Genomic DNA, 72,089 nt, shown 5'->3' with positions numbered 1-72,089 from the left:
GCACCCATTCGACCACATGCGGAATGACATATGGACAGCCATGAGAGAAACCTGGCCGACCAGACGCAACACAGTGGCCCTGGCAGGCCTGAGATTTAAAAATGGGGAAGAACCACACGCCTATCTCACATGAGCAAAGGAGCTCTGGAGTGATAGCACTGTAGAACGTCATGACCCCTGCCTAGTGGGTCTCCCCATGTACATGCAGATGCCAAATGCCAAAATGGCCTCCCAGGAGATGTCAGGCTGTAGCTCGCAGACACAGTTTGACTGTCAGACATGACCGAGAGACAGTGGGAGAGCCATCTCATCCATCACCTGGAAAGACACATCAAAAAGCAAGAAGACGAATTCCTGGAGAAAGATTCCATACAAACCAGACTACTAAAAATGCAGGTAAAAAAACTGGAAGATGAAGTCAATACGGACAAAAAGAAGAAAGCAACTGTGCAAGCAGTAGTCACCACCCCTGAAGCACAGGCCCCGCCCCAAACCGCGCCACTACAATGGACAGGACCACAGCCCCTAACTGTAACCCCCGCCTACCCACCAGCCCAGCACCTACCCCAATGGCAGCAGGCCTGGACTCCCTATGAATATCCCCAGCGGCAGTATCCAGGGGCCCCCGCACCCTCATACCCCCAAGGCCCCCCCCAATGGCAGCAACTGAGAGGGAGAGGACAATTCCAATCCTCTAGAGGATGGGGAGGACCCGAGAAAACTACAGGATGTTTCATCTGTGGCCAAAGTGACCACTGGGCAAGGGAATGCCCCCAGAACCAACAACCCCAGCAATTATATAGAGGATCCTACCGCCCCCCTCAGAGAGGAAGAGGAGCTTCCTCGAGAGGAAAGGGAGGACCCCGCATGGACACCCCGCCATGGCATGGAGCATAGAGGCGCCCAGGGGACATGGAAGTGGTGGTACAGACAAAAATAAATGCCGAACCAGTAGTGCCATGTACAATCCAAGGAATCACTGTCAATCCAAGGAATTACTGTCACTGTCACTGTCACGTGTCTTGCTTGAAGAACCTGGCCGGCAACATACTACGTACTACATACAACTATCCACTCGGAAATTACGGACTGTTGGATTCTCTGGGACGACACAAGTCCAACCCTTCACCGCACCCCTCCCTACCAAGATAGGTCCTCACAAAGTCAGACACCAATACCTCTACTCACCAAGCTGCCCCACCAACCTAATGGGAAGGGACCTTCTCCGAAGAACAGGGGCATCTGTGATATGTAACCTCCACGGTCTGGAAGTTAGTTTCTCTGAGCCAAAAGAAGAGCTAATACCCCTCGAACGTATACTCGTCTTAGGTGGAACTCCTGATACCACCCCCGACCCCACACTCACCGGCTGGTGGCATTTTGTAAACCTACCAACTCTGGAAAAAGTCGATGCTGGACCCGTACACTGCACTCTCTGTTTCACACGCCACCGTGATGACATCTATGACGAAGGCTGGGAAGCGAAAAAGGAGGGACGACAAGAACGACTCCAGACAACAGACTTCTATCTGGGCCACGAAGGAGTTGCAGCAGCGGTCCGCCTGACACCAGACCAACAATCCTGGTATCTACTTCACGACACCGCAGTTCCACATGTGACCCTAGCCGTAGAAGCCAACCATGCAGCCAAACAATTGGGCCCCATGGTCAAAAGAGCCCTCGCCAACCCACCTGGGTCCCCACAACGAACCCCCTGTTGCAACACACGCCAGACAAATCGGTTTGGAGAATAGGACACAACAGCTACGAACAAGGCATATATGAAAGAAATGTCCTGGAAAGAACTTATCAAGGAAGCATCGAAGAACACCCCCTGGCAGCAGAAATGTTCGCCCAACTACCGCCAACCCTCTGGACCACCGGCCCCTATCACGTTGGCTGCACACCACACCACAATATACACATCAAAGTGAAAGCCCACGCTGTGCCCATTTGGCAAGGTCAGTACAAGGTCAAGCCCGAGGCAGCTGCTCGAATAGCCTCCACCATTGAAGGCCTCTTACAAGCAGGAGTTCTACGACCAGCGGATTCACCGTGGAACACACAAATTCTACCAGTACCCAAGGCTGGAGGACACTCATGGCGCCTGGTCCACGATCTGCGACGTATCAACCAGGTGGTCCAACCCATTACTGAAAAAGTGCCCAACCCCCATGTCGCCCTGCATGCAGGCTCCCCGAGTCATCAATTTTTCACCGTCATCGACCTGGCCAACGCATTTTTTTGCCTCCCCTTGGCCAAAGAAAGTCAAGATATGTTTGCATTCACATTTAAAAAATGCTCTTAGACCTACACAAGAATGCTACGAGGATTCACATGCACGCCAACCATATTCAACGCCTGCCTGAAGGCAGATCTCAAGGAACTCCTACTCATCCAGTATGTCGACGACATCCTCATGGACATCACCACAGTAGAAAATTGCCTCACGGCCACCAAATCCCTGCTACGGCGCATCGCAAAATGTGGCTACAAAATCAGGAAGGAAAAAGCACAGGTCTGCCGCACAGAAGTGGTATTCCTGGGAAAAAGGATCACGGGAGATAAGAGATACATCAACCCGGAAAGACAACAGGCAATGCTCCAGTACCCTAAACCCACCACCGTGCAGCAAATGCTAGCATTCCTGGGACTCACTGGCTATAGCAGACACCACATAGCTGATTATGTGGACCACACAGTGTTACCCCACGCGAACCCATTGCGGAAGCTGGCCATCGGAACGTCAAGGCACCACTCAACTGGACCACAAGTGCGGAGGAAGCGTTCATAAGATTGAAACAACTCATGGGGAAGGCCGAACACCTATGCACCCCAGACATCTCTTCCTCGTTCCATTTGGACGTTACTGAAAAGCACGGAATTGTCAAGCTGTGCTCTGGCAGCCTCGACACGGTGAGCGCGCGATCCTGGCTCACCACAGTTGCAAACTCGACACAGTGGAACATGGACTCTCCGGATGTGGACGACACACGGCTGCCATCGCACACGCCCTACGAGAACCGACCACATTACTTTCTACCACCCCACCATCGTGCATACCACTCATGGAGTCAAATCCTACCTCGATCAAACGGATTTCACCTTTACCACACCAAAACACAAGATGCGCTTGCATGTCACCCTGGAAAGAGACAATGTCTTGTACACAGCCGATGGAATCAACTTGGCCGGCGGACTACAGTATGCAGATGGCACCCATGACTGCGTACAGCTCATGAAACTGGAAGCAAAGGGCCGCACAGACTTGGATGGAACATCTGACCCCGATGCAGAAATTGTCCTGTTTATAGATGGTTGTTGTTTCAAAGAAGAAGAGGGAAATAGAGCATCATACGCAGCCATTCAACAAATTAATGGACACCACGTCACCCTAAGAAGTGGGATGATAGAACAACCAGCATCAGCACAAAAAGCAGAACTCGACGCCTCGGTGAAAGCATTAAAAATCTCAAAAAACAAAAATGCAAACATATTCACCGACTCAGCATACGCACACGCTGCAGCTCACGTGGATGTAGCCATATGGATGAAAAGAGGACTCCAAACGTCAGCAGGAGCCCTGGTAAAACACAAAGACCTCATACTCGCCCTCCTGGAATCTCCCCCGAAAAATCCAGATCATCAAATGCAAAGGACACTCCAAAGGAAATTCAAACGCAGCCGACACAGCAGCAAAAGAAGCAGGAGGGAACCTAAAAGAAAGCGCAGCAATGATGATTGTATTTACTGAAGACAACGCCCTCAATTTGTCAGAGGAACATCTGAAAGAAGTGCAGAAAGAAGCGAAATGGAACGAACACTCGCAGTGGCAGAAGAAAGGAGCCACATGCACCAGCGGCCTATGGAGAAGCCACGATGGGCGCCCAGTAGCACCAGCCGCACTCCTGGTCTACCTCATCAAGGATGCACATGGACAGACTCATGAAGGACCCAAAAGAACCACCAACAGGCTCAAACAGGACTGGTGGCATCCCTACCTGGAGGAAATGGTGGCCAACCATATTGCAGAATGCGTCGTCTGTCACGAGCTAAATAAGAAGACAGTCTACCAAAGACCTTTGGGAACATTCTCAGTGCCCCCCTACCCCTTCAGAGAAATATGCATAGATTACACCGGCATGGGCAGGGACAACAGAGTACAAGGGTACAGATACCTACTCGTGATGGTAGATCGATTCTCCAAATGGGTAGAAGCAGTCCCTTGCAAAAGAGAGGATGCAGTATCTGTGATTAAATGGTTATGGAAAAAACGCATTCCTCGGTGGGGTTACCCCACAGTTATCTGCTCGGACAATGGATCTCATTTTACCAGCGATAAAAAACTCAGCCAGGTAGAACAGGCATTAGGTATCTCCCATAGATCTGGTTCAGTCTATCACCCCCAGTCAAAAGGCCTAGTTGAAAGTGCAAACCAGACGTTGAAAGAAAAAATGGCCAAGGTGCTGATAGAGACAAAACAGCAACTCAGTATGTCTCTACAGAACATCACAAAAACGACTAAACTAACGTGGGTAGATGCCCTACCCCTAGCATTAATGTCCATGCGAGACCTCTCCCCATAGTCAAACACATCTTAGCCCACACGAGATATTAACAGGCCGCCCCATGCCAGGTCCTCACAACCTACCAGCTAAATCACCCGCTTTTGATGATTTCCAGGAAGGTTTACCTGAATATGTCAAAGCACTAACCGCAGTACTTGAGTTTTGTATTCACAGGTCAAGAACACTGCCCCAGACTGCCCCACACCCTGGTGGTCAGCCCCGGAGACTGGGTCCACATCAAGGTCCACAAACAGAAGTGGCCTGAGCCAAGGTGGACTGGACCTTGGGAGGTAGTGTTGGCCACCTCACATGCAGTAAAGCTCAAAAATAAAACTGGTGCTCCCTGTCACCACCTCTCCCACTGCGCCCCTGTCACCCCACCCGCAAGAACTCTCACAGAAACAAGGATCCAGCTGAAAGACGTAAGCATTCTGTAATTAACCATGTAAAAAAAATATATTATTTTTTTTGTTTACCCTAGGAGAAGTCCTGGACCCTACACAGTATACATATTCTTACCAAGTGGGACCCCAATTATCGTATGACCAGTATATGACAAAGGTCAAAGAGTGGGGCCGAATGAAAGAAACAGTTCTTGTCATTTATGCCTATGAAGGACAAATCCTGGCATTCAATGTTGATTTCTGTTCCATAATAAAGTGTGATTCCACAGGGTAGGAGCAGTACCAGTGGAATGAGAAATATGCGTGGTCCACCAACCCTAGACTAACAAGTGACTGGTGGCTGGACGAGGTTTAAGGTACCCATATTGATTGTGGGGCATGGAGTAATGTGCTTATAAACACAGGAACCAGTAGGAGGAATTGCTACTCCACTCACGGAGCGTAGAACTAAAAGAAATTGCAGGAATGGATGATCACATCACTGGTTGGTTGGACTCTATGTTTTCCAAATGAAAAGGCCTCATTTTATCATGCATAATCAACGTTGCTATCATTGCTGCTCTGTTAATTGTATGTGGATGTTGTTGTATACCATGCATTTGTACTCTAGTGAAAAATGCATCATGACTGCGTTGGGAAAACCAGAAATACAAGCGTACATGGCATTGAGACAGAAGGAATGTGGCGACACCTATGTTGCTATAGGTATGGGCCTCCTTTCCCCAGCACCAGGACCCCGACATCCTCATCCACGATAACTGCATCTAGTTGATCATTTTGACACGCCCATGTATAGGACCCATAGAATATTAAATGCCACACTGGGACTGAAGAGTGTGCAAAGTTTTGCAATAATTTTGTAGTTTCTCAAGGCCCCAAAAGTCACGTAAACTGTTTTTTTGAACATAAAATTCAACGCGTTGCCACACCCGCATCGTGACGAAAAAAAAATGTTTTAATAACTTTTAATCCCCAATGAGTCTCAATCCAAAAAATCCCCCAGGAGAAGTTCACGAAAGTACAAAGCATAAAAAGTGGATAAAATATTACAAAAACACAGCTTTTTTTGGAACACGAAATCCAACGCTTTGCCACGGCCACATCGTGTGACAATTATTATTTTTTTTAATATCTTTTCATCGTGAAGGTGTCTTGTAGACACTCGCCAAGTTTGAAGCCAGATAAATGGCCTCGGAGGAGTTTACGAAAGTACAAAGCGAGAAAATGAACGGAAAGTGACTAAAATTACGCATTTAATCCAAGAAGTTACAATAGTGTCCCGAATTTTGTGAATTTCATGGTAAAAAGTGAATAGGTTTGATGTTTTGAAATTTTCAACAGGGTGTGTCGGGCCATTTTGCCACGCCCATGCAGGCAACTCATACAATATCAATTGCCACACTGGGACTAACAAGTGCGCAAAGTTTCGTGAATTAGTATCTTTGGAACATGAAATTTTACGTGTTGCCACGCCACCCTAGAAAATAAAATAATAATTTTCTGACCTATTCACCTTTTTCCACGTAAACTCCCAAAATTCGGTACACATTTGTAACCTCTCTAGACTTGGAAAAAATATATATTTCCGCCATGACGGAAACCCAACAGGAAGTCGGCCATTTTGAATTTTCCTGACTTTTTAGTCATATTTATGCTTTGTACTTTCGCGAAACTCCTCCTTGGCGATTTATCGGATCGACTTCAAACTTGACGAGTGTCTACAAGACACCTTCACAGCTAAAACTTATTAAAATACATATATATTTTGGCACACGGTGTGGGCGTGGCAACACGTACAATTTCATGTTCCAAAAGATACTTGGAAATTCACAAATCTTTGCACACTCGTCAGTCCCAGTGTGTCATTTGATATTCTAGTGGTGCCATGCATGGGCGTGTCAAAATGGCCGCCTATTATCTCCTACATATTAGACATTGTGATAATATTATTCTGTTGTTACACGAGTGTGCATACATTCATTTTTGTACTGAGCCTGTAGTCTGCTATTCAACTATTTAACGCCCATTTAACAATCTTGGACCTATACCAAACAATGTTGTCAAAATGTGTCTCTCACCCAAGTGTTTAAGTCTATGTGCCCAGGTCAAAGCAGCCCTACCCGTCCCACTTGAAGGACCTCTACACGGCCGCTGACCAGGTGAATGGGTGGTGATCGCGACTTACAGAGGAAAAGCTGGAACTCTGCCAGATTCCTAGGACCTTTCCAGCAGGGTTAGGGACCCGCACCACTGCAGCAGCAGTTAAGGTGGTAGAACGACCAATATGGATACACGTATCTCATCGCAAGAAAGTTCCTACTCCCCTCTAGGTACTCGTTGAGGAGACAACGTGAGTGTACGCTGAACGCTGCTCACCCTGCAACTGCGATGGAACCACTTCAACCATACCTACATAGGCTACTTGGGTTACTGCCATTCCGCTTACCACAGCCGAAGAAATGTGTGTTTTGGAAGCAGTTATCGAAGGGGCTTTCTACACCAACATTGGCGCCCCACAGACGGCTCCACCGCTGGACTTCTGCTCCACATTTGATTACACCTGGCCACTTCCCACCTTGTTATATGGTCATCATTTTCCTTGGCCCCTCCATCAAAAGGACACAGATAAAACAATATCTCTGTATAAATGTATTGTACTCAATTTATACATCATTTTCTGATCCCTTTGCCTCAATTATATTATACTTAAGCATTATTGCATTTTCCTTTTGTATCATTCCACTGGGAACAACAGAAGGGAGTGTGAGAGAAAAATGATGATCAATGTTAATGAATGATATAATTCTACCACCAAGTGATGTCTGAATGCTGAGGCATATGTTTGTTTGGTGACGCCCGACTCTTTCACAGGAGATCTTACATTCCTGTATATCACTGTCACGAAAGTTTTAGTCGTTATCTCAGTTTTTCTAGATCGTAAAAGGACCATTTGTGTAAACACTCAACGTATGCTTTCCCGGCACTGAAAGTGTTCTACGTTTTTCTTTGTTAAAAAATGTTCTCAGCTATCACCTGTTCCGCTGATAGAAGTGACATCAATTGTTCCCATGACAGAACTGCTAGCGTCAAGCTCTGCTGCAACATCAGAAAACACTGTAGCACTCTCCATATCAGGATAATAAGGAGCAGCATCACTCTGACCTTTGACAAATGTTTGAGAGCGCTGCTATTCCTTCACAAGAACTGGCACATCACTGGCAGGTGTGGCTTTGAAGACACCTCCACAACGGTTGGTGCTGCCTTCCCCTAAAAAAAAGCAAGAGAATGAAATGCATGGACAAAATAAAACTAAAATGAAGTACTACTATCAAAAATGTCATTGAAAAAAGAAGAAAAACAACGAACAAAGCAAACCTGCTCCGTTCCCAGTGTCCTCTTGGAGGCAGTAGCTTTCTGCCAATGTCCCACCGTGGCTTTCCCATGTAAGCAAAGCAAAATTTTCTTGATATAAAATTGATATACAATTGTTGATATAAAAACAATATAAAATTCTCCACACTGGACAGCGCTAGAAAGATGCGATGGAACAAGTTGATAACGGGATGGATCATTCCGGCGACGCTACTGGTGTTGTGTCCACCTGTGAAATCATAGAGCAAAATGTCGATTTAAGACAATGTCTTGACAAAAGGCCAACTAAAAGCACTAACTACTAAACTAAACTAAACTAAACTACTAACTAAAAAGAGAATAAAAAAACCAACAAACTGCAGAAAATCTCCTGGATACAAAACAATAGAGGACGGTTGAGGGGAGCCGACAGCAGAATCAACTGTAGCCCGGAGCGCTCACTGGTAAGTTGTTCAGTTAATTAAAGTGTGTTAGACATGTGTGTGTGTGTGTGTGTGTGTGTGTTAATGTCCATATGTTTCATAACAAACATATTAAAATTGTTTAATGAAAATCGACCAGTCTCCACTCAAAAGGGTTAGGTGAAGGATGAGGCACGATGAGCTCTCCCTTCACAACCACTTTTGGAGAGAATGTTGGAAGTGACCTGCCGGGAGAAACCTTTGACTTTCGTGCTGTTGGCGGCGCTGTTGTCTCCAGTTGGCGATAAGCAGCATTTCACAGCAATGTCACAGGGCCATGGTTTCACAACATAGCAAAGTTATTCATAAAATAGCCATCACGTGACATGACAACATATTGTACAATTGTACTTACACCATCTCTGCTTCACAGCTCTGGGTGGTTCAATGGGAAGTGGTTGGCTGCAGAAAAGTACTTGATGCCTTAAAACAACGATTAGGACGAATAGAAATATGCATACATAGATGTCAACTTTGTTCATTAGAAATATTTATTGAATTGGTTTGTCTAAAAATATATACTCCGTTATACAATAAACTGTACTAAAATTAAAATATGCTTCCCATGCATGCCGCCACAGGATGGTATTCCTCACGGAGCAAATAGTCAGACGCGGAAGGAAGTCCAGGACAAACACCTATACAAACACACAAAAAAAAAAAGGTGTTTATTACAGTACATTTGTTTTCAAAATGTAAAATATGTTCTGCAGAGCTCACAAAGCAAAAGTATTAATAGTACCAATACTACCAAAAATGTACTAAACATGAAGCGTAACTTTGGCCAGCGACTGCAGACACTGACCAGGAGGCTGCGAAAGTCTACTGCTGCCTCGTCGATGGTCCTGCTGGCCGTCAAGTCGCTGCTAGGGGCTACAACACAAACTGCGTCAGGTCTCCGAGACAAAAAAGCATTCAGTACCTCGGTCCCCTGGCATCTTCACAAATCCATCCACAATGCTCCGTAGATGGGAGTCACCAACAAGAAGTACAAACTAGAAACATAGAAAGTCTTTTTTTTTCATGAAAATCACAACTTTTGTCTTCAAGTATTGTTCATAAATAATCAAACAAAAATACCTTCTTATCTGGAGACTCTGCTGTAATGACCAGCTTGTGGCTTCGTCCAGTCACGGTGGAAATTGGCTACAGGCGCACTTTCTGGTGATCACCTGTTTCTTAACAGACAAAAACCCAAAATAAATACTACTGACTTTCCACGAGGCTTCTAAAAGTGTTGAGGCACAATAGATAAATAAGAACAGCACAAGACACTAATTCGACAATAACATTTTGAAATGGCTCCATAACTTAGAAACTGATCATTTTCTAGAACAAGTGTACTGCAATTTAAAGCATCCAAAAACCTTACTGCTGGCTGTAAAGGTGAAACTATTTTTTCTATTGATTGGTCTATAGACCATCATATCGGTTAGTCAATTAACTCTACAAGTACCAGCAGAATGTAGAGAAATAGCTGTAGCTTGAATGTTATTCTCCCTTGTAAGTCGCTTTGGATAAAAGCATCTGCTAAATGACTAAATGTAAATGTAAATGTAAATAACAAGAATATAAACAATTAACAAAATGCGGACAAATAATAGACAGGAATACGAAGGTACGCCCCCAATTGCATGCTGGGGTTTTCACGTGGCATACCCCATGCTAACGCGTCCTTGTGTCTCGTAAAATGTTTAGTGTTGAGTACATAAATCACGGATCATTTTTTGATGATACAAAAACTACTTTAAAAAATGATAACCCTCAAAAAGATTTTAGACCTGAATTTTTGAGCCTCATGGGAACCCCACCTGACTTTTTGATTACACAGGGGACCCACCATGTTATGGTCTATTGACATGCAAACTTTGACACTGAACACTTTTTTTAATCAATAGGTCAGATTCTGATTGAAAAATATAAACCTTCCAAAAGTATAATTATTAATTTGAAAGGATATACAACCAATTTAAGAAATCAGGCCTCAGGCCAACACCACTTAAACATATCAAAAATTGGAAAGTAAAGATTATTTTTCTACCTAAGCACGCTGTAAGTAAATGTAGTAAATTTGAGCATATTATGCAGATCATTTTCGACTTAAATACCGGTTCATCAATTGATTTCCAGATAAGTATGACAAATACCACATATACTTTAAAAGAGAGCACAGAATCAATTGTTATTGAATTTGATGGTTTTGACAGTATAATATTTTCTTCCAAACGTAATCGAACGGGGAATAAACCTACACCCACTGTACAAAAGGTAGATAAAAAATTACAATTATTTATTATAAAATAAAAAGGAGCAGATGGCACAAGAAAACAAACAAGGGCTCACACAGGGCTCAGTAAGTCTCCTGATATGCTTTGTAACAAAGAAAAAGTGCAATGTATTCACGCGGGGGAAGAGTAGTGGTGGTAAACCCTGACCTTTGGCCTTTGCCTGCACCGAACTATCCATTTTCAATTAATCTGCTGATAAAAACCTACCCTACGGTGGTCGGCAGGAAAACTCACTGCAAATAGACAAAACACAAGCAAATTCAGAAAACATCATCATCAATTTGACAACACAGGCAAGAGATGCAAAACAATGGAAACATTTGCACAGACACAAACTTAAAAGCAATTCACCACGGACACTTCATTTGGGGAGTATATCAGATATGATACACAAACATTTCTTGATGTTTTTATTTTAAGTTTGTTCCTTCGTGAACTTTTCCATTGTGTTGTTGCCTGTGTTGTCAAATTGATGATGACATTTTCTAAATTTGCTTGCGTTTTGTCTATTTACATGTATTTTCTTTAGTTGCAGAGTTTTCCCGTTGGCCACCGTAGAGTCAGTTGTTATCAGCAGATGAATTGACTTGCGGCCTTTGACTGCACCTAACTACTAATTATCAATGTTTTCGCCTGATAAAATCAATAACTAGTTGAACTCCAGTGTATACCTGGGTACTCAGGATGCCAACGAACAACGCAAACATCATCAAAAATGAAGTTGCATCAAATGAACCAACATTTTTGAGCAACGTGAACCAACATGTTTGAGCAAATGCTTTAACAACTCTATTAATAAATTCTTCTCGCACTTTCGCATTGGATGGCAGTGATACGATTTTTTACATAGTACTTCAATGCAGTCCAGCTTCGCTGGTTTAGAGCTTCAGGTGAAGCTCTAATACATGCATCACACTCAGTCCTTCCCGGCACTTTACCACTTTCAATGAAAGCCTTCAGGTTCTTTTCCACCGCATGGACCTCCTCAGGTAACCACCTCCTTCTCTCAGAGATTTCTAAGATAGAAATAGAAATGTAAAAGGACAAATACAATTAGGAGTGTAGACCAGGTCTTTCAATCGCTGTATCTTTTGGTTACTCTATTCTCAATTCAGAATCAGAAATGGAAAAAATGGGGTATGAGTGGTTTTCAAATTTTGCTTTTTTGGAGATACAAAAATCAAAATTGAAAAATTATTTTTCCATTTCATGACCAAAGGATGAGTGAAATTTAAAATCAGGTTTGACTTTCATTTTTTTTTATTTCAATAGGAAAAAATAAAATCACAACAACATCATACAACAACATACACACCACTCAGCCACAACATTAGAACCAGTTACAACTATTTAGGACTCCAAAATTCAGTGGTACATTTCTCATGCTGCTAAATCACCTCCATACAGCAATGTGTATGAACCAGCAAAATGGGATGCTGTGATTGTTCCAGATGTCCCACATGATCGCGACTTTATAAATGTTATCTTTTACTGTTTATCCTTAAAGTCAGGCACTGCCCGAGGATAACAGATATCATTGCAGAAAATATTCTATTTCAGCAGGCAACCACTTGTACAGCCGGCCCACCCAAATGACAGAGAGCACATATTGCTTTCATAAGTTAAAAAACAAAAAAACAAAATGCACAGCACAAACACAGTAAATATGAAAAAAAAATCGATAAGCCACGAACAACGTGCACACACGATGTAGTTCGCCCGCTGACTGACGCCGACGCGCCAACTACAAATTTCCACGGTCGTATCTTGGAGCAGTCAGTCGTAAGACGATGCTAATTTTCGCGACTATCGTATCTTGGATTAGTAAGTAGATGCAGTCATAAGTCGAGGTACCATTGTACCTTCAAATAAAGTCTAAACTGGCAAAAAACAGTCCGGACTCTCTCAGCACGCTTTGGTGGAGAACCGATCAAGTGAAACTTAGCTAGCGGGTCCGTCTGTCTGTTTGAAAACCGTCTCTCTCTCACAGTACCGTCTCCCTGCCCCAACACACAGTAAACTAAATCTAAATGCTAGTTAACACTCCACTCCAACACACATTTAACTAAAGCTAGATACTGTGCATGTTAAAAACGGCTTTATAAAATAAAACAAAGTCATTAACTTTTGCATGCATAATCTCTCCGTGTTATATCGTGTTATAACACAAAACCTGCTAGCATTTAACAGCAAAAACGTGTAACAATTGAAAAGTTAACTTTCTAAAACATTTTTTTTTCGTGCACTTACTCTATATCCATTTTATTGCCCCCGTTCTTCTTCTGCTGTTTCAATATTGGGCACAGTCACGGCATGAGGAGATAGGGTAAATATAGTGTGCTTCTCTCAGACGTTCTCCTCCCGCAATGCGGAAGCTTCTCCAAAAAATTACTCCATCCAAATAAATTATTTTAATATATTTTAATAATGCATTCCCAAAATTATTATTACATCATGCTAATGTGATCGTACAAAATATACCATTAAGATATTAAAAAAAACGTCTATAATGACGCATTTTGATAACCAAATTATTATTTATTATTATGAATACGTGGATTATTCTTTGTAAAGAAGAACGATTGGGCATTAATTTAATGAGATTAAGTTTATCGCTGTTCGGCATAATTATTAAAATTACTACTATTCATTGTAGGATAAGATAGTAATCTTTATTAATGAGGGCATCAGACTCCCTGGACTCCTGCCGAAACGCTGACGGAGGGAGAGCGAGGGGTAACGCAGGTAGCCGAGCTCGCTAATGATCCTTCCCCGTAAACACCCCGTGGAGGTGATTTAGCTACGTCGCCTTCAGCCGTGCGCCACATTTCCCGGCCCCGCTCCTTGTAAAGCTCTGAGTCTGCCTACCCCCACCACCCGACTCCACTACCGCCGCCAAGCTTGCACGTCAATGCCGGGCTTCGTCATCGTCGACAGGTGAACCCAACTTGGCCCCTGTAACCCGTGAGATTGTTCCGCCACACACACACTTTGTTTATCCCCCCTATTATAAAAAAAAACCAACACAACGGGCCGTGTCGGCCAGGGGATGTGTGCAGCGGTGGACTCTGGCCACACACAGAAGCAGGATGGCAAGCTCCCTGCTAAAGGGGGGGGGGGGGGGGGGTCAGAAGGACCCTGGATGGCAGGGGAGCTCGGAGGGTGGGGGCAAACGAGCGTCCGCCCGCTGAACGTTGACAGCCTTTAGCAGCAGAACAACTGCACGGCAGCTCTGCTGGGACACGAGGAGCTGCTGGAGAGCTACTGGAGAGCTGAAGGCTGCGGCATGAGAGGAATTCATAACACAAGGCGGCTTCAGCTGTGTTGATATGACTTGCATCATTGTGTGTGTGTGTGTGTGTGTGTGTGTGTGTGTGTGTGTGTGTGTGTGTGTGTGTGTGCCGGGACGGTTTGTTATGTGAATGTGTGTGGTGGGAGAGGATATACACAGTGCTGTGAGTGCATATGGGTAGTACGTAGTCCTGTTTAAACCACAGTGTATAGGTTAACATGACTGTGTGTGTATACATACTGGATGTACTGTCACGACCAGAACAGGGAGGAACCCAAACGCACGACACAGGGACACGGGAGGCAGGCAAATAATAAAGTGATGTTTATTAACCGGGACGGTGGAGCTGGCCGGGGGGACCTGGTCGGGGGGGGATGGAGCAGGGCAGGACAGGGACGATGATGACCAGGAGATGGGGTCCAGGATCCGGGTGGAGAGACGGGGAACCAGGCTGGGTGGAGAGTCCTGGTCGACCAGCGGAGACAGACAGGTGAAGGGAAGGCGAGACAACAAGACATAAACTAGGAACTTGGAACTTGGAACTGGGAACTAGGAACTAGGAAGGGAGCCAATCGCTGACGCGGCTGACGCGGCTGACGCGGCGATGCAACTCGGGGAAAGCTAGTTGCTAACCTCCCGTTAATTAGGGCCTGGAAGACCGCTGGGGCATTTGACAGCCCAAAGGGCATAACAAGGTACTCAAAGTGTCCGAGCGGGGTGTTAAAGGCAGTCTTCCACTCGTCCCCTTTGCGGATGCGGACCAGGTGGTAAGCGTTGCGGAGGTCCAGCTTGGAAAAGTGGGTGGCCCCCTGGATGGGGACGAAGACTGAATCCATCAGGGGCAAGGGGTACTTGTCTTTGATCGTGATATCGTTCAGTCCCCTGAAATCGACGCAAGGACGGAGGGTCTTGTCCTTCTCCGCAACAAAGAAGAACCCTGCGCCTAGCGGAGAAAACGAGGGACGAGTAATCCTGGCAGCGAGAGAGTCGCGGATGTGAGTCTCCATGGCCTCCTGTTCAGGCCGGGAGACGTTATACAGGCGACTGCAGGGGAGGGGGGCGCCTGGCAGGAGGTTGGGGCCGAGCCAAGGCAGTGGGCATGACAGTGTGTGCTCCAGGAGCTCACGCTGCCCGAGCGCCAGTCCATCTGAGGGTTATCGGTCTGGAGCCAGGGGTACCCCAGCACCACGGGATTCAGTGGGGAATCAATAAGGAAGAACCTTAAAGACTCATGGTGGTTGCCGGAGAGTAGCAGCTTGAGGGGAGCTGTCTGGTGGGTAATCCGGGTCAGATGCGACCCATTCAGCTCCTTGACCTCGAGCGGTGCGGGGAGAGGAACGGGTGTCAGCCCTAGCTGGCGTGCTAGTCCCTAGTCGAGGAAACTCGCATCTGCCCCGGAATCTATGAGAGCAGAGGAAGAGAGTGTTATATTTCCCCAAGAGAGGGTAGCTGGGAGCAGCGGACGGGAGAGAGGGTCGGTGCTGGAGCGGCCGGAGCGTAGCCCTACCGAGGAGTCGCCATCTCGTGGCCGGACCGGGCAGGTGGCTCAGAGGTGTCCCAGCCGACCGCAATACAGAGAGGCACCGGTCTGTAGGCGGCGTGCTCGCTCCTCTGGGTAGATCCGGGAGCGACCAAGCTGCATTGGCTCGGCATCGGAGAGAGTCGGGGGACTTGTGCGGCGCCCAAGAGTAGCGGGCGCTGGAGACTGGGGCGTGGCCGCCCAGGCGGGAGGCACGGACTGGAGGCTCGCCCCCTCCCTCTCGCGCTGGCGCTCCCGTAGCCGGTTGTCCAGGCGGATTGAGGTCTCCACTAGTTGGTCCAGGTCCGTGGGCTCGTCCCGCCGTGCCAGCTCGTCCCGCAACTCGTCGTTCAGGGCACGCTGGAACACGTCCTGCAGGGCTCCGTCATTCCAGCCGCTTTCCGCGGCTAGAGTCCCGAACTCGACGACGAGGGAGGCGACGCTACGGGAACCCTGGCGGAGGGAGAGGAGTCTTCTGGCGGCCTCCTTGCCGCAAACTGGGTGGTCGAAGACTCTCCTCATTTCGCGGGTAAACAGATCGTAGGAGAGACTCACGGGACCCCCCTGACTCCAAACCGCGGAACCCCAGCCGAGAGCCGCCCCTCTCAGGCAGGAGATGAGGAACGCGATGTGGGCACTATCGGAGGCGTACGACGACAGCCGCTGTTGGAAAACCACCGCGCACTGCACAAGGAAGGCGCGGCAGGTGCCGAAATCGCCGTCGTAAGGCGCTGGAGCCGGAACGTGGGGCTCAGGGGGAACGAGAGAGGCGCTGGGAGCCCTGGTGGGGGAAGGAGGGCAGGTCGGAGGAGCAGGGGAGGCCACAGGGGCCGGAGGGCCCTGCAGGCTGCTGACGGCCGCAGAGATGGTCCGGAGGTGTTCCGCGATGTCCCGGAGGACCCGGTCATGTTGCCCAAGCAACACTCCTCTGTCCCGGAGTGCGCGGCGGAGCCCTTCTGTGTCGGCTGGGTCCATGTTTTCCTGGCCAGACCGTACTGTCACGACCCGAACAGGGAGGAACCCAAACACACGACACAGGGACACGGGAGGCAGGCAAGGGATGTTTATTAACCGGGACGGTGGAGCTGGCCGGGGGGACCTGGTCGGGAGGGGATGGAGCAGGGCAGGGCAGGGACGATGATGACCAGGAGATGGGGTCCAGGATCCGGGTGGAGAGACGGGGAACCAGGCTGGGTGGAGAGTCCTGGTGGACAAGCGGAGACAGACAGGTGAAGGGAAGGCGAGACAACAAGACATAAACTAGGAACTTGGAACTGGGAACTGGGAACTAGGAACTAGGAACTAGGAACTAGGAAGGGAGCCAATCGCGATGCAACTCGGGGAAAGCTAGTTGACGGTCTGGCAAGGAATGGCTAGGAAGCTGGGGCTAAATACAGTGCGGGTAATTGATCCCAGGTGTGTGCAATTGGGTCTGAGTAGGGAGCTGCAGATGGGGCAAGGGCGGCCTCTAGTGGCGCTGGGAGGCCGTGGGCCTAACATGTACGGGTACATTTATTCCTGTGCTAGTGTGTGTGTGTGTGTGTGTGTGTGTGTGTGTCCATGTACGCATGTGTGTGTGGGTGTTGGGAGGATTGGTCATGTGAATGTGTGTGGGGTGGGAGGGGAGAGATGCAAGTGTGTATGGCATTTAATCCATAGGACAAATGATTTTTTAAAAGTGACTAGTACTCATTTTTTTTAAATCTTTCTTTCAATCTTTGTTTCTTTCAATCTTATTTTCAATCTTTCTTTCAATCTTATCATAGAACAATAAACACAATGGGGTTGTGCTGATGTTAATGGATCAACCTTTCTTTCGTTCTCCTTTATTTCAATCGTTCTTTCAATCTTTCTTTCAATCTTTCAATCTTTCTTTCAATTTTTCTTTCTTTCTTTCAATCTTTCTTTCAATCTTTCTTTCATTCTTTCTTTCAGTCTTTCAATATTTCTTTCAATCTCTCTTTCAATCTATCTTTCAATCTTTCTTTCATTCTTTCTTTCAGTCGTTCAATCTTTCTTTCAATCTTTCTTTTTTCAATCTTTCTTTCAATCTTTCAATCTTTCTTTCATTCTTTCTTTCAATCTTTCTTACCGTCAATCTTTCTTTCTTTCAATATTTCTTTCAATCTTTCTTTCAATCTTTCTTTCATTCTTTCTTTCATTCTTTCATTCTTTCTTTCAATCTTTCTTTCTTTCAATCTTTCTTTCAATCTTTCAATCATTCAATCTTTCTTTCATTCTTTCTTTCAATCTTTCTTACTTTTAATCTTTCTCTCTTTCAATATTTCTTTCAATATTTCAATCTTTCTTTAAATCTTTCTTTCAAACTTTCAATCTTTCTTTCAATCTTTCAATCTTTCAATCGATCTTTCAATCTTTCATTCAATCTTTCAATCTCTCTTTCATTCTTTCTTTCAATCTTTCAATCTTTCTTTCAATGTTTCTTTCAATCTTTCATTCTTTCTTTCAATCTTTCAATCGTTCTTTCAATCTTTCTTTTATTCTTTCTTTCAATCTTTCATTTTTTCAATCTTTCTTTCAATCTTTCAATCTTTCTTTCAATCTTTCATTCTTTCTTTCAATCTTTCAATCGTTCTTTCTTTCAATATTTCTTTCAATCTTTCAATCTTTCTTTCATTCTTTCATTCCTTCTTTCAATCTTTCTTTCATTATTTATTTCAATCTTTCTTTCATTCTTTCAATCTTTCTTTTATTCTTTTTTTTAATCTTTCTTTCAATCTTTCAATCTTTCAATCTTTCTATCAATCTTTCTTTCAATCTTTCTTACTTTCAATCTTTCTTTCATTCTTTCTTTAAATTTTTATTACTTTCAATCTTTCTTTCTTTCAATATTTCTTTCAATCTTTAAATCTTTTTTTCATTCTTTCATTCTTTCTTTCAATCTTTCTTTCATTCTTTCTTTCAATCTGTCTTTCATTCTTTCTTTCAATCTTTCTTTCTTTCAATCTTTCTTTCAATCGTTCAATCTTTCTTTCATTCTTTCTTTCAATTTATATGACTTTCAATCTTTCTTTCTTTCAATCTTTCTTACAATCTTTCTTTCATTCTTTCATTCTTTCATTCTTTCTTTCAATCTTTCTTTCAGTCTTTCAATCTTTGTTTAAATTTTTCTTTCAATATTTCTTTAAATCTTTCTTTTTTTCAATCTTTCTTTCAATCTTTCTTTCATTCTTTTTTTCAATCTTTCTTACTTTCAATATTTCTTTCAATCTTTCTTTCATTCTTTCATTCCTTCTTTCATTATTTCTTTCAATCTTTCTTTCATTATTTCTTTCAATCTTTCTTTTATTATTTCTTTCAATCTTTTTTTCAATCTTTCAATCTTTCTTTTATTCTTTTTTTCAATCTTTCAATCTTTCTTACTTTCAATCTTTCTTTCTTTCAATATTTCTTTCAATCTTTCAATCTTTCTTTTCATTCTTTCATTCCTTCCTTTAATCTTTCTTTCATTATTTATTTCAATCTTTCTTTCAATCTTTCAATCTTTCTTTTATTCTTTTTTTCAATCTTTCTTTCAATCTTTCAATCTTTCAATCTTTCTATCAATCTTTCTTTCAATCTTTCTTTCAATCTTTCTTACTTTCAATCTTTCTTTCAGTCTTTCTTTCAATTTTTATTACTTTCAATCTTTCTTTCTTTCAATATTTCTTTCAATCTTTAAATCTTTTTTTCATTCTTTCATTCTTTCTTTCAATCTTTCTTTCATTCTTTCTTTCAATCTTTCTTTCATTCTTTCTTTCAATTTATATGACTTTCAATCTTTCTTTCTTTCAATCTTTCTTTCAATCTTTCTTTCATTCTTTCATTCTTTCATTCTTTCTTTCAATCTTTCTTTCAGTCTTTCAATCTTTGTTTAAATTTTTCTTTCAATATTTCTTCAAATATTTCTTTTTTTCAATCTTTCTTTCAATCTTTCTTTCATTCTTTTTTTCAATCTTTCTTACTTTCAATATTTCTTTCAATCTTTCTTTCATTCTTTCATTCCTTCTTTCATTATTTCTTTCAATCTTTCTTTCATTATTTCTTTCAATCGTTTTTTCAATCTTTCAATCTTTCTTACTTTCAATCTTTCTTTCTTTCAATATTTCTTTCAATCTTTCAATCTTTCTTTCATTCTTTCATTCCTTCCTTTAATCTTTCTTTCATTATTTATTTCAATCTTTCTTTCAATCTTTCAATCTTTCTTTTATTCTTTTTTTCAATCTTTCTTTCAATCTTTCAATCTTTCAATCTTTCTTTAAATTTTTCTTTCAATATTTCTTTAAATCTTTCTTTTTTTCCATCTTTCTTTCAATCTTTCTTTCATTCTTTTTTTCAATCTTTCTTACTTTCAGTATTTCTTTCAATCTTTCTTTCATTCTTTCATTCCTTCTTCCATTATTTCTTTCAATCTTTCTTTCATTATTTCTTTCAATCTTTCTTTCAATCATTTAATCTTTCAATCTTTCTTTCATTCTTTCTTTCAATTTATATGACTTTCAATCTTTCTTTCTTTCAATCTTTCTTTCAATCTTTCTTTCATTCTTTCAATCTTTCATTCTTTCTTTCAATCTTTCTTTCAGTCTTTCAATCTTTGTTTAAATTTTTCTTTCAATATTTCTTCAAATCTTTCTTTTTTTCAATTTTTCTTTCAATCTTTTATTCATTCTTTTTTTCAATCTTTCTTACTTTCAATATTTCTTTCAATCTTTCTTTCATTCTTTCATTCCTTCTTTCATTATTTCTTTCAATCTTTCTTTCATTATTTCGTTCAATCTTTTTTTCAATCTTTCAATCTTTCTTTTATTCTTTTTTTAATCTTTCAATCTTTCTTACTTTCAATCTTTCTTCCTTTCAATATTTCTTTCAATCTTTCAATCTTTCTTTCATTCTTTCATTCCTTCCTTTAATCTTTCTTTCATTCTTTCTTTCAATCTTTCAATCGTTCTTTCAATCTTTCTTTTATTCTTTCTTTCAATCTTTCATTTTTTCAATCTTTCTTTCAATCTTTCAATCTTTCTTTCAATCTTTCATTCTTTCTTTCAATCTTTCAATCGTTCTTTCTTTCAATATTTCTTTCAATCTTTCAATCTTTCTTTCATTCTTTCATTCCTTCTTTCAATCTTTCTTTCAATCTTTCTTTCATTCTTTTTTTCAATCTTTCTTACTTTCAATATTTCTTTCAATCTTTCTTTCATTCTTTCATTCCTTCTTTCATTATTTCTTTCAATCTTTATTTCATTATTTCTTTCAATCGTTTTTTCAATCTTTCAATCTTTCTTACTTTCAATCTTTCTTTCTTTCAATATTTCTTTCAATCTTTCAATCTTTCTTTCATTCTTTCATTCCTTCCTTTAATCTTTCTTTCATTATTTATTTCAATCTTTCTTTCAATCTTTCAATCTTTCTTTTATTCTTTTTTTCAATCTTTCTTTCAATCTTTCAATCTTTCTTTAAATTTTTCTTTCAATATTTCTTTAAATCTTTCTTTTTTTCCATCTTTCTTTCAATCTTTCTTTCATTCTTTTTTTCAATCTTTCTTACTTTCAGTATTTCTTTCAATCTTTCTTTCATTCTTTCATTCCTTCTTCCATTATTTCTTTCAATCTTTCTTTCATTATTTCTTTCAATCTTTCTTTCAATCATTTAATCTTTCAATCTTTCTTTCATTCTTTCTTTCAATTTATATGACTTTCAATCTTTCTTTCTTTCAATCTTTCTTTCAATCTTTCTTTCATTCTTTCATTCTTTCATTCTTTCATTCTTTCATTCTTTCTTTCAATCTTTCTTTCAGTCTTTCAATCTTTGTTTAAATTTTTCTTTCAATATTTCTTTAAATCTCTCTTTTTCAATCTTTCTTTCAATCTTTTATTCATTCTTTTTTCAATCTTTCTTACTTTCAATATTTCTTTCAATCTTTCTTTCATTCTTTCATTCCATCTTTCATTATTTCTTTCAATCTTTCTTTCATTATTTCGTTCAATCTTTTTTTCAATCTTTCAATCTTTCTTTTATTCTTTTTTTTAATCTTTCAATCTTTCTTACTTTCAATCTTTCTTTCTTTCAATATTTCTTTATATCTTTCAATCTTTCTTTCATTCTTTCATTCCTTCCTTTAATCTATCTTTCATTATTTATTTCAATCTTTCTTTCAATCTTTCAATCTTTCTTTTATTCTTTTTTTCAATCTTTCTTTCAATCTTTCAATCTTTCAATCTTTCTTTAAATTTTTCTTTCAATATTTCTTTCAATCTTTCTTTTTTTCCATCTTTCTTTCAATCTTTCTTTCATTCTTTTTTTCATCTTTCTTACTTTCAGTATTTCTTTCAATCTTTCTTTCATTCTTTCATTCCTTCTTCCATTATTTCTTTCAATCTTTCTTTCATTATTTCTTTCAATCTTTCTTTCAATCATTTAATCTTTCAATCTTTCTTTCATTCTTTCTTTCAATTTATATGACTTTCAATCTTTCTTTCTTTCAATCTTTCTTTCAATCTTTCTTTCATTCTTTCATTCTTTCATTCTTTCATTCTTTCATTCTTTCTTTCAATCTTTCTTTCAGTCTTTCAATCTTTGTTTAAATTTTTCTTTCAATATTTCTTTAAATCTCTCTTTTTCAATCTTTCTTTCAATCTTTTATTCATTCTTTTTTCAATCTTTATTACTTTCAATATTTCTTTCAATCTTTCTTTCATTCTTTCATTCCTTCTTTCATTATTTCTTTCAATCTTTCTTTCATATTTCGTTCAATCTTTTTTTCAATCTTTCAATCTTTCTTTTATTCTTTTTTTTAATCTTTCAATCTTTCTTACTTTCAATCTTTCTTCCTTTCAATATTTCTTTCAATCTTTCAATCTTTCTTTCATTCTTTCATTCCTTCCTTTAATCTTTCTTTCATTCTTTCTTTCAATCTTTCAATCGTTCTTTCAATCTTTCTTTTATTCTTTCTTTCAATCTTTCATTCTTTCTTTCAATCTTTCATTCTTTCTTTCAATCTTTCAATCGTTCTTTCTTTCAATATTTCTTTCAATCTTTCAATCTTTCTTTCATTCTTTCATTCCTTCTTTCAATCTGTCTTTCATTATTTATTTCAATTTTTCTTTCATTCTTTCAATCTTTCTTTTATTCTTTTTTTCAATCTTTCTTTCAATCTTTCAATCTTTCAATCTTTCTATCAATCTTTCTTTCAGTCTTTCAATCTTTGTTTAAATTTTTCTTTCAATATTTCTTTAAATCTTTCTTTTTTTCAATCTTTCTTTCAATCTTTCTTTCATTCTTTTTTTCAATCTTTCTTACTTTCAATATTTCTTTCAATCTTTCTTTCATTCTTTCATTCCTTCTTTCATTATTTCTTTCAATCTTTCTTTCATTATTTCTTTCAATCTTTTTTTCAATCTTTCAATCTTTCTTTTATTCTTTTTTTCAATCTTTCTTTCAATCTTTCAATCATTCAATCTTTCTATCAATCTTTCTTTCAATCTTTCTTTCAATCTTTCTTACTTTCAATCTTTCTTTCATTCTTTCTTTAAATTTTTATTACTTTCAATCTTTCTTTCTTTCAATATTTCTTTCAATCTTTAAATCTTTTTTTCATTCTTTCATTCTTTCTTTCAATCTTTCTTTCATTCTTTCTTTCAATCTGTCTTTCATTCTTTCTTTCAATCTTTCTTTCTTTCAATCTTTCTTTCAATCGTTCAATCTTTCTTTCATTCTTTCTTTCAATTTATATGACTTTCAATCTTTCTTTCTTTCAATCTTTCTTTCAATCTTTCTTTCATTCTTTCATTCTTTCATTCTTTCTTTCAATCTTTCTTTCAGTCTTTCAATCTTTGTTTAAATTTTTCTTTCAATATTTCTTTAAATCTTTCTTTTTTTCAATCTTTCTTTCAATCTTTCTTTCATTCTTTTTTTCAATCTTTCTTACTTTCAATATTTCTTTCAATCTTTCTTTCATTCTTTCATTCCTTCTTTCATTATTTCTTTCAATCTTTCTTTCATTATTTCGTTCAATCTTTTTTTCAATCTTTCAATCTTTCTTTTATTCTTTTTTTTAATCTTTCAATCTTTCTTACTTTCAATCTTTCTTTCTTTCAATATTTCTTTCAATCTTTCAATCTTTCTTTCATTCTTTCATTCCTTCCTTTAATCTTTCTTTCATTATTTATTTCAATCTTTCTTTCAATCTTTCAATCTTTCTTTTATTCTTTTTTTCAATCTTTCTTTCAATCTTTCAATCTTTCAATCTTTCTATCAATCTTTCTTTCAATCTTTCTTACTTTCAATCTTTCTTTCAGTCTTTCTTTCAATTTTTATTACTTTCAATCTTTCTTTCTTTCAATATTTCTTTCAATCTTTAAATCTTTTTTTCATTCTTTCATTCTTTCTTTCAATCTTTCTTTCATTCTTTCTTTCAATCTGTCTTTCATCCTTTCTTTCAATCTTTCTTTATTTCAATCTTTCTTTCAATCGTTCAATCTTTCTTTCATTCTTTCTTTCTATTTAAATGACTTTCAATCTTTCTTTCTTTCAATCTTTCTTTCAATCTTTCTTTCATTCTTTAAATCTTTTTTTCATTCTTTCATTCTTTCTTTCAATCTTTCTTTCATTCTTTCTTTCAATCTTTCTTTCATTCTTTCTTTCAATTTATATGACTTTCAATCTTTCTTTCTTTCAATCTTTCTTTCAATCTTTCTTTCATTCTTTCATTCTTTCATTCTTTCTTTCAATCTTTCTTTCAGTCTTTCAATCTTTGTTTAAATCTTTCTTTCAATCTTTCTTTCAATCGTTCTTTCTTTCTTTGAGTCTTTCTTTCAATCTATCAATTTTTCAATCTTTCTTTCATTCTTTCTTTTAATCTTTCAATCTTTCTTTCATTGAATCTTTCAATCTTTCTTTCTTTTTTCAATCTTTCTTGCAATCTTTCTTTCAGTCTTTCAATATTTCTTTCAAACTTTCAATCTTTCTTTCATTCTTTCATTCTTTCATTCTTTCTTTCAATCTTTCTTTCAGTCTTTCAATCTTTGTTTAAATTTTTCTTTCAATATTTCTTCAAATATTTCTTTTTTTCAATCTTTCTTTCAATCTTTCTTTCATTCTTTTTTTCAATCTTTCTTACTTTCAATATTTCTTTCAATCTTTCTTTCATTCTTTCATTCCTTCTTTCATTATTTCTTTCAATCTTTCTTTCATTATTTCTTTCAATCGTTTTTTCAATCTTTCAATCTTTCTTACTTTCAATCTTTCTTTCTTTCAATATTTCTTTCAATCTTTCAATCTTTCTTTCATTCTTTCATTCCTTCCTTTAATCTTTCTTTCATTATTTATTTCAATCTTTCTTTCAATCTTTCAATCTTTCTTTTATTCTTTTTTTCAATCTTTCTTTCAATCTTTCAATCTTTCAATCTTTCTTTAAATTTTTCTTTCAATATTTCTTTAAATCTTTCTTTTTTTCCATCTTTCTTTCAATCTTTCTTTCATTCTTTTTTTCAATCTTTCTTACTTTCAGTATTTCTTTCAATCTTTCTTTCATTCTTTCATTCCTTCTTCCATTATTTCTTTCAATCTTTCTTTCATTATTTCTTTCAATCTTTCTTTCAATCATTTAATCTTTCAATCTTTCTTTCATTCTTTCTTTCAATTTATATGACTTTCAATCTTTCTTTCTTTCAATCTTTCTTTCAATCTTTCTTTCATTCTTTCAATCTTTCATTCTTTCTTTCAATCTTTCTTTCAGTCTTTCAATCTTTGTTTAAATTTTTCTTTCAATATTTCTTCAAATCTTTCTTTTTTTCAATTTTTCTTTCAATCTTTTATTCATTCTTTTTTTCAATCTTTCTTACTTTCAATATTTCTTTCAATCTTTCTTTCATTCTTTCATTCCTTCTTTCATTATTTCTTTCAATCTTTCTTTCATTATTTCGTTCAATCTTTTTTTCAATCTTTCAATCTTTCTTTTATTCTTTTTTTAATCTTTCAATCTTTCTTACTTTCAATCTTTCTTCCTTTCAATATTTCTTTCAATCTTTCAATCTTTCTTTCATTCTTTCATTCCTTCCTTTAATCTTTCTTTCATTCTTTCTTTCAATCTTTCAATCGTTCTTTCAATCTTTCTTTTATTCTTTCTTTCAATCTTTCATTTTTTCAATCTTTCTTTCAATCTTTCAATCTTTCTTTCAATCTTTCATTCTTTCTTTCAATCTTTCAATCGTTCTTTCTTTCAATATTTCTTTCAATCTTTCAATCTTTCTTTCATTCTTTCATTCCTTCTTTCAATCTTTCTTTCAATCTTTCTTTCATTCTTTTTTTCAATCTTTCTTACTTTCAATATTTCTTTCAATCTTTCTTTCATTCTTTCATTCCTTCTTTCATTATTTCTTTCAATCTTTATTTCATTATTTCTTTCAATCGTTTTTTCAATCTTTCAATCTTTCTTACTTTCAATCTTTCTTTCTTTCAATATTTCTTTCAATCTTTCAATCTTTCTTTCATTCTTTCATTCCTTCCTTTAATCTTTCTTTCATTATTTATTTCAATCTTTCTTTCAATCTTTCAATCTTTCTTTTATTCTTTTTTTCAATCTTTCTTTCAATCTTTCAATCTTTCAATCTTTCTTTAAATTTTTCTTTCAATATTTCTTTAAATCTTTCTTTTTTTCCATCTTTCTTTCAATCTTTCTTTCATTCTTTTTTTCAATCTTTCTTACTTTCAGTATTTCTTTCAATCTTTCTTTCATTCTTTCATTCCTTCTTCCATTATTTCTTTCAATCTTTCTTTCATTATTTCTTTCAATCTTTCTTTCAATCATTTAATCTTTCAATCTTTCTTTCATTCTTTCTTTCAATTTATATGACTTTCAATCTTTCTTTCTTTCAATCTTTCTTTCAATCTTTCTTTCATTCTTTCATTCTTTCATTCTTTCATTCTTTCATTCTTTCTTTCAATCTTTCTTTCAGTCTTTCAATCTTTGTTTAAATTTTTCTTTCAATATTTCTTTAAATCTCTCTTTTTCAATCTTTCTTTCAATCTTTTATTCATTCTTTTTTCAATCTTTCTTACTTTCAATATTTCTTTCAATCTTTCTTTCATTCTTTCATTCCATCTTTCATTATTTCTTTCAATCTTTCTTTCATTATTTCGTTCAATCTTTTTTTCAATCTTTCAATCTTTCTTTTATTCTTTTTTTTAATCTTTCAATCTTTCTTACTTTCAATCTTTCTTTCTTTCAATATTTCTTTATATCTTTCAATCTTTCTTTCATTCTTTCATTCCTTCCTTTAATCTATCTTTCATTATTTATTTCAATCTTTCTTTCAATCTTTCAATCTTTCTTTTATTCTTTTTTTCAATCTTTCTTTCAATCTTTCAATCTTTCAATCTTTCTTTAAATTTTTCTTTCAATATTTCTTTCAATCTTTCTTTTTTTCCATCTTTCTTTCAATCTTTCTTTCATTCTTTTTTTCATCTTTCTTACTTTCAGTATTTCTTTCAATCTTTCTTTCATTCTTTCATTCCTTCTTCCATTATTTCTTTCAATCTTTCTTTCATTATTTCTTTCAATCTTTCTTTCAATCATTTAATCTTTCAATCTTTCTTTCATTCTTTCTTTCAATTTATATGACTTTCAATCTTTCTTTCTTTCAATCTTTCTTTCAATCTTTCTTTCATTCTTTCATTCTTTCATTCTTTCATTCTTTCATTCTTTCATTCTTTCTTTCAATCTTTCTTTCAGTCTTTCAATCTTTGTTTAAATTTTTCTTTCAATATTTCTTTAAATCTCTCTTTTTCAATCTTTCTTTCAATCTTTTATTCATTCTTTTTTCAATCTTTATTACTTTCAATATTTCTTTCAATCTTTCTTTCATTCTTTCATTCCTTCTTTCATTATTTCTTTCAATCTTTCTTTCATATTTCGTTCAATCTTTTTTTCAATCTTTCAATCTTTCTTTTATTCTTTTTTTTAATCTTTCAATCTTTCTTACTTTCAATTTTTCTTCCTTTCAATATTTCTTTCAATCTTTCAATCTTTCTTTCATTCTTTCATTCCTTCCTTTAATCTTTCTTTCATTCTTTCTTTCAATCTTTCAATCGTTCTTTCAATCTTTCTTTTATTCTTTCTTTCAATCTTTCATTCTTTCTTTCAATCTTTCAATCTTTCTTTCATTCTTTCATTCCTTCCTTTAATCTTTCTTTCATTCTTTCTTTCAATCTTTCAATCGTTCTTTCAATCTTTCTTTTATTCTTTCTTTCAATCTTTCATTCTTTCTTTCAATCTTTCATTCTTTCTTTCAATCTTTCAATCGTTCTTTCTTTCAATATTTCTTTCAATCTTTCAATCTTTCTTTCATTCTTTCATTCCTTCTTTCAATCTGTCTTTCATTATTTATTTCAATTTTTCTTTCATTCTTTCAATCTTTCTTTTATTCTTTTTTTCAATCTTTCTTTCAATCTTTCAATCTTTCAATCTTTCTATCAATCTTTCTTTCAGTCTTTCAATCTTTGTTTAAATTTTTCTTTCAATATTTCTTTAAATCTTTCTTTTTTTCAATCTTTCTTTCAATCTTTCTTTCATTCTTTTTTTCAATCTTTCTTACTTTCAATATTTCTTTCAATCTTTCTTTCATTCTTTCATTCCTTCTTTCATTATTTCTTTCAATCTTTCTTTCATTATTTCTTTCAATCTTTTTTTCAATCTTTCAATCTTTCTTTTATTCTTTTTTTCAATCTTTCTTTCAATCTTTCAATCATTCAATCTTTCTATCAATCTTTCTTTCAATCTTTCTTTCAATCTTTCTTACTTTCAATCTTTCTTTCATTCTTTCTTTAAATTTTTATTACTTTCAATCTTTCTTTCTTTCAATATTTCTTTCAATCTTTAAATCTTTTTTTCATTCTTTCATTCTTTCTTTCAATCTTTCTTTCATTCTTTCTTTCAATCTGTCTTTCATTCTTTCTTTCAATCTTTCTTTCTTTCAATCTTTCTTTCAATCGTTCAATCTTTCTTTCATTCTTTCTTTCAATTTATATGACTTTCAATCTTTCTTTCTTTCAATCTTTCTTTCAATCTTTCTTTCATTCTTTCATTCTTTCATTCTTTCTTTCAATCTTTCTTTCAGTCTTTCAATCTTTGTTTAAATTTTTCTTTCAATATTTCTTTAAATCTTTCTTTTTTTCAATCTTTCTTTCAATCTTTCTTTCATTCTTTTTTTCAATCTTTCTTACTTTCAATATTTCTTTCAATCTTTCTTTCATTCTTTCATTCCTTCTTTCATTATTTCTTTCAATCTTTCTTTCATTATTTCGTTCAATCTTTTTTTCAATCTTTCAATCTTTCTTTTATTCTTTTTTTTAATCTTTCAATCTTTCTTACTTTCAATCTTTCTTTCTTTCAATATTTCTTTCAATCTTTCAATCTTTCTTTCATTCTTTCATTCCTTCCTTTAATCTTTCTTTCATTATTTATTTCAATCTTTCTTTCAATCCTTCAATCTTTCTTTTATTCTTTTTTTCAATCTTTCTTTCAATCTTTCAATCTTTCAATCTTTCTATCAATCTTTCTTTCAATCTTTCTTACTTTCAATCTTTCTTTCAGTCTTTCTTTCAATTTTTATTACTTTCAATCTTTCTTTCTTTCAATATTTCTTTCAATCTTTAAATCTTTTTTTCATTCTTTCATTCTTTCTTTCAATCTTTCTTTCATTCTTTCTTTCAATCTGTCTTTCATCCTTTCTTTCAATCTTTCTTTATTTCAATCTTTCTTTCAATCGTTCAATCTTTCTTTCATTCTTTCTTTCTATTTAAATGACTTTCAATCTTTCTTTCTTTCAATCTTTCTTTCATTCTTTAAATCTTTTTTTCATTCTTTCATTCTTTCTTTCAATCTTTCTTTCATTCTTTCTTTCAATCTTTCTTTCATTCTTTCTTTCAATTTATATGACTTTCAATCTTTCTTTCTTTCAATCTTTCTTTCAATCTTTCTTTCATTCTTTCATTCTTTCATTCTTTCTTTCAATCTTTCTTTCAGTCTTTCAATCTTTGTTTAAATCTTTCTTTCAATCTTTCTTTCAATCGTTCTTTCTTTCTTTGAGTCTTTCTTTCAATCTATCAATTTTTCAATCTTTCTTTCATTCTTTCTTTTAATCTTTCAATCTTTCTTTCATTGAATCTTTCAATCTTTCTTTCTTTTTTCAATCTTTCTTGCAATCTTTCTTTCAGTCTTTCAATATTTCTTTCAAACTTTCAATCTTTCTTTCAATCTTTCAATCTTTCAATCTTTCTTTCAATTTTTCTTTCAATCTTTCACTCTTTCTTTCATTCTTTCTTTCAATCTTTCAATCTTTCAATCTTTCAATCTTTCTTTCATTCTTTCTTTCAATCTTTCAATCTTTCATTCAATCTTTCTTACCATCTTTCTTTCATTCTTTCCTTCAGTCTTTCAATATTTCTTTCAATCTTTCTTTCAATTTTTCTTTTTTTCAATCTTTTTTCAATCTTTCTTTCATTCTTTCTTTCAATCTTTCAATATTTATTTCAATCTTTCTTTCTTTTTTCAATCTTTCTTTCATTCTTTCTATAAATCTTTCTTTCTTTCAATCTTTCTTTCAATCTTTCTTTCATTCTTTCATTCTTTCATTCTTTCTTTCAATCTTTCTTTCAGTCTTTCAATCTTTGTTTAAATCTTTCTTTCAATCTTTCTTTCAATCGTTCTTTCTTTCTTTTAGTCTTTCTTTCAATCTTTCAATTTTTCAATCTTTCTTTCATTCTTTCTTTTAATCTTTCAATCTTTCTTTCATTGAATCTTTCAATCTTTCTTTCTTTTTTCAATCTTTCTTGCAATCTTTCTTTCAGTCTTTCAATATTTCTTTCAAACTTTCAATCTTTCTTTCAATCTTTCAATCTTTCAATCTTTCTTTCAATTTTTCTTTCAATCTTTCACTCTTTCTTTCATTCTTTCTTTCAATCTTTCAATCTTTCATTCAATCTTTCTTACATCTTTCTTTCATTCTTTCCTTCAGTCTTTCAATATTTCTTTCAATCTTTCTTTCAATTTTTCTTTTTTTCAATCTTTTTTCAATCTTTCTTTCATTCTTTCTTTCAATCTTTCAATATTTCTTTCAATCTTTCTTTCTTTTTTCAATCTTTCTTTCATTCTTTCTATAAATCTTTCTTTCTTTCAATCTTTCTTTCAATCTTTCAATCTTTCAATCTTTCTTTAATTCTTTTATTCATTCTTTCTTTCAGTCTTTCAATCTTTCTTTATATCTTTCTTTCAATCTTTCTTTCAATCTTTCAATCTTTCTTTCAATTTTTCTTTCTTTCTTTCAATCTTTCTTTCAATCTTTCTTTCATTCTTTCTTTCAGTCTTTCAATATTTCTTTCAATCTCTCTTTCAATCTATCTTTCAATCTTTCTTTCATTCTTTCTTTCAGTCGTTCAATCTTTCTTTCAATCTTTCTTTCAATCTTTCTTTTTTCAATCTTTCTTTCAATCTTTCAATCTTTCTTTCATTCTTTCTTTCAATCTTTCTTACCGTCAATCTTTCTTTCTTTCAATATTTCTTTCAATCTTTCTTTCAATCTTTCTTTCATTCTTTCTTTCATTCTTTCTTTCAATCTTTCTTTCTTTCAATCTTTCTTTCAATCTTTCAATCATTCAATCTTTCTTTCATTCTTTCTTTCAATCTTTCTTACTTTTAATCTTTCTCTCTTTCAATATTTCTTTCAATATTTCAATCTTTCTTTAAATCTTTCTTTCAAACTTTCAATCTTTCTTTCAATCTTTCAATCTTTCAATCGATCTTTCAATCTTTCATTCAATCTTTCAATCTCTCTTTCATTCTTTCTTTCAATCTTTCAATGTTTCTTTCAATCTTTCATTCTTTCTTTCAATCTTTCAATCGTTCTTTCAATCTTTCTTTTATTCTTTCTTTCAATCTTTCATTTTTTCAATCTTTCTTTCAATCTTTCAATCTTTCTTTCAATCTTTCATTCTTTCTTTCAATCTTTCAATCGTTCTTTCTTTCAATATTTCTTTCAATCTTTCAATCTTTCTTTCATTCTTTCATTCCTTCTTTCAATCTTTCTTTCATTATTTATTTCAATCTTTCTTTCATTCTTTCAATCTTTCTTTTATTCTTTTTTTTAATCTTTCTTTCAATCTTTCAATCTTTCAATCTTTCTATCAATCTTTCTTTCAATCTTTCTTACTTTCAATCTTTCTTTCATTCTTTCTTTAAATTTTTATTACTTTCAATCTTTCTTTCTTTCAATATTTCTTTCAATATTTAAATCTTTTTTTCATTCTTTCATTCTTTCTTTCAATCTTTCTTTCATTCTTTCTTTCAATCTGTCTTTCATTCTTACTTTCAATCTTTCTTTCTTTCAATCTTTCTTTCAATCGTTCAATCTTTCTTTCATTCTTTCTTTCAATTTATATGACTTTCAATCTTTCTTTCTTTCAATCTTTCTTACAATCTTTCTTTCATTCTTTCATTCTTTCATTCTTTCTTTCAATCTTTCTTTCAGTCTTTCAATCTTTGTTTAAATTTTTCTTTCAATATTTCTTTAAATCTTTCTTTTTTTCAATCTTTCTTTCAATCTTTCTTTCATTCTTTTTTTCAATCTTTCTTACTTTCAATATTTCTTTCAATCTTTCTTTCATTCTTTCATTCCTTCTTTCATTATTTCTTTCAATCTTTCTTTCATTATTTCTTTCAATCTTTCTTTCATTATTTCTTTCAATCTTTTTTTCAATCTTTCAATCTTTCTTTTATTCTTTTTTTCAATCTTTCAATCTTTCTTACTTTCAATCTTTCTTTCTTTCAATATTTCTTTCAATCTTTCAATCTTTCTTTTCATTCTTTCATTCCTTCCTTTAATCTTTCTTTCATTATTTATTTCAATCTTTCTTTCAATCTTTCAATCTTTCTTTTATTCTTTCTTTCAATCTTTCTTTCAATCTTTCTTACTTTCAATCTTTCTTTCAGTCTTTCTTTCAATTTTTATTACTTTCAATCTTTCTTTCTTTCAATATTTCTTACAATCTTTAAATCTTTTTTTCATTCTTTCATTCTTTCTTTCAATCTTTCTTTCATTCTTTCTTTCAATCTTTCTTTCATTCTTTCTTTCAATTTATATGACTTTCAATCTTTCTTTCTTTCAATCTTTCTTTCAATCTTTCTTTCATTCTTTCATTCTTTCATTCTTTCTTTCAATCTTTCTTTCAGTCTTTCAATCTTTGTTTAAATTTTTCTTTCAATATTTCTTCAAATATTTCTTTTTTTCAATCTTTCTTTCAATCTTTCTTTCATTCTTTTTTTCAATCTTTCTTACTTTCAATATTTCTTTCAATCTTTCTTTCATTCTTTCATTCCTTCTTTCATTATTTCTTTCAATCTTTCTTTCATTCTTTCATTCCTTCTTTCATTATTTCTTTCAATCTTTCTTTCATTATTTCTTTCAATCGTTTTTTCAATCTTTCAATCTTTCTTACTTTCAATCTTTCTTTCTTTCAATATTTCTTTCAATCTTTCAATCTTTCTTTCATTCTTTCATTCCTTCCTTTAATCTTTCTTTCATTATTTATTTCAATCTTTCTTTCAATCTTTCAATCTTTCTTTTATTCTTTTTTTCAATCTTTCTTTCAATCTTTCAATCTTTCAATCTTTCTTTAAATTTTTCTTTCAATATTTCTTTAAATCTTTCTTTTTTTCCATCTTTCTTTCAATCTTTCTTTCATTCTTTTTTTCAATCTTTCTTACTTTCAGTATTTCTTTCAATCTTTCTTTCATTCTTTCATTCCTTCTTCCATTATTTCTTTCAATCTTTCTTTCATTATTTCTTTCAATCTTTCTTTCAATCATTTAATCTTTCAATCTTTCTTTCATTCTTTCTTTCAATTTATATGACTTTCAATCTTTCTTTCTTTCAATCTTTCTTTCAATCTTTCTTTCATTCTTTCAATCTTTCATTCTTTCTTTCAATCTTTCTTTCAGTCTTTCAATCTTTGTTTAAATTTTTCTTTCAATATTTCTTTAAATCTTTCTTTTTTTCAATTTTTCTTTCAATATTTCTTTAAATCTTTCTTTTTTTCAATTTTTCTTTCAATCTTTTATTCATTCTTTTTTTCAATCTTTCTTACTTTCAATATTTCTTTCAATCTTTCTTTCATTCTTTCATTCCTTCTTTCATTATTTCTTTCAATCTTTCTTTCATTATTTCGTTCAATCTTTTTTTCAATCTTTCAATCTTTCTTTTATTCTTTTTTTAATCTTTCAATCTTTCTTACTTTCAATCTTTCTTCCTTTCAATATTTCTTTCAATCTTTCAATCTTTCTTTCATTCTTTCATTCCTTCCTTTAATCTTTCTTTCATTCTTTCTTTCAATCTTTCAATCGTTCTTTCAATCTTTCTTTTATTCTTTCTTTCAATCTTTCATTTTTTCAATCTTTCTTTCAATCTTTCAATCTTTCTTTCAATCTTTCATTCTTTCTTTCAATCTTTCAATCGTTCTTTCTTTCAATATTTCTTTCAATCTTTCAATCTTTCTTTCATTCTTTCATTCCTTCTTTCAATCTTTCTTTCAATCTTTCTTTCATTCTTTTTTTCAATCTTTCTTACTTTCAATATTTCTTTCAATCTTTCTTTCATTCTTTCATTCCTTCTTTCATTATTTCTTTCAATCTTTCTTTCATTATTTCTTTCAATCGTTTTTTCAATCTTTCAATCTTTCTTACTTTCAATCTTTCTTTCTTTCAATATTTCTTTCAATCTTTCAATCTTTCTTTCATTCTTTCATTCCTTCCTTTAATCTTTCTTTCATTATTTATTTCAATCTTTCTTTCAATCTTTCAATCTTTTATTCATTCTTTTTTTCAATCTTTCTTACTTTCAATATTTCTTTCAATCTTTCTTTCATTCTTTCATTCCTTCTTTCATTATTTCTTTCAATCTTTCTTTCATTATTTCGTTCAATCTTTTTTTCAATCTTTCAATCTTTCTTTTATTCTTTTTTTAATCTTTCAATCTTTCTTACTTTCAATCTTTCTTCCTTTCAATATTTCTTTCAATCTTTCAATCTTTCTTTCATTCTTTCATTCCTTCCTTTAATCTTTCTTTCATTCTTTCTTTCAATCTTTCAATCGTTCTTTCAATCTTTCTTTTATTCTTTCTTTCAATCTTTCATTTTTTCAATCTTTCTTTCAATCTTTCAATCTTTCTTTCAATCTTTCATTCTTTCTTTCAATCTTTCAATCGTTCTTTCTTTCAATATTTCTTTCAATCTTTCAATCTTTCTTTCATTCTTTCATTCCTTCTTTCAATCTTTCTTTCAATCTTTCTTTCATTCTTTTTTTCAATCTTTCTTACTTTCAATATTTCTTTCAATCTTTCTTTCATTCTTTCATTCCTTCTTTCATTATTTCTTTCAATCTTTCTTTCATTATTTCTTTCAATCGTTTTTTCAATCTTTCAATCTTTCTTACTTTCAATCTTTCTTTCTTTCAATATTTCTTTCAATCTTTCAATCTTTCTTTCATTCTTTCATTCCTTCCTTTAATCTTTCTTTCATTATTTATTTCAATCTTTCTTTCAATCTTTCAATCTTTCTTTTATTCTTTTTTTCAATCTTTCTTTCAATCTTTCAATCTTTCAATCTTTCTTTAAATTTTTCTTTCAATATTTCTTTAAATCTTTCTTTTTTTCCATCTTTCTTTCAATCTTTCTTTCATTCTTTTTTTCAATCTTTCTTACTTTCAGTATTTCTTTCAATCTTTCTTTCATTCTTTCATTCCTTCTTCCATTATTTCTTTCAATCTTTCTTTCATTATTTCTTTCAATCTTTCTTTCAATCATTTAATCTTTCAATCTTTCTTTCATTCTTTCTTTCAATTTATATGACTTTCAATCTTTCTTTCTTTCAATCTTTCTTTCAATCTTTCTTTCATTCTTTCATTCTTTCATTCTTTCATTCTTTCATTCTTTCTTTCAATCTTTCTTTCAGTCTTTCAATCTTTGTTTAAATTTTTCTTTCAATATTTCTTTAAATCTCTCTTTTTCAATCTTTCTTTCAATCTTTTATTCATTCTTTTTTCAATCTTTCTTACTTTCAATATTTCTTTCAATCTTTCTTTCATTCTTTCATTCCATCTTTCATTATTTCTTTCAATCTTTCTTTCATTATTTCGTTCAATCTTTTTTTCAATCTTTCAATCTTTCTTTTATTCTTTTTTTTAATCTTTCAATCTTTCTTACTTTCAATCTTTCTTTCTTTCAATATTTCTTTATATCTTTCAATCTTTCTTTCATTCTTTCATTCCTTCCTTTAATCTATCTTTCATTATTTATTTCAATCTTTCTTTCAATCTTTCAATCTTTCTTTTATTCTTTTTTTCAATCTTTCTTTCAATCTTTCAATCTTTCAATCTTTCTTTAAATTTTTCTTTCAATATTTCTTTCAATCTTTCTTTTTTTCCATCTTTCTTTCAATCTTTCTTTCATTCTTTTTTTCAATCTTTCTTACTTTCAGTATTTCTTTCAATCTTTCTTTCATTCTTTCATTCCTTCTTCCATTATTTCTTTCAATCTTTCTTTCATTATTTCTTTCAATCTTTCTTTCAATCATTTAATCTTTCAATCTTTCTTTCATTCTTTCTTTCAATTTATATGACTTTCAATCTTTCTTTCTTTCAATCTTTCTTTCAATCTTTCTTTCATTCTTTCATTCTTTCATTCTTTCATTCTTTCATTCTTTCTTTCAATCTTTCTTTCAGTCTTTCAATCTTTGTTTAAATTTTTCTTTCAATATTTCTTTAAATCTCTCTTTTTCAATCTTTCTTTCAATCTTTTATTCATTATTTTTTCAATCTTTATTACTTTCAATATTTCTTTCAATCTTTCTTTCATTCTTTCATTCCTTCTTTCATTATTTCTTTCAATCTTTCTTTCATTATTTCGTTCAATCTTTTTTTCAATCTTTCAATCTTTCTTTTATTCTTTTTTTTAATCTTTCAATCTTTCTTACTTTCAATCTTTCTTCCTTTCAATATTTCTTTCAATCTTTCAATCTTTCTTTCATTCTTTCATTCCTTCCTTTAATCTTTCTTTCATTCTTTCTTTCAATCTTTCAATCGTTCTTTCAATCTTTCTTTTATTCTTTCTTTCAATCTTTCATTCTTTCTTTCAATCTTTCAATCGTTCTTTCTTTCAATATTTCTTTCAATCTTTCAATCTTTCTTTCATTCTTTCATTCCTTCTTTCAATCTGTCTTTCATTATTTATTTCAATTTTTCTTTCATTCTTTCAATCTTTCTTTTATTCTTTTTTTCAATCTTTCTTTCAATCTTTCAATCTTTCAATCTTTCTATCAATCTTTCTTTCAGTCTTTCAATCTTTGTTTAAATTTTTCTTTCAATATTTCTTTAAATCTTTCTTTTTTTCAATCTTTCTTTCAATCTTTCTTTCATTCTTTTTTTCAATCTTTCTTACTTTCAATATTTCTTTCAATCTTTCTTTCATTCTTTCATTCCTTCTTTCATTATTTCTTTCAATCTTTCTTTCATTATTTCTTTCAAGCTTTTTTTCAATCTTTCAATCTTTCTTTTATTCTTTTTTTCAATCTTTCTTTCAATCTTTCAATCATTCAATCTTTCTATCAATCTTTCTTTCAATCTTTCTTTCAATCTTTCTTACTTTCAATCTTTCTTTCATTCTTTCTTTAAATTTTTATTACTTTCAATCTTTCTTTCTTTCAATATTTCTTTCAATCTTTAAATCTTTTTTTCATTCTTTCATTCTTTCTTTCAATCTTTCTTTCATTCTTTCTTTCAATCTGTCTTTCATTCTTTCTTTCAATCTTTCTTTCTTTCAATCTTTCTTTCAATCGTTCAATCTTTCTTTCATTCTTTCTTTCAATTTATATGACTTTCAATCTTTCTTTCTTTCAATCTTTCTTTCAATCTTTCTTTCATTCTTTCATTCTTTCATTCTTTCTTTCAATCTTTCTTTCAGTCTTTCAATATTTGTTTAAATTTTTCTTTCAATATTTCTTTAAATCTTTCTTTTTTTCAATCTTTCTTTCAATCTTTCTTTCATTCTTTTTTTCAATCTTTCTTACTTTCAATATTTCTTTCAATCTTTCTTTCATTCTTTCATTCCTTCTTTCATTATTTCTTTCAATCTTTCTTTCATTATTTCGTTCAATCTTTTTTTCAATCTTTCAATCTTTCTTTTATTCTTTTTTTTAATCTTTCAATCTTTCTTACTTTCAATCTTTCTTTCTTTCAATATTTCTTTCAATCTTTCAATCTTTCTTTCATTCTTTCATTCCTTCCTTTAATCTTTCTTTCATTATTTATTTCAATCTTTCTTTCAATCTTTCAATCTTTCTTTTATTCTTTTTTTCAATCTTTCTTTCAATCTTTCAATCTTTCAATCTTTCTATCAATCTTTCTTTCAATCTTTCTTACTTTCAATCTTTCTTTCAGTCTTTCTTTCAATTTTTATTACTTTCAATCTTTCTTTCTTTCAATATTTCTTTCAATCTTTAAATCTTTTTTTCATTCTTTCATTCTTTCTTTCAATCTTTCTTTCATTCTTTCTTTCAATCTGTCTTTCATCCTTTCTTTCAATCTTTCTTTATTTCAATCTTTCTTTCAATCGTTCAATCTTTCTTTCATTCTTTCTTTCTATTTAAATGACTTTCAATCTTTCTTTCTTTCAATCTTTCTTTCAATCTTTCTTTCATTCTTTAAATCTTTTTTTCATTCTTTCATTCTTTCTTTCAATCTTTCTTTCATTCTTTCTTTCAATCTTTCTTTCATTCTTTCTTTCAATTTATATGACTTTCAATCTTTCTTTCTTTCAATCTTTCTTTCAATCTTTCTTTCATTCTTCATTCTTTCATTCTTTCTTTCAATCTTTCTTTCAGTCTTTCAATCTTTGTTTAAATCTTTCTTTCAATCTTTCTTTCAATCGTTCTTTCTTTCATTGAGTCTTTCTTTCAATCTATCAATTTTTCAATCTTTCTTTCATTCTTTCTTTTAATCTTTCAATCTTTCTTTCATTGAATCTTTCAATCTTTCTTTCTTTTTTCAATCTTTCTTGCAATCTTTCTTTCAGTCTTTCAATATTTCTTTCAAACTTTCAATCTTTCTTTCAATCTTTCAATCTTTCAATCTTTCTTTCAATTTTTCTTTCAATCTTTCACTCTTTCTTTCATTCTTTCTTTCAATCTTTCAATCTTTCAATCTTTCAATCTTTCTTTCATTCTTTCTTTCAATCTTTCAATCTTTCATTCAATCTTTCTTACCATCTTTCTTTCATTCTTTCCTTCAGTCTTTCAATATTTCTTTCAATCTTTCTTTCAATTTTTCTTTTTTTCAATCTTTTTTCAATCTTTCTTTCATTCTTTATTTCAATCTTTCAATATTTATTTCAATCTTTCTTTCTTTTTTCAATCTTTCTTTCATTCTTTCTATAAATCTTTCTTTCTTTCAATCTTTCTTTCAATCTTTCTTTCATTCTTTCATTCTTTCATTCTTTCTTTCAATCTTTCTTTCAGTCTTTCAATCTTTGTTTAAATCTTTCTTTCAATCTTTCTTTCAATCGTTCTTTCTTTCTTTTAGTCTTTCTTTCAATCTTTCAATTTTTCAATCTTTCTTTCATTCTTTCTTTTAATCTTTCAATCTTTCTTTCATTGAATCTTTCAATCTTTCTTTCTTTTTTCAATCTTTCTTGCAATCTTTCTTTCAGTCTTTCAATATTTCTTTCAAACTTTCAATCTTTCTTTCAATCTTTCAATCTTTCAATCTTTCTTTCAATTTTTCTTTCAATCTTTCACTCTTTCTTTAATTCTTTTATTCATTCTTTCTTTCAGTCTTTCAATCTTTCTTTATATCTTTCTTTCAATTTTTCTTTTTTTCAATCTTTTTTCAATCTTTCTTTCATTCTTTCTTTCAATCTTTCAATATTTCTTTCAATCTTTCTTTCTTTTTTCAATCTTTCTTTCATTCTTTCTATAAATCTTTCTTTCTTTCAATCTTTCTTTCAATCTTTCAATCTTTCAATCTTTCTTTAATTCTTTTATTCATTCTTTCTTTCAGTCTTTCAATCTTTCTTTATATCTTTCTTTCAATCTTTCTTTCAATCTATCAATCTTTCAATTTTTCTTTCATTCTTTCTTTCAATCTTTATTACTTTCAATCTTTCTTTCAATCTTTCTTACTTTCATTCTCTCTTTCTTTCAATATTTCTTTCAATCTTTCCTTCAGTCTTTCAATCTTTCTTTCAATCTTTCTTTTTTTCAATCTTTCTTTCAATCTTTCTTTCAATCTTTCTTTCAATCTTTCTTTCATTCTTTCCTTCAGTCTTTCAATCTTTCTTTCAATCTTTCTTTTTTTCAATCTTTCTTTCAATCTTTCTTTCATTCTTTCTTTCAATCTTTCTTTCAATCTTTCAATCTTTCTTTCAATATTTTTTCAATCTTTCTTACTTTCAATCTTTCTTTCTTTAAATCTTTCTTTCAAACTTTCAATCATTATTTCAATCTTTCAATCTTTCAATCTTTCTTTCAATCTTTCCATCTTTCTTTCAATATTTCTTTCAATCTTTCTTTCTTTAAATCTTTCTTTCAATCTTTCTTTCAAACATTCAATCTTTCTTTCAATCTTTCAATCTTTCAATCTTTCTTTCAATCTTTCTTTCAATCTTTCAATCTTTCTCTCATTCTATCTTTCAATATTTCAATCTTTCAATCTTTCTTTCATTCTTTCTTTCAATCTTTCAATCTTTCTTTCATTCTTTCTTTCAATCTTTCTTACTTTCAATTTTTCTATCTTTCAATATTTCTTCCAATCTTTCAATCTTTCTTTTGTTATTCCTTTAATCTTTCTTTCTATAAATCTTTCTTTCATCCATCTTTCAATCTTTCTTTCATTCTTTCTTTCAGTCTTTCAATCTTTTTTTCAATCTATCTTTCAATCTTTCTTTCATTCTTTCTTTCAATCTTTCAATCTTGCTTTCATTCTTTCTTACTTTCAATTTTTCTATCTTTCAATATTTCTTCCAATCGTTCAATCTTTCTTTCATTATTTCTTTCAATCTTTCTTTCTTTCAATCTTTCTTTCCAACTTTCTTTCAATCTTTCTTTCATTCTTTCTTTCAATATTTCTTTTTTCAATCTTTCTTCCAATCTTTCTTTCAATTGTTTAATCTTTCATTCTTTCTTTCAATCTTTCAATCTTTCTTTAAATATTTCTTTCGATCTTTAATACTTTCAATCTTTTTGCAAACATTCAATCTTTCTTTCAATATTTCAATCTTTCAATCTTTCTGTCAGTCTTTCTTTCAATCTTTCAATATTTCTTTCATTCATTCTTTCTATCTTTCTTACTTTCAATCTTTCTTTGTTTAAATCTCTCTTTCAAACTTTCTTTCAAACTTTCAATCATTATTTCAATCTTTCATTCTTTCCATTTTTCTTGCAATCTTTCTTTCAATTGTTTAATCTTTCAATGTTTCTTTCATTCTTTCTTTCAGTCTTTCAATCTTTTTTTCAATCTTTCTTTCATTCTTTCTTTCAATCTTTCTGTCCGTCATTCTTTCTTTCAGTCTTTCTTTCAATCATTCAATCATTCAATCTTTCTTTCTTTCAATCTTTCTTTCAATCTTTCTTTCATTCTTTAATTCAATCTTTGTTTCTTTCAGTCTTTCAATCTTTCTTTAAATCTTTCTTTCAATCTTTCTTTCAATCTTTCAATCTTTCTTTCATTCTTTCTTTCAATATTTCAATCTTTCAATCTTTCTTTCATTCTTTCTTTAAATCTTTCAATCTATCTTACTTTCAATCTATCTTTCTTTCAATATTTCTTCCAATCGTTCAATCTTTCTTTCATTCTTTCTTTCAATCTTTCTTTCAATATTTCTTTCAATCTTTCTTTCTTTAAATCTTTCTTTCAATCTTTCTTTCAAACTTTCAATCATTATTTCAATCTTTCATTCTTTCCATTTTTCTTGCAATCTTTCTTTCAATTGTTTAATCTTTCAATGTTTCTTTCATTCTTTCTTTCAGTCTTTCAATCTTTTTCTCAATCTTTCTTTCATTCTTTCTTTCAATCTTTCTGTCCGTCATTCTTTCTTTCAGTCTTTCTTTCAATCATTCAATCATTCAATCTTTCTTTCTTTCAATCTTTCTTTCAATCTTTCTTTCATTCTTTATTTCAATCTTTGTTTCTTTCAGTCTTTCAATCTTTCTTTAAATCTTTCTTTCAATCTTTCTTTCAATCTTTCAATCTTTCTTTCATTCTTTCTTTCAATATTTCAATCTTTCAATCTTTCTTTCATTCTTTCTTTAAATCTTTCATTCTTTCTTTCATTCTTTCTTTCAATCTATCTTTTGTTATTTCTTTCAATCTTTCTTTCAATATTTCTTTCAATCTTTCTTTCTTTAAATCTTTCTTTCAATCTTTCTTTCAAACTTTCAATCTTTATTTCAATCTTTCAATCTTTCAATCTTTCTTTCAATCGTTCTTTAGAGCTTTCAATCTTTCTTTCATTCTTTCTTTCAATCTATAAATCTTTCAATCTTTCTTTAATTCTTTTATTCATTCTTTCTTTCAGTCTTTCAATCTTTCTTTAAATCTTTCTTTCAATCTTTCTTTCAATCTTTCAATCTTTCAATTTTTCTTTCATTCTTTCTTTCAATCTTTATTACTTTCAATCTTTCAATCTTTCATTCTCTCTTTCTTTCAATATTTCTTTCAATCTTTCAATCTTTCTTTCAATCGTTCTTTCATTCTTTCTTTCAATTTTTCATTCTTTCTTTCAATCTTTCAATCTTTCAATCTTTCTTTCAATCTTTCTTTCTTTCAATCTTTCTTTCAATCTTTCAATCTTTCTTTCATTCATTCTTTCAATCTTTCTTACTTTCAATTTTTCTATCTTTCATTATTTCTTTCAATCTTTCTTTTGTTATTTCTTTCAATCTTTATTTCTTTCAATCTTGCTTTCCATCTTTCTTGCAATCTTTCTTTCAATTGTTTAATCTTTCAATGTTTCTTTCATTCTTTCTTTCAGTCTTTCAATCTTTTTTTCAATCTTTCTTTCATTCTTTCTTTCAATCTTTCTGTCCGTCATTCTTTCTTTCAATCTTTCTTTCAATCTTTCTTTCATTCTTTATTTCAATCTTTGTTTCATTCTTTCTTTCAATCTTTCTTTCAATCTTTCTTTTTTTCTTTAAATCTTTCTTTCAATCTTTCTTTCAAACTTTCAATCTTTATTTCATGCTTTCAATCTTTCTATCAATCCTTCTTTCATTCTTTCAATCTTTCTTACATTCAATTTTTCTATCTTTCATTCTTTCAATCTTTCTTACTTTCAATTTTTCTATCTTTCTTTTTTTCTTTCAATCTTTCTTTTGTTATTTCTTTCAATCTTTATTTCTTTCAATCTTACTTTCCATCTTTCTTGAAATCTTTCTTTCAATTGTTGAATCTTTCAATGTTTCTTTCATTCTTTCTTTCAGTCTTTCAATCTTTTTTCAATCTTTCTTTCATTCTTTCTATCAATCTTTCTGTCCGTCATTCTTTCTTTCAGTCTTTCTTTCAATCATTCAATCTTTCAATCTTTCTTTCTTTCAATCTTTCTTTGAATCTTTCTTTCATTCTTTATTTCAATATTTGTTTCATTCTTTCTTTCAATCTTTCTATCAATCTTTCTTTCAATCTTTCTTTCTTTCTTTAAATCAAACTTTCAATCTTTATTTCAATCTTTCAATCTTTCTTTCAATCTTTCTTTCAATCTTTCAATCTTTCTTTCATTCTTTCTTTCAATATTTCAATCTTTCAATATTTCTTTCATTCTTTCTTGCAATCTTTCAATCTTTCTTTCATTCTTTCTTTCAATCTTTCTTACTTTCAATCTTTCTTTCAATCTGCCTTTCATTCTTTCTTTCAGTCTTTCAATCTTTCTTTAAATCTTTCTTTCAATCTTTCTTTCAAACTTTCAATCTTTCTTTCATTCTTTCTTTCAATCTTTCTTTCATTCTTTCTTTCAATCTTTCTGTCTGTCAATCTTTCTTTCTTTCTTTAAATCTTTCTTTCAATCTTTCTTTCAAACTTTCAATCTTTATTTCAATCTTTCAATCTTTCTTTCAATGTTTCTTTCAATCTTTCAATCTTTCTTTCATTCTTTCTTTCAATATTTCAATCTTCCAATATTTCTTTTATTCTTTCTTGCAATCTTTCAATCTTTCTTTCATTCTTTCTTTCAATCTTTCTTACTTTCAATCTTTCTTTCAATCTTTCTTTCAATCTTTCAATCTTTCTTTCATTCATTCTTTCAATCTTTCTTACTTTCAATTTTTCTATCTTTCATTATTTCTTTCAATCTTTCTTTTGTTATTTCTTTCAATCTTTATTTCTGTCAATCTTGCTTTCCATCTTTCTTGCAATCTTTCTTTCAATTGTTTAATCTTTCAATGTTTCTTTCATTCTTTCTTTCAGTCTTTCATTCTTTTTTTCAATCTTTCTTTCATTCTTTCTTTCAATCTTTCTGTCCGTCATTCTTTCTTTCAATCTTTCTTTCAATCTTTCTTTCATTCTTTATTTCAATCTTTGTTTCATTCTTTCTTTCAATCTTTCTTTCAATCTTTCTTTCTTTCTTTAAATCTTTCTTTCAATCTTTCTTTCAAACTTTCAATCTTTATTTCATGCTTTCAATCTTTCTATCAATCTTTCTTTCATTCTTTCAATCTTTCTTACTTTCAATTTTTCTATCTTTCATTCTTTCAATCTTTCTTACTTTCAATTTTTCTATCTTTCTTTTTTTCTTTCAATCTTTCTTTTGTTATTTCTTTCAATCTTTATTTCTTTCAATCTTACTTTCCATCTTTCTTGAAATCTTTCTTTCAATTGTTGAATCTTTCAATGTTTCTTTCATTCTTTCTTTCAGTCTTTCAATCTTTTTTCAATCTTTCTTTCATTCTTTCTATCAATCTTTCTGTCCGTCATTCTTTCTTTCAGTCTTTCTTTCAATCATTCAATCTTTCAATCTTTCTTTCTTTCAATCTTTCTTTGAATCTTTCTTTCATTCTTTATTTCAATATTTGTTTCATTCTTTCTTTCAATCTTTCTATCAATCTTTCTTTCAATCTTTCTTTCTTTCTTTAAATCAAACTTTCAATCTTTATTTCAATCTTTCAATCTTTCTTTCAATCTTTCTTTCAATCTTTCAATCTTTCTTTCATTCTTTCTTTCAATATTTCAATCTTTCAATATTTCTTTCATTCTTTCTTGCAATCTTTCAATCTTTCTTTCATTCTTTCTTTCAATCTTTCTTACTTTCAATCTTTCTTTCAATCTGCCTTTCATTCTTTCTTTCAGTCTTTCAATCTTTCTTTAAATCTTTCTTTCAATCTTTCTTTCAAACTTTCAATCTTTCTTTCATTCTTTCTTTCAATCTTTCTTTCATTCTTTCTTTCAATCTTTCTGTCTGTCAATCTTTCTTTCAATCTTTCTTTCTTTCTTTAAATCTTTCTTTCAATCTTTCTTTCAAACTTTCAATCTTTATTTCAATCTTTCAATCTTTCTTTCAATCTTTCTTTCAATCTTTCAATCTTTCTTTCATTCTTTCTTTCAATATTTCAATCTTCCAATATTTCTTTCATTCTTTCTTGCAATCTTTCAATCTTTCTTTCATTCTTTCTTTCAATCTTTCTTACTTTCAATCTTTCTTTCAATCTGCCTTTCATTCTTTCTTTCAGTCTTTCAATCTTTCTTTAAATCTTTCTTTCAATCTTTCTTTCAAACTTTCAATCTTTCTTTCATTCTTTTTTTCAATCTTTCTTTCATTCTTTCTTTCAATCTTTCTGTCTGTCAATCTTTCTTTCAGTCTTTCTTTCAGTCATTCAATCTTTCAATCTTTCCTTCAATATTTATTTCTTTCATCTTTCTTTCAATCTTTCTTTCATTCTTTCCTTCAGTCGTTCAATCATTCTTTCAATCTTTCTTTTTTTCAATCTTTCTTTCAATCTTTCTTTCATCCTTTCTTTCAATCTTTCGTTTAATATTTCTTTCAATCTTTCTTACTTTCAATCTTTCTTTGTTTAAATCTTTCTTTCAAACTTTCTTTCAAACTTTTAATCATTATTTCAATCTTTCATTCTTTCCATCTTTCTTGCAATCTTTCTTTCAATTGTTTAATCTTTCAATGTTTCTTTCATTCTTTCTTTCAGTCTTTCAATCTTTTTTCAATCTTTCTTTCATTCTTTCTTTCAATCTTTCTGTCCGTCATTCTTTCTTTCAGTCTTTCTTTCAATTATTCAATCTTTCAATCTTTCTTTCTTTCAATCTTTCTTTCAATCTTTCTTTCAATCTGTCTGTCCGTCATTCTTTCTTTCAGTCTTTCTTTCAATTATTCAATCTTTCAATCTTTCTTTCTTTCAATCTTTCTTTCAATCTTTCTTTCAATCTTTCTTTCTTTCTTTAAATCTTTCTTTCAATCTTTCTTTCAAACTTTCAATCTTTATTTCAATCTTTCAATCTTTCTTTCAATCTTTCAATCTTTCTTTCATTCTTTCTTTCAATATTTCAATCTTTCAATATTTCTTTCATTCTTTCTTGCAATCTTTCAATCTTTCTTTCATTCTTTCTTTCAATTTTTCTTACTTTCAATCTTTCTTTCAATCTGCCTTTCATTCTTTCTTTCAGTCTTTCATTCTTTCTTTCAATCTTTCTTTCTTTCCATCTTTCTTTCAATCTTTCTTTTATTCTTTCTTTCAATCTTTCTTTTTTCAATCTTTCTTGCAATCTTTCTTTCAATTGTTAAATCTTTCAATCTTTCTTTCATTCTTTCTTTCAATCTTTCTTTCATTCTTTCTTTCAATCTTTCTTACTTTCAATCTTTCTTTCAATCTGCCTTTCATTCTTTCTTTCAGTCTTTCAATCTTTCTTTAAATCTTTCTTTCAATCTTTCTTTCAAACTTTCAATCTTTCTTTCATTCTTTCTTTCAATCTTTCTTTCATTCTTTCTTTCAATCTTTCTGTCTGTCAATCTTTCTTTCAATCTTTCTTTCTTTCTTTAAATCTTTCTTTCAATCTTACTTTCAAACTTTCAATCTTTATTTCAATCTTTCAATCTTTCTTTCAATCTTTCTTTCAATCTTTCAATCTTTCTTTCATTCTTTCTTTCAATATTTCAATCTTTCAATATTTCTTTCATTCTTTCTTGCAATCTTTCAATCTTTCTTTCATTCTTTCTTTCAATCTTTCTTACTTTCAATCTTTCTTTCAATCTGCCTTTCATTCTTTCTTTCAGTCTTTCAATCTTTCTTTAAATCTTTCTTTCAATCTTTCTTTCAAACTTTCAATCTTTCTTTCATTCTTTCTTTCAATCTTTCTTTCATTCTTTCTTTCAATCTTTCTGTCTGTCAATCTTTCTTTCTTTCTTTAAATCTTTCTTTCAATCTTTCTTTCAAACTTTCAATCTTTATTTCAATCTTTCAATCTTTCTTTCAATGTTTCTTTCAATCTTTCAATCTTTCTTTCATTCTTTCTTTCAATATTTCAATCTTCCAATATTTCTTTTATTCTTTCTTGCAATCTTTCAATCTTTCTTTCATTCTTTCTTTCAATCTTTCTTACTTTCAATCTTTCTTTCAATCTTTCTTTCAATCTTTCAATCTTTCTTTCATTCATTCTTTCAATCTTTCTTACTTTCAATTTTTCTATCTTTCATTATTTCTTTCAATCTTTCTTTTGTTATTTCTTTCAATCTTTATTTCTGTCAATCTTGCTTTCCATCTTTCTTGCAATCTTTCTTTCAATTGTTTAATCTTTCAATGTTTCTTTCATTCTTTCTTTCAGTCTTTCATTCTTTTTTTCAATCTTTCTTTCATTCTTTCTTTCAATCTTTCTGTCCGTCATTCTTTCTTTCAATCTTTCTTTCAATCTTTCTTTCATTCTTTATTTCAATCTTTGTTTCATTCTTTCTTTCAATCTTTCTTTCAATCTTTCTTTCTTTCTTTAAATCTTTCTTTCAATCTTTCTTTCAAACTTTCAATCTTTATTTCATGCTTTCAATCTTTCTATCAATCTTTCTTTCATTCTTTCAATCTTTCTTACTTTCAATTTTTCTATCTTTCATTCTTTCAATCTTTCTTACTTTCAATTTTTCTATCTTTCTTTTTTTCTTTCAATCTTTCTTTTGTTATTTCTTTCAATCTTTATTTCTTTCAATCTTACTTTCCATCTTTCTTGAAATCTTTTTTTCAATTGTTGAATCTTTCAATGTTTCTTTCATTCTTTCTTTCAGTCTTTCAATCTTTTTTCAATCTTTCTTTCATTCTTTCTATCAATCTTTCTGTCCGTCATTCTTTCTTTCAGTCTTTCTTTCAATCATTCAATCTTTCAATCTTTCTTTCTTTCAATCTTTCTTTGAATCTTTCTTTCATTCTTTATTTCAATATTTGTTTCATTCTTTCTTTCAATCTTTCTATCAATCTTTCTTTCAATCTTTCTTTCTTTCTTTAAATCAAACTTTCAATCTTTATTTCAATCTTTCAATCTTTCTTTCAATCTTTCTTTCAATCTTTCAATCTTTCTTTCATTCTTTCTTTCAATATTTCAATCTTTCAATATTTCTTTCATTCTTTCTTGCAATCTTTCAATCTTTCTTTCATTCTTTCTTTCAATCTTTCTTACTTTCAATCTTTCTTTCAATCTGCCTTTCATTCTTTCTTTCAGTCTTTCAATCTTTCTTTAAATCTTTCTTTCAATCTTTATTTCAAACTTTCAATCTTTCTTTCATTCTTTCTTTCAATCTTTCTTTCATTCTTTCTTTCAATCTTTCTGTCTGTCAATCTTTCTTTCAATCTTTCTTTCTTTCTTTAAATCTTTCTTTCAATCTTTCTTTCAAACTTTCAATCTTTATTTCAATCTTTCAATCTTTCTTTCAATCTTTCTTTCAATCTTTCAATCTTTCTTTCATTCTTTCTTTCAATATTTCAATCTTCCAATATTTCTTTCATTCTTTCTTGCAATCTTTCAATCTTTCTTTCATTCTTTCTTTCAATCTTTCTTACTTTCAATCTTTCTTTCAATCTGCCTTTCATTCTTTCTTTCAGTCTTTCAATCTTTCTTTAAATCTTTCTTTCAATCTTTCTTTCAAACTTTCAATCTTTCTTTCATTCTTTTTTTCAATCTTTCTTTCATTCTTTCTTTCAATCTTTCTGTCTGTCAATCTTTCTTTCAGTCTTTCTTTCAGTCATTCAATCTTTCAATCTTTCCTTCAATATTTATTTCTTTCATCTTTCTTTCAATCTTTCTTTCATTCTTTCCTTCAGTCGTTCAATCATTCTTTCAATCTTTCTTTTTTTCAATCTTTCTTTCAATCTTTCTTTCATCCTTTCTTTCAATCTTTCGTTTAATATTTCTTTCAATCTTTCTTACTTTCAATCTTTCTTTGTTTAAATCTTTCTTTCAAACTTTCTTTCAAACTTTTAATCATTATTTCAATCTTTCATTCTTTCCATCTTTCTTGCAATCTTTCTTTCAATTGTTTAATCTTTCAATGTTTCTTTCATTCTTTCTTTCAGTCTTTCAATCTTTTTTCAATCTTTCTTTCATTCTTTCTTTCAATCTTTCTGTCCGTCATTCTTTCTTTCAGTCTTTCTTTCAATTATTCAATCTTTCAATCTTTCTTTCTTTCAATCTTTCTTTCAATCTTTCTTTCAATCTGTCTGTCCGTCATTCTTTCTTTCAGTCTTTCTTTCAATTATTCAATCTTTCAATCTTTCTTTCTTTCAATCTTTCTTTCAATCTTTCTTTCAATCTTTCTTTCTTTCTTTAAATCTTTCTTTCAATCTTTCTTTCAAACTTTCAATCTTTATTTCAATCTTTCAATCTTTCTTTCAATCTTTCAATCTTTCTTTCATTCTTTCTTTCAATATTTCAATCTTTCAATATTTCTTTCATTCTTTCTTGCAATCTTTCAATCTTTCTTTCATTCTTTCTTTCAATTTTTCTTACTTTCAATCTTTCTTTCAATCTGCCTTTCATTCTTTCTTTCAGTCTTTCATTCTTTCTTTCAATCTTTCTTTCTTTCCATCTTTCTTTCAATCTTTCTTTTATTCTTTCTTTCAATCTTTCTTTTTTCAATCTTTCTTGCAATCTTTCTTTCAATTGTTAAATCTTTCAATCTTTCTTTCATTCTTTCTTTCAATCTTTCTTTCATTCTTTCTTTCAATCTTTCTTACTTTCAATCTTTCTTTCAATCTGCCTTTCATTCTTTCTTTCAGTCTTTCAATCTTTCTTTAAATCTTTCTTTCAATCTTTCTTTCAAACTTTCAATCTTTCTTTCATTCTTTCTTTCAATCTTTCTTTCATTCTTTCTTTCAATCTTTCTGTCTGTCAATCTTTCTTTCAATCTTTCTTTCTTTCTTTAAATCTTTCTTTCAATCTTACTTTCAAACTTTCAATCTTTATTTCAATCTTTCAATCTTTCTTTCAATCTTTCTTTCAATCTTTCAATCTTTCTTTCATTCTTTCTTTCAATATTTCAATCTTTCAATATTTCTTTCATTCTTTCTTGCAATCTTTCAATCTTTCTTTCATTTTTTCTTTCAATCTTTCTTACTTTCAATCTTTCTTTCAATCTGCCTTTCATTCTTTCTTTCAGTCTTTCAATCTTTCTTTAAATCTTTCTTTCAATCTTTCTTTCAAACTTTCAATCTTTCTTTCATTCTTTCTTTCAATCTTTCTTTCATTCTTTCTTTCAATCTTTCTGTCTGTCAATCTTTCTTTCAATCTTTCTTTCTTTCTTTAAATCTTTCTTTCAATCTTTCTTTCAAACTTTCAATCTTTATTTCAATCTTTCAATCTTTCTTTCAATCTTTCTTTCAATCTTTCAATCTTTCTTTCATTCTTTCTTTCAATATTTCAATCTTCCAATATTTCTTTCATTCTTTCTTGCAATCTTTCAATCTTTCTTTCATTCTTTCTTTCAATCTTTCTTACTTTCAATCTTTCTTTCAATCTGCCTTTCATTCTTTCTTTCAGTCTTTCAATCTTTCTTTAAATCTTTCTTTCAATCTTTCTTTCAAACTTTCAATCTTTCTTTCATTCTTTTTTTCAATCTTTCTTTCATTCTTTCTTTCAATCTTTCTGTCTGTCAATCTTTCTTTCAGTCTTTCTTTCAGTCATTCAATCTTTCAATCTTTCCTTCAATATTTATTTCTTTCAATCTTTCCTTCAATCTTTCTTTCATTCTTTCCTTCAGTCGTTCAATCATTCTTTCAATCTTTCTTTTTTTCAATCTTTCTTTCAATCTTTCTTTCATCCTTTCTTTCAATCTTTCGTTCAATATTTCTTTCAATCTTTCTTACTTTCAATCTTTCTTTGTTTAAATCTTTCTTTCAAACTTTCTTTCAAACTTTTAATCATTATTTCAATCTTTCATTCTTTCCATCTTTCTTGCAATCTTTCTTTCAATTGTTTAATCTTTCAATGTTTCTTTCATTCTTTCTTTCAGTCTTTCAATCTTTTTTCAATCTTTCTTTCATTCTTTCTTTCAATCTTTCTGTCCGTCATTCTTTCTTTCAGTCTTTCTTTCAATTATTCAATCTTTCAATCTTTCTTTCTTTCAATCTTTCTTTCAATCTTTCTTTCAATCTTTCTGTCCGTCATTCTTTCTTTCAGTCTTTCTTTCAATTATTCAATCTTTCAATCTTTCTTTCTTTCAATCTTTCTTTCAATCTTTCTTTCAATCTTTCTTTCTTTCTTTAAATCTTTCTTTCAATCTTTCTTTCAAACTTTCAATCTTTATTTCAATCTTTCAATCTTTCTTTCAATCTTTCAATCTTTCTTTCATTCTTTCTTTCAATATTTCAATCTTTCAATATTTCTTTCATTCTTTCTTGCAATCTTTCAATCTTTCTTTCATTCTTTCTTTCAATTTTTCTAGCTTTCAATCTTTCTTTCAATCTGCCTTTCATTCTTTCTTTCAGTCTTTCATTCTTTCTTTCAATCTTTCTTTCTTTCCATCTTTCTTTCAATCTTTCTTTTATTCTTTCTTTCAATCTTTCTTTTTTCAATCTTTCTTGCAATCTTTCTTTCAATTGTTTAATCTTTCAATCTTTCTTTCATTCTTTCTTTCAATCTTTCTTTCATTCTTTCTTTCAATCTTTCTGTCCGTCAATCTTTCTTTCAGTCTTTCTTTCAATCATTCAATCTTTCAATCTTTCCTTCAATATTTCTTTCTTTCAATCTTTCTTTCAATCTTTATTTCATTCTTTCCATCAGTCTTTCAATCTTTCTTTCAATCTTTCTTTCAATCTTTCTTACTTTCAATCTTTCTTTTTTCAAACTTTCTTGCAAACTTTCTTTCAATTGTTTAATCTTTCAATCTTTCTTTCATTCTTTCTTTCAGTCTTTCAATCTTTTTTTCATTCTTTCTTTCAATATTTCAATCTTTCAATCTTTCTTTCATTCTTTCTTTCAATCTTTCAATCTTTCTTTCATTCTTTCTTTCAATCTTTCTTACTTTCAATTTTTCTATCTTTCAAAATTTCTTCCAATCGTTCAATCTTTCTTTCATTATTTCTTTCAATCTTTCTTTCTTTCAATCTTTCTTTCCATCTTTCTTTCAATCTTTCTTTCATTCTTTCTTTCAATCTTTCAATCTTTCTTTCATTCTTTCTTTCAATCTTTCAATCTTTCTTTCAATATTTCTTTCAATCTTTCTTTCTTTCAATCTTTCTTTCCATCTTTCTTTCCATCTTTCTTTCATTCTTTCCTTCAGTCTTTCATTCTTTCTTTCAATCTTTCAATCTTTCTTTCAATCTATCTTTCCTTTTTCAATCTTTCTTTCATTCTTTCTATAAATCTTTCTTTCTTTCAATCTTTCTTTCAGTCTTTCAGTCTTTCTTTAAATCTATCTTTCAATCTTTCTTTCAGTCTTTCAATCTTTCAATTTTTCTTTCATTCTGTCTTTCAATCTTTCAATCTTTCTTTCATTCTTTCTTTCAGTCTTTCAAAATTTGTTTCAAACTTTGAATCTTTCTTTCAATCTTTCAGTCGTTCAATCTTTCTTTCAATCTTTCTTTCAATCTTTCAATCTTCAGTCTTTCAATCTATCTTTCAGTCTTTCTTTCAATCATTCAATCTTTCAATCTTTCTTTCAATCTTTCTTTCTTTCAATCTTTCTTTCAATCTTTCTTTCATTCTTTCCTTCAGTCTTTCAATCTTTCTTTCAATCTTTCTTTCAATCTTTCTTTCAATCTTTCTTTCATTCTTTCTTTGAATCTTTCTTTCAATCTTTCAATCTTTCTTTCAATATTTCTTTCAATCTTTCTTACTTTCAATCTTTCTTTCTTAAAATCTTTCTTTCAATCTTTCTTTCAAACTTTCATTCTTTATTTCAATCTTTCAATCTTTCAATCTTTCTTTCATTCTTTCTTTCAATCTTTCTTTCAATCTTTCAATCTTTCTTTCAATATTTCTTTCAATCTTTCTTTCTTTAAATCTTTCTTTCAATCTTTCTTTCAAACTTTCAATCTTTATTTCAATCTTTCAATCTTTCAATCTTTCTTTCATTCTTTCTTTCAATATTTCAATTATTCAATCTTTCTTTCATTCTTTCTTTTAATCTTTCAATCTTTCTTTCAATATTTCTTTCAATCTTTCTTTAAATCTTTCTTTCAATCTTTCTTTCAAACTTTCAATCTTTATTTCAATCTTTCAATCGTTCAATCTTTCTTTCAATCTTTCTTTCAATCTTTCTTTCAATCTTTCTTTCAATCTTTCTTTCATTCTTTATTTTAATCTTTCAATCTTTCTTTTTTTTTCAATCTTTCTTGCAATCTTTCTTTTATTCTATCTTTAAATCTTTGTTTTTTCAATCTTTCTTGCAATCTTTCTTTCAGTCTTTCAATCTGTCTTTCAAACTTTCAATCTTTCTTTCAATCTTTCAGTCTTTCAATCTTTCTTTCAATTTTTCTTTCAATCTTTCAGTCTTTCTTTCATTCTTTCTTTCAATCTTTCAATCTTTCAATCTGTCTTTCATTCTTTCTTTCAATCTTTCAATCTTTCTTTCAATATTTCTTTCAATCTTTCTTTCTGTCAATCTTTCTTTCCATCTTTCTTTCCATCTTTCTTTCATTCTTTCCTTCAGTCTTTCAATCTTTCTTTCAATCTTTCTTTCAATTTTTCTTTCAATCTTTCTTTCATTCTTTCCTTCAGTCTTTCAATCTTTCTTTCAATCTTTCTTTCAATTTTTCTTTCATTCTTTCTTTCATTCTTTCCTTCAATCTTTCAATCTTTCTTTCAATCTTTCTTTCAATCTTTCATTCATTCTTTCTTTCAATCTTTCAATCTTTCTTTCAATATTTCTTTCAATCTTTTTTACTTTCAATCTTTCTTTCTTTAAATCTTTCTCTCAATCTTTCTTTCAAACTTTCATTATTTATTTCAATATTTCAATCGTTCAATCTTTCTTTCATTCTTTCTTTCAATCTTTCTTTCAAACTTTCAATCTTTCTTTCAATATTTCTTTCAATCTTTCTTTCTTTAAATCTTTATTTCAATCTTTCTTTCAAACTTTCAATCTTTATTTCAATCTTTCAATCTTTCAATCTTTCTTTCATTCTTTCTTTCAATATTTCAATTTTTCAATCTTTCTTTCATTCTTTCTTTTAATCTTTCAATCTTTCTTTCATTGTTTCTTTCAATCTTTCTGTCTTTCAATATTTCATTCAATCTTTCTTTCATTCCTTCTTTCAATCTTTCTTTAAAATTTTCTTTCAATCTTTCTTTTTTCAATATTTCTTTCAATCTTTCTTTCATTCTTTCTTTGAATCTTTCAATCTTCAATCTTTCAATCTATCTTTCAGTCTTTCTTTCAATCATTCAATCTTTCAATCTTTCTTTCAATCTTTCTTTCTTTCCTTCAGTCTTTCAATCTTTCTTTCAATCTTTCTTTCAATCTTTCTTTCAATCTTTCTTTCAATCTTTCTTTCATTCTTTCTTTCAATCTTTCTTTCAATCTTTCAATCTTACTTTCAATATTTCTTTCAATCTTTCTTACTTTCAATCTTTCTTTCTTAAAATCTTTCTTTCAATCTTTCTTTCAAAATTTCATTCTTTATTTCAATCTTTCAATCTTTCAATCTTTCTTTCATTCTTTCTTTCAATCTTTCTTTCAATCTTTCAATCTTTCTTTCAATCTTTCTTTCTTTAAATCTTTCTTTCAATCTTTCTTTCAAACTTTCAATCTTTATTTCAATCTTTCAATCTTTCAAACTTTCTTTCAATCTTTCTTTCAATCTTTCTTTCATTCTTTCTTTCAATATTTCAATCTTTCAACCTTTCTTTCATTCTTTCTTTCAATCTTTGAATCTTTCTTTAATTTTTTCTTTCAATCTTTCTTACTTTCAATTTTTCTATCTTTCAATATTTCTTCCAATCTTTCAATCTTTCTTTTGTTATTCTTTCAATCTTTCTTTCTTTCAATCTTTCTATCCATCTATCTATCAATCTTTTTTTCATTCTTTCTTTCAATCTTTCTTTTTTCAATCTTTCTTGCAAACTTTCTTTCAATTGTTTAATCTTTCAATCTTTCTTTCATTCTTTCTTTCAGTCTTTCAATCTTTTTTTCATTCTTTCTTTCAATATTTCAATCTTTCAATCTTTCTGTCATTCTTTCTGTCAATCTTTCAATCTTTCTTTCATTCTTTCTTTCAATCTTTCTTTCTTTCAATCTTTCTTTCCATCTTTCTTTCAATCTTTCTTTCATTCTTTCTTTCAATCTTTCTTTTTTCAATATTTCTTTCGATCTGTCAATTTTTCTTTCATTCTTTCATTCTTTCTTTCAATTGTTCTTTCATTCTTTCTTTCAATCTTTCTTTAAATATTTCAATCTTTCAATCTTTCTTTCAATCTTTCTTTCAATCTTTCAGTCTTTCTTTCATTCTTTCTTTCAATATTTCAATCTTTCAATCTTTCTTTCATTCTTTCTTTCAATCTTTCAATCTTTCTTTCATTCTTTATTTCAATCTTTCAATCTTTCAATTTTTCTATCTTTCAATATTTCTTCCAATCGTTCAATCTTTCTTTCATTATTTCTTTCAATCTTTCTTTTGTTATATCTTTCAATCTTTCTTTCTTTCAATCTTTCTTTCCATCTTTCTTTCAATATTTCTTTGATTCTTTCTTTCAATCTTTCTTTCATTATTTCTTTCAGTCTTTCAATCTTTCTTTCAAACTTTCATTCTTTCTTTCAATCTTTCAGTCGTTCAATCTTTCTTTCAATCTTTCTTTCAATCTTTTAATCTTCAATCTTTCAATCTATCTTTCAGTCTTTCAATCTTTCTTTCAAACTTTCAATATTTCTTTCAATCTTTCAGTCGTTCAATCTTTCTTTCAATCTTTCTTTCAATCTTTCAATCATTCAATCTTTCAATCATTCAATCTTTCAATCTTTCTTTCTTTCAATCTTTCTTTCATTCTTTCTTTCAATCTTTCTTTCAATCTTTCAATCTTTCTTTCAATATGTCTTTCAATCTTTCTTACTTTCAATCTTTCTTTTTTTAAATCTTTCTTTCAATCTTTCTTTCAAACTTTCATTCTTTATTTCAATCTTTCAATCTTTCAATCTTTCTTTCATTCTTTATTTCAATCTTTCAATCTTTCAATCTTTCTTTCATTCTTTCTTTCAATCTTTCTTTCAATCTTTCAATCTTTCTTTCTTTAAATCTTTCTTTCAATCTTTCTTTCAAACTTTCAATCTTTATTTCAATCTCTCTTTCAATATTTCAATCTTTTTATTTCATTCTTTCTTTCAATCTTTCAATCTTTCTTTAATTCTTTCTTTCAATCTTTCTTACTTTCAATATTTCTTCCAATCTTTCAATCTTTCTTTTGTTATTCTTTCAATCTTTCTTTCTTTCAATCTTTCTATCCATCTATCTTTCAATCTTTCTTTCATTCTTTCTTTCAATCTTTCTTTTTTCAAACTTTCTTGCAAACTTTCTTTCAATTGTTTAATCTTTCAATCTTTCTTTCATTCTTTCTTTCAGTCTTTCAATCTTTTTTTCATTCTTTCTTTCAATATTTCAATCTTTCAATCTTTCTTTCATTCTTTCTTTCAATCTTTCAATCTTTCTTTCATTCTTTCTTTCAATCTTTCTTACTTTCAATTTTTCTATCTTTCAAAATTTCTTCCAATCGTTCAATCTTTCTTTCATTATTTCTTTCAATCTTTCTTTCTTTCAATCTTTCTTTCCATCTTTCTTTCAATCTTTCTTTCATTCTTTCTTTCAATCTTTCAATCTTTCTTTCATTCTTTCTTTCAATCTTTCAATCTTTCTTTCAATATTTCTTTCAATCTTTCTTTCTTTCAATCTTTCTTTCCATCTTTCTTTCATTCTTTCCTTCAGTCTTTCATTCTTTCTTTCAATCTTTCAATCTTTCTTTCAATCTATCTTTCCTTTTTCAATCTTTCTTTCATTCTTTCTATAAATCTTTCTTTCTTTCAATCTTTCTTTCAGTCTTTCAGTCTTTCTTTAAATCTATCTTTCAATCTTTCTTTCAGTCTTTCAATCTTTCAATTTTTCTTTCATTCTGTCTTTCAATCTTTCAATCTTTCTTTCATTCTTTCTTTCAGTCTTTCAAAATTTGTTTCAAACTTTGAATCTTTCTTTCAATCTTTCAGTCGTTCAATCTTTCTTTCAATCTTTCTTTCAATCTTTCAATCTTCAGTCTTTCAATCTATCTTTCAGTCTTTCTTTCAATCATTCAATCTTTCAATCTTTCTTTCAATCTTTCTTTCTTTCAATCTTTCTTTCAATCTTTCTTTCATTCTTTCCTTCAGTCTTTCAATCTTTCTTTCAATCTTTCTTTCAATCTTTCTTTCAATCTTTCTTTCATTCTTTCTTTGAATCTTTCTTTCAATCTTTCAATCTTTCTTTCAATATTTCTTTCAATCTTTCTTACTTTCAATCTTTCTTTCTTAAAATCTTTCTTTCAATCTTTCTTTCAAACTTTCATTCTTTATTTCAATCTTTCAATCTTTCAATCTTTCTTTCATTCTTTCTTTCAATCTTTCTTTCAATCTTTCAATCTTTCTTTCAATATTTCTTTCAATCTTTCTTTCTTTAAATCTTTCTTTCAATCTTTCTTTCAAACTTTCAATCTTTATTTCAATCTTTCAATCTTTCAAACTTTCTTTCAATCTTTCTTTCAATCTTTCAATCTTTCTTTCATTCTTTCTTTCAATATTTCAATCTTTCAACCTTTCTTTCATTCTTTCTTTCAATCTTTGAATCTTTCTTTAATTTTTTCTTTCAATCTTTCTTACTTTCAATTTTTCTATCTTTCAATATTTCTTCCAATCTTTCAATCTTTCTTTTGTTATTCTTTCAATCTTTCTTTCTTTCAATCTTTCTATCCATCTATCTATCAATCTTTTTTTCATTCTTTCTTTCAATCTTTCTTTTTTCAATCTTTCTTGCAAACTTTCTTTCAATTGTTTAATCTTTCAATCTTTCTTTCATTCTTTCTTTCAGTCTTTCAATCTTTTTTTCATTCTTTCTTTCAATATTTCAATCTTTCAATCTTTCTGTCATTCTTTCTGTCAATCTTTCAATCCTTCTTTCATTCTTTCTTTCAATCTTTCTTTCTTTCAATCTTTCTTTCCATCTTTCTTTCAATCTTTCTTTCATTCTTTCTTTCAATCTTTCTTTTTTCAACATTTCTTTCAATCTGTCAATTTTTCTTTCATTCTTTCATTCTTTCTTTCAATTGTTCTTTCATTCTTTCTTTCAATCTTTCTTTAAATATTTCAATCTTTCAATCTTTCTTTCAATCTTTCTTTCAATCTTTCAGTCTTTCTTTCATTCTTTCTTTCAATATTTCAATCTTTCAATCTTTCTTTCATTCTTTCTTTCAATCTTTCAATCTTTCTTTCATTCTTTCTTTCAATCTTTCAATCTTTCAATTTTTCTATCTTTCAATATTTATTCCAATCGTTCAATCTTTCTTTCATTATTTCTTTCAATCTTTCTTTTGTTATATCTTTCAATCTTTCTTTCTTTCAATCTTTCTTTCCATCTTTCTTTCAATATTTCTTTCATTCTTTCTTTCAATCTTTCTTTCATTATTTCTTTCAGTCTATCAATCTTTCTTTCAAACTTTCATTCTTTCTTTCAATCTTTCAGTCGTTCAATCTTTCTTTCAATCTTTCTTTCAATCTTTTAATCTTCAATCTTTCAATCTATCTTTCAGTCTTTCAATCTTTCTTTCAAACTTTCAATATTTCTTTCAATCATTCAGTCGTTCAATCTTTCTTTCAATCTTTCTTTCAATCTTTCAATCATTCAATCTTTCAATCATTCAATCTTTCAATCTTTCTTTCTTTCAATCTTTCTTTCATTCTTTCTTTCAATCTTTCTTTCAATCTTTCAATCTTTCTTTCAATATGTCTTTCAATCTTTCTTACTTTCAATCTTTCTTTTTTTAAATCTTTCTTTCAATCTTTCTTTCAAACTTTCATTCTTTATTTCAATCTTTCAATATTTCAATCTTTCTTTCATTCTTTATTTCAATCTTTCAATCTTTCAATCTTTCTTTCATTCTTTCTTTCAATCTTTCTTTCAATCTTTCAATCTTTCTTTCAATATTTCTTTCAATCTTTCTTTCTTTAAATCTTTCTTTCAATCTTTCTTTCAAACTTTCAATCTTTATTTCAATCTCTCTTTCAATATTTCAATCTTTCTTTCATTCTTTCTTTCAATCTTTCAATCTTTCTTTAATTCTTTCTTTCAATCTTTCTTACTTTCAATTTTTCTATCTTTCAATATTTCTTCCAATCTTTCAATCTTTCTTTTGTTATTCTTTCAATCTTTCTTTCTTTCAATCTTTCTATCCATCTATCTTTCAATCTTTCTTTCATTCTTTCTTTCAATCTTTCTTTTTTCAATCTTTTTTTCATTCTTTCTTTCAATATTTCAATCTTTCAATCTTTCTTTCATTCTTTCTTTCAGTCTTTCAATCTTTTTTTCATTCTTTCTTTCAATATTTCAATCTTTCAATCTTTCTTTCATTCTTTCTTTCAATCTTTCAATCTTTCTTTCATTCTTTCTTTCAATCTTTCTTACTTTCAATTTTTCTATCTTTCAAAATTTCTTCCAATCGTTCAATCTTTCTTTCATTATTTCTTTCAATCTTTCTTTCTTTCAATCTTTCTTTCCATCTTTCTTTCAATCTTTCTTTCATTCTTTCTTTCAATCTTTCAATCTTTCTTTCATTCTTTCTTTCAATCTTTCAATCTTTCTTTCAATATTTCTTTCAATCTTTCTTTCTTTCAATCTTTCTTTCCATCTTTCTTTCCATCTTTCTTTCATTCTTTCCTTCAGTCTTTCATTCTTTCTTTCAATCTTTCAATCTTTCTTTCAATCTATCTTTCCTTTTTCAATCTTTCTTTCATTCTTTCTATAAATCTTTCTTTCTTTCAATCTTTCTTTCAGTCTTTCAATCTTTCTTTAAATCTATCTTTCAATCTTTCTTTCAATCTTTCAATCTTTCAATTTTTCTTTCATTCTGTCTTTCAATCTTTCAATCTTTCTTTCATTCTTTCTTTCAATATTTCAATCTTTCTTTCATTCTTTCTTGCAATCTTTCTTTCAATTGTTTAATCTTTCAATCTTTCTTTCATTCTTTCCTTCAGTCTTTTAATCTTTTTTTCAATCTTTTTTTCATTCTTTCTTTCAATCGTTCTTTCTTTCGTTTAGTCTTTCTTTCAATCTTTCAATTTTTCAATCTTTCTTTCATTCTTTCTTTTAATCTTTCAATCTTTCTTTCATTGTTTCTTTCAATCTTTCTTTCATTCTTTCTTTCATTCTTTCTTTCAATCTTTCTTTCAATCATTCTTTCTTTCTTTTAGTCTTTCTTTCAATCTTTCAATTTTTCAATCTTTCTTTCATTCTTTCTTTTAATCTTTCAATCTTTCTTTCATTGTTTCTTTCAATCTTTCTGTCCATCTTTCTTTCATTCTTTCCTTCAGTCTTTCATTCTTTCTTTCAATCTTTCTTTTTTCAATCATTCTTGCAATCATTATTTCAATTGTTTAATCTTTCAATCTTTCTTTCATTCTTTCTTTCAGTCTTTCAATCTTTTTTTCAATCTTTCTTTCATTCTTTCTTTCAATCTTTCTGTCCGTCATTCTTTCTTTCAGTCTTTCTTTCAATCATTCAATCTTTCAATCTTTCCTTCTATCTTTCTTTCAATCTTTCTTTCATTCTTTATTTCAATCTTTGTTTCATTCTTTCTTTCAATCTTTTATTCAATCTTTCTTTCAATCTTTCTTTCAATCTTTCTTTCGATCTTTCTTTCAATCTTTCTTTCATTCTTTATTTTAATCTTTCAATCTTTCTTTAATTGTTTCTTTCAATCTTTCTGTCTTTCAATATTTCTTTCAATCTTTCAATCTTTCTTTTTTTTTCAATCTTTCTTTCAATCTTTCTTTTATTCTATCTTTAAATCTTTGTTTTTTCAATCTTTCTTGCAATCTTTCTTTCAGTCTTTCAATCTGTCTTTCAATCTTTCAATCTTTCTTTCAATTTTTCTTTCAATCTTTCAGTCTTTCTTTCATTCTTTCTTTCAATCTTTCAATCTTTCAATCTTTCTTTCATTCTTTCTTTCAATCTTTCAATCTTTCTTTCAATATTTCTTTCAATCTTTCTTTCTGTCAATCTTTCTTTCCATCTTTCTTTCCATCTTTCTTTCATTCTTTCCGTCAGTCTTTCAATCTTTCTTTCAATCTTTCTTTCAATTTTTCTTTCAATCTTTCTTTCATTCTTTCTTTCAATCTTTCTTTCATTCTTTCTTTCAATCTTTCAATCTTTCTTTCAAACTTTCAATCTTTCTTTCCATCTTTCTTTCAATCTTTCTTTCATTATTTCTTTCAGTCTTTCAATCTTTCTTTCAAACTTTCAATCTTTCTTTCAATCTTTCAGTCATTCAATCTTTCTTTCAATCTTTCTTTCAATCTTTCAATCTTCAGTCTTTCAATCATTCTTTCAAACTTTCAATCTTTCTTTCAATCTTTCAGTCGTTCAATCTTTCTTTCAATCTTTCTTTCAATCTTTCAATCATTCAATCTTTCAATCATTCAATCTTTCAATCTTTCTTTCTTTCAATCTTTCTTTCAATCTTTCTTTCATTCTTTCCTTCAGTCTTTCAATCTTTCTTCCAATCTTTCTTTCAATCTTTCTTTCATTCTTTCTTTCAATCTTTCTTTCAATCTTTCAACCTTTCTTTCAATATGTCTTTCAATCTTTCTTACTTGCAATCTTTCTTTTTTTAAGTCTTTCTTTCAATCTTTCTTTCAAACTTTCATTCTTTATTTCAATCTTTCAATCATTCAATCTTTCTTTCATTCTTTATTTCAATCTTTCAATCTTTCAATCTTTCTTTCATTCTTTCTTTCAATCTTTCTTTCAATCTTTCAATCTTTCTTTCAATATTTCTTTCAAACTTTCTTTAAATCTTTCTTTCAATCTTTCTTTCAAACTTTCAATCTTTATTTCAATCTTTCAATCGTTCAATCTTTCTTTCAATCTTTCTTTCAATCTTTCAATCTTTCTTTCATTCTTTCTTTCAATATTTCAATCTTTCTTTCATTCTTTCTTTCAGTCTTTCAATCTTTTTTTCATTCTTTCTTTCAATATTTCAATCTTTCAATCTTTCTTTCATTCTTTCTTTCAATCTTTCAATCTTTCTTTCATTCTTTCTTGCAATCTTTCTTTCAATTGTTTAATCTTTCAATCTTTCTTTCATTCTTTCCTTCAGTCTTTTAATCTTTTTTTCAATCTTTTTTTCATTCTTTCTTTCAATCGTTCTTTCTTTCGTTTAGTCTTTCTTTCATTCTTTCTTTTAATCTTTCAATCTTTCTTTCATTTTTTCTTTCAATCTTTCTTTCATTCTTTCTTTCATTCTTTCCTTCAATCTTTCTTTCAATCATTCTTTCTTTCTTTTAGTCTTTCTTTCAATCTTTCAATTTTTCAATCTTTCTTTCATTCTTTCTTTTAATCTTTCATTCTTTCTTTCATTGTTTCTTTCAATCTTTCTGTCCATCTTTCTTTCATTCTTTCCTTCAGTCTTTCATTCTTTCTTTCAATCTTTCTTTTTTCAATCATTCTTGCAATCATTATTTCAATTGTTTAATCTTTCAATCTTTCTTTCATTCTTTCTTTCAATCTTTCTGTCCGTCATTCTTTCTTTCAGTCTTTCTTTCAATCATTCAATCTTTCAATCTTTCCTTCTATCTTTCTTTCAATCTTTCTTTCATTCTTTATTTCAATCTTTGTTTCATTCTTTCTTTCAATCTTTCATTCAATCTTTCTTTCAATCTTTCTTTCAATCTTTCTTTCAATCTTTCTTTCAATCTTTCTTTCATTCTTTATTTTAATCTTTCAATCTTTCTTTAATTGTTTCTTTCAATCTTTCTGTCTTTCAATATTTCTTTCAATCTTTCAATCTTTCTTTTTTTTTCAATCTTTCTTTCAATCTTTCTTTTATTCTATCTTTAAATCTTTGTTTTTTCAATCTTTCTTGCAATCTTTCTTTCAGTCTTTCAATCTGTCTTTCAAACTTTCAATCTTTCTTTCAATCTTTCAATCTTTCAATCTTTCTTTCAATTTTTCTTTCAATCTTTCAGTCTTTCTTTCATTCTTTCTTTCAATCTTTCAATCTTTCTTTCATTCTTTCTTTCAATCTTTCAATCTTTCTTTCAATATTTCTTTCAATCTTTCTTTCTGTCAATCTTTCTTTCCATCTTTCTTTCCATCTTTCTTTCATTCTTTCCTTCAGTCTTTCAATCTTTCTTTCAATCTTTCTTTCAATTTTTCTTTCAATCTTTCTTTCATTCTTTCCTTCAATCTTTCAATCTTTCTTTCAATCTTTCTTTCAATCTTTCATTCATTCTTTCTTTCAATCTTTCAATCTTTCTTTCAATATTTCTTTCAATCTTTTTTACTTTCAATCTTTCTTTCTTTCATTCTTTCTTTCAATCTTTCTTTCAAACTTTCAATCTTTCTTTCAATATTTCTTTCAATCTTTCTTTCTTTAAATCTTTCTTTCAATCTTTCTTTCAAACTTTCAATCTTTATTTCAATCTTTCAATATTTCAATCTTTCTTTCATTCTTTCTTTCAATATTTCAATTTTTCAATCTTTCTTTCATTCTTTCTTTTAATCTTTCAATCTTTCTTTCATTGTTTCTTTCAATCTTTCTGTCTTTCAATATTTCATTCAATCTTTCTTTCATTCCTTCTTTCAATCTTTCTTTCAAATTTTCTTTCAATCTTTCTTTTTTCAATATTTCTTTCAATCTTTCTTTCATTCTTTCTTTCAGTCTTTCAAAATTTGTTTCAAACTTTCAATCTTTCTTTCAATCTTTCTTTGAATCTTTCAATCTTCAATCTTTCAATCTATCTTTCAGTCTTTCTTTCAATCATTCAATCTTTCAATCTTTCTTTCAATATTTCTTTCTTTCAATCTTTCTTTCAATCTTTCTTTCATTCTTTCCTTCAGTCTTTCAATCTTTCTTTCAATCTTTCTTTCAATCTTTCTTTCATTCTTTCTTTCAATCTTTCTTTCAATCTTTCAATCTTTCTTTCAATATTTCTTTCAATCTTTCTTACTTTCAATCTTTCTTTCTTAAAATCTTTCTTTCAATCTTTCTTTCAAACTTTCATTCTTTATTTCAATCTTTCAATCTTTCAATCTTTCTTTCATTCTTTCTTTCAATCTTTCAATCTTTCTTTCAATATTTCTTTCAATCTTTCTTTCTTTAAATCTTTCTTTCAATCTTTCTTTCAAACTTTCAATCTTTATTTCAATCTTTCAATCTTTCAAACTTTCTTTCAATCTTTCTTTCAATCTTTCAATCTTTCTTTCATTCTTTCTTTCAATATTTCAATCTTTCAACCTTTCTTTCATTCTTTCTTTCAATCTTTGAATCTTTCTTTAATTTTTTCTTTCAATCTTTCTTACTTTCAATTTTTCTATCTTTCAATATTTCTTCCAATCTTTCAATCTTTCTTTTGTTATTCTTTCAATCTTTCTTTCTTTCAATTTTTCTATCCATCTATCAATCTTTTTTTCATTCTTTCTTTCAATCTTTCTTTTTTCAATCTTTCTTGCAAACTTTCTTTCAATTGTTTAATCTTTCAATCTTTCTTTCATTCTTTCTTTCAGTCTTTCAATCTTTTTTTCATTCTTTCTTTCAATATTTCAATCTTTCAATCTTTCTTTCATTCTGTCACATAGAGTAATGACTGAAGCGTTTAACCGTTCCGCCAAATCGACGTTTAAATCGACTGAAAATGTGTTTTTTTCCCACGTGTAGACATTGATGAAAATTATCATAACTCGAAAAATACATTTTATATGGGCCTAAAACTGGTTGACAAACAAGACTTTAGCTGCACATACTAGTTTATCATTGTATTTAAACTGTCTTTGAGAAAGACTTAAGAAGCACATAATTGTTCCTCATATTAATTAAAGTTATATGGTGTACTGCAGCATTCAAAATCATGCACCTACAAAGAGACAATTGTTCGGTGTTTCTCTAATTCAGCTAGACAGCAAATCGTCCAAAGTTCTGAAAATGATCATAACTCGAAAAATACATTTTATATGGGCCTAAAACTGGTTGACAAACAAGACATAAGCAGCACATACTAGTTCATCATTGTATTTAAACTGTCTTTGAGAAAGACTTAAGAAGCAAAATAATTGTTCCTCATATTAATTAAAGTTATATGGTGTACTGCAGCATTCTGAATCATTCACCTACAAAGAGACAATGGTTCGGTGTTTCTCTAATTCAGCTCGACAGCAAATCGTCAAAAGTTCTGAAAATGATCATAACTCCACAAATACATGTTAGATGGGCCTAGAACTCTGTGAGAAACACTTAAGAAGCACATAATAGTTCATCATATTAATTAAATTTCTATGCTGTACTGCAGTATTCTGAATCATGCGCCTACAAAGAGACAATGGTTCGGTGTTTCTCTAATTCAGCTAGACAGCAAGTCGTCCAAAGTTCTGAAAATGATCATAACTCGAAAAATACATTTTATATGGGCCTAAAACTGGTTGACAAACAACACATTAGCAGCACATACTAGTTTATCATTGTATTTAAACTGTCTGACACTGTCACATAGAGTAATGACTGAAGCGTTTAACCGTTCCGCCAAATCGACGTTTAAATCGGCTGAAAATGCGTTTTTTCCCACGTGTAGACTTTGATGAAAATTATCAGAACTCGAAAAATACATTTTATATGGGCCTAAAACTGTTTGACAAACAACACTTTAGCAGCACATACTAGTTGATCATTGTATTTAAACTGTCTGACAAAGTCACATAGAGTAATGACTGAAGCGTTTAACCGTTCCACCAAATCGACGTTAAAATCGGCTGAAAATGCATTTTTTCCCACATGTGTAGACTTTGATGAAAATTATCAGAACTCGAAAAATACATTTTATATGGGCCTAAAACTGGTTGACAAACAAGACATTAGCACTACATACTAGTTCATCATTGTATTTAAACTGTCTTTGAGGAAGACTTAAGAAGCAAAATAATTGTTCCTCATATTAATTAAAGTTATATGGTGTACTGCAGCATTCTGAATCATTCACCTACAAAGAGACAATGGTTCGGTGTTTCTCTAATTCAGCTCGACAGCAAATCGTCCAAAGTTCTGAAAATGATCATAACTCCACAAATACATGTTAGATGGGCCTTGAACTCTGTGAGAAACACTTAAGAAGCACATAATAGTTCATCATATTAATAAAATTTCTATGCTGTACTGCAGTATACTGAATCATGCACCTACAAAGAGACAATTGTTCGGTGTTTCTCTAATTCAGGTAGACAGCAAATCGTCCAAAGTTCTGAAAATGATCATAACTCGAAAAATACATTTTATATGGGCCTAAAACTGGTTGACAAACAACACACAGCAAATCGTCCAAAGTTCTGAAAATGATCATAACTCGAAAAATACATTTTATATGGGCCTAAAACTGTTTGACAAACAAAACTTTAGCAGCACATACTAGTTTATCATTGTATTTAAACTGTCTGACACTGTCACATAGAGTAATGACTGAAGCGTTTAACCGTTCCGCCAAATCGACGTTAAAATCGGCTGAAAATGCGTTTTTTCCCACGTGTAGACTTTGATGAAAATTATCAGAACTCGAAAAATACATTTTATATGGGCCTAAAACTGGTTGACAAACAAGACATTAGCAGCACATACTAGTTCATCATTGTATTTAAACTGTCTTTGAGAAAGACTTAAGAAGCAAAATAATTGTTCCTCATATTAATTAAAGTTATATGGTGTACGGCAGTATCCTGAATCATTCACCTACAAAGAGACAATGGTTCGGTGTCTCTCTAATTCAGCAAGACAGCAAATCGTCCAAAGTTCTGAAAATGATCATAACTCGAAAAATAAATTTTATAAGGGCCTAAAACTGGCTGACAAACAACACTTTAGCAGCACATACTAGTTTATCATTGTATTTAAACTGTCTGACACTGTCACATAGAGTAATGACTGAAGCGTTTAACCGTTCCACCAAATCGTTGTAAAATCGGCTGAAAATGCATTTTTCCCCACATGTGTAGACTTTGATGAAAATTATCAGAACTCGAAAAATACATTTTATATGGGCCTAAAACTGGTTGACAAACAAGACTTTAGCAGCACATACTAGTTTATCATTGTATTTAAACTGTCTTTGAGAAAGACTTAAGAAGCACATAATAGTTCCTCATATTCATTAAAGTTATATGGTGTACTGCAGCATTCTAAATCATGCGCCTACAAAGAGACAATGGTTCGGTGTTTCTCTAATTCAGCTAGACAGCAAACGGTCCAAAGTTCGGAAAATGATCATAACTCGAAAAATACATTTTATATGGGCCTAAAACTGGTTGGCAAACAACACATTAGCAGCACATACTAGTTTATCATTGTATTTACACTTTCTGACACTGTCACATAGAGTAATGACTGAAGCGTTCAACCGATTCGCCTTTTCGACGTTTAAATCGGCTGAAAATGCGTTTTTTCTCACGTGTAGACTTTGATGAAAATTATCAGAACTCGAAAAATACATTTTATTTGGGCCTAAAACTGGTTGACAAACAAGACTTTAGCAGCACATACTAGTTTATCATTGTATTTAAACTGTCTGACACTGTCACATAGAGTAATGACTGAAGTGTTTAACCGTTCCGCCAAATCGACGTTTAAATCGACTGAAAATGCGTTTTTTCCCACGTGTAGACTTTGATGAAAATTATCTGAACTCGAAAAATACATTTTATATGGGCCTAAACTGGTTGACAAACAAGACTTTAGCAGCACATACTAGTTCATCATTGTATTTAAACTGACTGACACTGTCACATAGAGTAATGACTGAAGCGTTTAACCGTTCCGCCAAATCGACGTTTAAATCGACTGAAAATGCGTTTTTTCCCACGTGTAGACATTGATGAAAATTATCATAACTCGAAAAATACATTTTATATGGGCCTAAAACTGGTTGACAAACAAGACTTTAGCTGCACATACTAGTTTATCATTGTATTTAAACTGTCTTTGAGAAAGACTTAAGAAGCACATAATTGTTCCTCATATTAATTAAAGTTATAGGGTGTACTGCAGCATTCTAAATCATGCACCTACAAAGAGACAATTGTTCGGTGTTTCTCTAATTCAGCTAGACAGCAAATCGTCCAAAGTTCTGAAAATGATCATAACTCGAAAAATACATTTCATATGGACCTAAAACTGTTTGACAAACAACACTTTAGCAGCACATACTAGTTTATCATTGTATTTAAACTGTCTGACACTGTCACATAGAGTAATGACTGAAGCGTTTAACCGTTCCGCCAAATCGACGTTAAAATCGGCTGAAAATGCGTTTTTTCCCACGTGTAGACTTTGATGAAAATTATCAGAACTCGAAAAATACATTTTATATGGGCCTAAAACTGTTTGACAAACAACACTTTAGCAGCACATACTAGTTGATCATTGTATTTAAACTGTCTGACACTGTCACATAGAGTAATGACTGAAGCGTTTAACCGTTCCACCAAATCGACGTTAAAATCGGCTTAAAATGCATTTTTCCCCACATGTGTAGACTTTGATGAAAATTATCAGAACTCGAAAAATACATTTTATATGGGCCTAAAACTGGTTGACAAACAACACTTTAGCAGCACATACTAGTTTATCATTGTATTTAAACTGTCTTTGAGAAAGACTTAAGAAGCACATAATTGTTCCTCATATTAATTAAAGTTATAGGGTGTACTGCAGCATTCTAAATCATGCACCTACAAAGAGACAATTGTTCGGTGTTTCTCTAATTCAGCTAGACAGCAAACGGTCCAAAGTTCGGAAAATGATCATAACTCGAAAAATACATTTTATATGGGCCTAAAACTGGTTGGCAAACAACACATTAGCAGCACATACTAGTTTATCATTGTATTTACACTTTCTGACACTGTCACATAGAGTAATGACTGAAGCGTTCAACCGATTCGCCTTTTCGACGTTTAAATCGGCTGAAAATGCGTTTTTTCTCACGTGTAGACTTTGATGAAAATTATCAGAACTCGAAAAATACATTTTATTTGGGCCTAAAACTGGTTGACAAACAAGACTTTAGCAGCACATACTAGTTGATCATTGTATTTAAACTGTCTGACACTGTCACATAGAGTAATGACTGAAGTGTTTAACCGTTCCGCCAAATCGACGTTTAAATCGACTGAAAATGCGTTTTTTCCCACGTGTAGACTTTGATGAAAATTATCTGAACTCGAAAAATACATTTTATATGGGCCTAAACTGGTTGACAAACAAGACTTTAGCAGCACATACTAGTTCATCATTGTATTTAAACTGACTGACACTGTCACATAGAGTAATGACTGAAGCGTTTAACCGTTCCGCCAAATCGACGTTTAAATCGACTGAAAATGCGTTTTTTCCCACGTGTAGACATTGATGAAAATTATCATAACTCGAAAAATACATTTTATATGGGCCTAAAACTGGTTGACAAACAAGACTTTAGCTGCACATACTAGTTTATCATTGTATTTAAACTGTCTTTGAGAAAGACTTAAGAAGCACATAATTGTTCCTCATATTAATTAAAGTTATAGGGTGTACTGCAGCATTCTAAATCATGCACCTACAAAGAGACAATTGTTCGGTGTTTCTCTAATTCAGCTAGACAGCAAATCGTCCAAAGTTCTGAAAATGATCATAACTCGAAAAATACATTTCATATGGACCTAAAACTGTTTGACAAACAACACTTTAGCAGCACATACTAGTTTATCATTGTATTTAAACTGTCTGACACTGTCACATAGAGTAATGACTGAAGCGTTTAACCGTTCCGCCAAATCGACGTTAAAATCGGCTGAAAATGCGTTTTTTCCCACGTGTAGACTTTGATGAAAATTATCAGAACTCGAAAAATACATTTTATATGGGCCTAAAACTGTTTGACAAACAACACTTTAGCAGCACATACTAGTTGATCATTGTATTTAAACTGTCTGACACTGTCACATAGAGTAATGACTGAAGCGTTTAACCGTTCCACCAAATCGACGTTAAAATCGGCTTAAAATGCATTTTTCCCCACATGTGTAGACTTTGATGAAAATTATCAGAACTCGAAAAATACATTTTATATGGGCCTAAAACTGGTTGACAAACAACACTTTAGCAGCACATACTAGTTCATCATTGTATTTAAACTGTCTGACACTGTCACATGGAGTAATGACTGAAGCGTTTAACCGATTCGCCTTTTCGACGTTTAAATCGACTGAAAATGCGTTTTTTCCCACATGTAGACTTTGATGAAAATTATCAGAACTCGAAAAATACATTTTATATGGGCCTAAAACTGGTTGACAAACAAGACTTTAGCAGCACATACTAGTTTATCATTGTATTTAAACTGTCTTTGAGAAAGACTTAAGAAGCACATAATAGTTCCTCATATTCATTAAAGTTATATGGTGTACTGCAGCAGTCTAAATCATGCGCCTACAAAGAGACAATGGTTCGGTGTTTCTCTAATTCAGCTAGACAGCAAACGGTCCAAAGTTCGGAAAATGATCATAACTCGAAAAATACATTTTATATGGGCCTAAAACTGGTTGGCAAACAACACATTAGCAGCACATACTAGTTTATCATTGTATTTACACTTTCTGACACTGTCACATAGAGTAATGACTGAAGCGTTCAACCGATTCGCCTTTTCGACGTTTAAATCGGCTGAAAATGCGTTTTTTCTCACGTGTAGACTTTGATGAAAATTATCAGAACTCGAAAAATACATTTTATTTGGGCCTAAAACTGGTTGACAAACAAGACTTTAGCAGCACATACTAGTTTATCATTGTATTTAAACTGTCTGACACTGTCACATAGAGTAATGACTGAAGTGTTTAACCGTTCCGCCAAATCGACGTTTAAATCGACTGAAAATGCGTTTTTTCCCACGTGTAGACTTTGATGAAAATTATCTGAACTCGAAAAATACATTTTATATGGGCCTAAAACTGGTTGACAAACAAGACTTTAGCAGCACATACTAGTTCATCATTGTATTTAAACTGACTGACACTGTCACATAGAGTAATGACTGAAGCGTTTAACCGTTCCGCCAAATCGACGTTTAAATCGACTGAAAATGTGTTTTTTTCCCACGTGTAGACATTGATGAAAATTATCATAACTCGAAAAATACATTTTATATGGGCCTAAAACTGGTTGACAAACAAGACTTTAGCTGCACATACTAGTTTATCATTGTATTTAAACTGTCTTTGAGAAAGACTTAAGAAGCACATAATTGTTCCTCATATTAATTAAAGTTATATGGTGTACTGCAGCATTCAAAATCATGCACCTACAAAGAGACAATTGTTCGGTGTTTCTCTAATTCAGCTAGACAGCAAATTGTCCAAAGTTCTGAAAATGATCATAACTCGAAAAATACATTTTATATGGACCTAAAACTGTTTGACAAACAACACTTTAGCAGCACAT

Source organism: Zeus faber (genome assembly GCF_960531495.2).
Source record: "Zeus faber genome assembly, chromosome: 19".
NCBI lineage: Eukaryota > Metazoa > Chordata > Actinopteri > Zeiformes > Zeidae > Zeus > Zeus faber.
This window is presented reverse-complemented; position numbering follows the sequence as displayed.